A 72,089-nucleotide genomic window follows, 5' to 3' on the forward strand; every position below is an offset into this window, starting at 1 on the left:
ACCAACTGAGAGGTGTAAATCATGGGATGTTACATATCCCGTAACAGAAGCAGATAAACACAAACCGATGTTTTCTACTTTAGTAGCACCAAATAATTTCACTTGTATAAACATGATTACCTAAAGATGAATCTGGATTGTGCACTATTATCACTTTGATATTGCATGTGTCAGTATACCCTATGCCTGTTCAAGATGTAATGGAAAGGGCACCAATGCTTTTGTCCAATGTAGAACATAGACAAAAAAGAGATTTATCCTGGCAGAGGCAAAATTAGCCAACATAAAACATACATCAACGCCATAGGTGTTCCTCGTGGGGTTCCTAATCAATACAAATTGGCTGACCAAGTTGCAGAAGGATTTGAGTCTTTCATATGCTGGTGGTGTACGATTAATAAAAATGTTGATGGGATAAACTATATCCACTTCAATGTACAGAGATTAGGAAATTGGACTCAGAGTGGGTTGGAAGCTGTGCATGGGCAGCTCAAAGCTACCTCTTCAAGGACGTTCCAAAACCGCATAGCTGTCGACATGCTCCTTGCAAGAGAGGGAAGTGTTTGCGGTATGTTTGGAGAACAAACAATACTGCTTCAGATGGCAGCTTGACCAGAGCCATCGATGGTCTACGGACCCTCAATCAACACTCCTTGTGGGACAGCTGGATGGACATTTTTGGTAAATATAAAACCCTAATTTCACCAATATTGATATCAATTGCTGTTTTTGCAGCCATTCTGACATTTTGTGGATGTTGTTGTATCCCATGCATTCGGGCTTTAATCAGTAGATTAATCACCACAGCCATAACACCCATGGAGAACCATATGGAGCTGATGTATCCATTACTGTTTGATGATAAAGATAATGATCATGATGATGATTTGTTTCCTGATCCAGATGATTACAATGTTTAAACTATAACATTCATGTATGACAAGTTTAATCTGAGTGTAAATGTATTTGTTTCATAAAAATGATTCTATAGTTAAAAAATCGAAATGAAGTGACTGTAAAATGATATGAGAATTTGTGCAAATACATGATAAACAGGAGGGAAATGTTAGATATATTGTAGAAGTTATCATTTATTTGCTTAGCTTGCATGAGTTTTATGGAAAATTTTTAGAAAGAAAGATGTCTCGCCTTCAAGAAGATGACTCAGCAGGAATCATCAGAGAGAAGGACGTGGCCGGGACGTGGCAGGTTTTGGTGCCATGTCTATTAAACCTCTCTTTTTGGAAACTGTCCATTTGTTTTGGAGTCGTGCATTTTTGGGTCCTATCCTCTGTTCCGTTCATGACAACGTGATTACTTACGAACTACCTGTTTTTGTTCAGTAAATAGTGGAACTACTTCCACAAAACTAAAAACTCCTTTCAAAAGTATACAAATTAATCTGAAGAACTAATTCAATTCACTTACCAATCGAAAAATGGGAAAAAGACCTCTCAATGTCTACTGACAATGATTACTGGGCACAAATCTGTAGAAACACATTCTCAATGACAAAAAAGAAACAACAGTAATTTACAGCTAATCCAGTTCAAAGTACTCCATAGAGCCATTATATTATGCAATATAGTATGGATAAAATGGGCTATTCAAAATCAAACATATGCACTCATTGTACTGAAAAAACTCCAGACACTTATTTTCATGCTCTTTGACATTGGACGCCTGCCTGTACAGCGCTTCTGGTCACTAGTTACACAGAAAATCTCCTAAATTTTGAACTGTAGGGTTCCAGTTTCTCTTAGTCTTGGTCTATTGGGTGATTTAAAAGGTCTAGATCTTCCAAGTAAACATGCTCAAACAATACTTGTAATTCTCGCAATCGCTAAAAAAAACAATATTGTTAAACTGGAAAGATAACCTATCAGCATTAACCAATGGCAAAATCTTGTCATAGAGTATGTAACACGAGGAAATATATCTGCTGAACGTAATAACACAATGGATAACTTTAAGAAAAACTGGTCACCTGTCATCAAAATGGTGAACCTTGAAGCTTGATTCTTGTCTGCCAGGGAAATGCCATACCGAAATGTAATATCATGTAATGTGTAATGTAAATGTAATGTAATGTGACCAAATCATATCTTCTCATTTTAGAATCCTGTGCATGCCATAGGGTCACTTGCATGTACTTCAACCCCTATCCTTCTGGATCTGTGGTGTGGGCTTCTGGGGATGCTTTGCCTGTTTCCCACTCCTCCTCTTGGGTCTGGTCGTGTCCGGCTTGCCCTCCTGGGGGTGCCGATCCCAGTGATGATCTCGGTCCCTGGGTGCTGGGGAGGTACCTGCTGGCCCCACTCCAGGGCCTCGTCCTGGTCTCCTGGTGGTGGGCTGGGGGCCTTGCTGCTGCACCCGGGCCTGTGCCCTCCTCTTCCCTCTCCCCGGGGCGCTCCACCGTGGTACTGGCCCCCGAGTACTGGCACATCTGTGCTGGTCTCCGATCTGGCCGTTCCCCTTCTCTGCCCTGCCAGTCCTTTAGCCTTTGGGTGGGCCAGTGTTGGCCTGGGGAAGACACTTGGCCAGGTGTTCCGCCACTCCGACTTGCTCTCTGGCCCGCCATGCCTTTCCCCCGTGGATTTTAAAAGCACCACTTACATTCACACATCCTTCGGGGAGCTGGTTGGGCTGGATGGGGGTTACGGTTGCGGATCATCGTTGCCCCGTGACCGTCTCGCCTCACGCCCCACCAGTCTCCCCAATTTTAATAATAGGGTGGGTATTCACATTTCTCTTGGCTTGAGTACTGGGGCCTGTGACCCCCCCACCCTCCTTCAGTTGTCGGGCTGTGGAGAGATGGGGAAACCCACCCCCCCACCCCTACCTTGGGGCCCCACATTCCTCTCCCCTCTCTTGGCGCCCTCGCCCATCTGTTGTATTTAACTTTTAAACTTTCAGAACTGTTTCTTTTCAAATATTTCGATAACATTTTTATTATCCACCCATCCATTTTCTGAGCCGCTTATCCTCACCATGGTCGCGGGAGTGCTGGAGCCTATCCCAGCTATCATCGGGCAGGAGCCGGGGTACACCCTGAACTGGTTGCCAGCCAATCGCAGGGCACTTATAAACAAACAACCATTCGCACTAACATTCACACCTACGGGCAATTTAGAATCTTCAATGAACCTACAATGCATGTTTTTGGCATGTGGGAGGAAACCGAATGTACCCGGAGAAAACCCACGCAGGCACGAAGAGAACATGCAAACTCCACACAGGCGGAGCCGGGGATTGAACCCCGGACCTCAGAACTGTGAGGCAGACGCTCTAACCAGTCGTCCACCGTGATGCCTTCAATTTTTATTATGTGCTATAAATTTTAATGCAAGTTAGGTTGGTACCTGGTGTAAAAGGTTTATGAACAACTGCTGTAGACTGATGGACTGCTGCTTGTAGAACAAAAACAAAACAATAGCTTTTACCCTTTGTGTTCGGACACAATAACATAGCTTTGACACAACAGAGGAGGCCTCCAGGTAGTTAATATTGAATGAATCTAAACACAGTGGCTGTGCAATACACACTCTTGAGGAGTTGCTGTGGAAAGATTGTCCAATTGGCAACTGTTGCCATGGCTCCCATTACTGGGCAAACTGCTGATTGTTTACGTGAGTGGAGTGGAGTGGGGGTAGGTTTGATGACCCGCAGTGTGGCAGACAAAATGACTATGTTTGTGGCTTCGCTGGGTTTCTAAGCACACCAGGCTGGAGCGTTGAATGCACATGGTGGATGAAAAGCATGCTGAGTAGTCGAGAGGTCGAGACTCACTGGAGGCAAGTACGTTGAGTGGAAACCTAGCAACAATAAGCTCATGTTTTGCTGTTTCCCAATCGCAGTGGGAAGGTAAGAAAAGAATCAATTCCCTCTGTTGACATAAAACTGACAGGGCCTGTAAATGCTAACATTTTAAAAACATGCCTCAAAGTCAAAGTAAAATGGCACCGTTATCATTTCCATGTAGCCTAAACACTGAAAATGGAAAACATGCATATCCATGAGTATATTTGGGTCTTGAGATACAAAGGACCCGACTTAACGAGTTTTTTTAGATACAACCCGTCGTACGGACGATTTTTTGTTTTGACTTTCAAGCAAACATTTTTAGATATGCGTGTTTAGGATGGCAGTGAACTCAACTCAATTGACTTCACAACAATCAGTTGAGGCTTCAATCTGTTTATTGCCACACCTAGTTGTAATTTACTGTCAAACTAGGCATAAAACTAAGAAAATTACATGTATATTGAAAGCAACTATATAACTTTGCCTCAAAGTCGAGCTATCTTAATGCTAACACACAATGGGAAAGGCCATAGACAGGCTAATAAATAGCATTGGTGTCGCAGTGTTATAAGCATCAAGCACCTTTTAAGCATCAGATATTTTAACACAAAGAGTGGAAAAACACAAAGATATAATACTCACAGGCATATATTCTTTAACCTCTGTGAAGAACACCTAATATTACTGACGCTTACTAAGGTGATGAGACCGGCTCCATGTAGTGTATAGCATGCCCCCAGGTGGCCAAGGTGCCCACAGCAGAAGGAGCAGCTCAATGTCCATTGAATTGAAGCAAAAAAGTGGCAAAAACTGTTATATTTCTTCACATTCTATTTAATTATGTCATTACAATATTTTTTTAAGGCACAATATTGTGCCTATTTTGTTTTGAGTTATGAGCATGGTTACGGAACAAATTAAACTTAAATCTCAAAGCACAGGTGAAAACAAGAAAAAAGGGTAGTGTTGGATAAGACCAGGAGGACAAGCTTTTCTGTTTTTGCTAGGTTGTTGTCATAAACTATATACGCCATTAAAATGTTTATGCTGTAAATGCCAATACATGCAGTGGATCTGACTGACTTTTTGTCTAAATTTAGAGGTTAATTACATGATGGTTTGAAGCCAAACTTGCGACAATATTGTCCAAACCATCATTTAATCAACCGTAGTCCTGCCAGTTATCGGAGCATACACGGGGAGCCCAATATCTTGATTTCCAGGTTGGTCACGTGATGTTCGTGACAGCACTTGTGACGTTAATTTCAGTCGACGGCACAGGGCAATATTACCCAACATTGCCACCAACTGGAATAGGTGAAAATGTATGGATTTATCTGTTTAATTCTTATTCCGCAAACACAATATTAATGAGAATACCGTGTTTAGACTAGTGGGGGCAGATACAACATATTCATGCCCGAGATTCTTTTGCCTTTCCTTTCCCTCAAAGTGCACAATACCTCCCTCTCTAATACGTGTTGTGTGTTTATTGCTTAGTACAGCACTTTAGTGCACTGTATGTTTTTAATGTGTGTAACAAACAAAGTCGGATTGGTTGAAACAAGTACACGCTGCTATTAATGAAGGGCCCTCTTCATCATCATCTTCAGCTGGAGATCATGTCAACTCATTGCTTTGTGGAGGCCTGCAGTCAAGCCCAGAATGATGACAGCCAAGTGAAGAGGGGAGGAGGAGAAGTGGAGCACAACCAGGCTGCAGTAATACAGTTGTCTCCTGCACATGATGTCATACAGGTTGAGAGGGCAGAAGATGGACTGATGAAGGTCCAGGGGAAGGATAAGCAGTCTGGTGATAACAAAAGATGTATCCAGATGGCTACTAACAAGACAGCACATGACAGAAACTTAGGTGTGTTGGTGTCCCATCCCAACATTGTAGAACACAGTGGAACCTGGATAAAACGGACCCCGATATAACGGATATCGGATAAAACTAGATTATCGGGACTGAACAGAGTGTCCAAAAATAGTTTCCATTTTTCACTTAAACTGCCGTTGACAAAGTCCTTTTGTGCAGGCAGAGAATGGGACTGATGTATTTCGGAGTTACAGATATACAATGACTAGATGTACCTCCCGTGCCAACAGTGGTGGCCATGTTGAATCTGGGGCATTGACGTGGCGGCCAAGTCATGATGGTTATATCTATTGTCTGTTGTGCTGTATAGCGGCACTGGTGGAGACTGGTTAAAGCGCCTGCCTCACAGTTCTGAGGTCCAGGGTTCAATCCCCGGCCCCGCCTGTGTGGAGTGTGCATGTTCTCACTCCAGTTTCCTCCCACATCCCAAAAACATGCATGGTAGGTTAATTGAAGACTCTAAATTGCCCAGTAGGCGTGAATGTGAGTCCGAATGGTTGTTTGTTAATATGTGTGCCCTGCAATTGGCTGGCAACCAGTTCAGGGTGTACCCTGCCTCCTGCCCAATGATAGTTGGGATTGGGTCCAGCAAGTCCACGACCCTTGTGAGGATAAGCGGCTACGAAAATGGATGGATGGATGGATGTGCTGTAGAGAAAGAGAGCGGCATGGCGGCACTGTTAACTCAGGAATGCAAAACACAAGTCTCAGGAGACTGGAAAATGCTATTTTTGGTGCAGTATTTTTTTTCTGTCAAGCCATTCACCTTTGGTAGCAGATTTGGAACTAGGAAGCACACTAATTACTTGCGGCTCAAAAAAGTGACTCACTTATGATGAGTACTATTCATCAGCAATGTCACCCTGACCAAGCACACTGGTGTGGTAAGTTTGAATAAAATGTGAAACTTTCAAACATTTTCAAGCTTTTTTTTACATTTATTTACAACAACTTTAGACCACGAAAAAAAACCCTACAAAACAATAATTGTGTACTGTACAGTAATATGAGTGCATATGGCCTAAAAATTATTTAGGCCCCCCCTTATTAGTCCGTTCTATTGAGGTTCCACTGAAAATACCTTTTACGTTTCATTACTGTCTTGGTGCAAATGTGAGGTGCATGTCTCCAGAAGTACTTTCCCAGGACCTTGTTGATGTGCTCCTATCCAGTTAGGAAAGAGGGGCAGCATATCAAGGAGCCCCGAGGTTCTGGGCCTTACTTCTTCTTTGGAGGAGCCAATGGGGCTAAAATGTAAGTATGACACCATTTGGATGTGTGTTTATTACACATACTACAAGTTCAAATGGAATAAAATCTGGAGTTGGTTTTCACTCTTCCGTGAAAAAGGTGTCCCAAAGGTGTTTTGTGGGCTTGTTCTTCCACGTTTGACCTGTTTTATTGATTGCCAAAGTTGGTTCTGCATGACCCCTATTATCCAGAAAATCCATCCAAAATTGTGGCTAGTGAAAATGCTGAGTGGCTAGTAACTACGCTAAACCACTGGTCACAGTGGCTGCTGTGGCTGGTGAGCAAAAAAGTTAATGTCAAGCCCTGGTTGTATATTTCAAGCTTTGACATTGTTGCAAGACTGAATTCTTCCCCTTCAAGATCCTTTGAAACACTTTTAATGAATAACTGATAAATAAATAGAGGCTAACACACGAATTTGTCTCACAACACAATAACTGTTTGCTCCTAAATACTTATGGGGTCACAGAGATTATATATAGGGCACATATGTGACTGAAATAGTTGACATATGAGCATGAGGCAAATGAGGGCATATGAGCGAGCTGCAAAGTCAACCATGGCCAAGCGCTAAGGTCCACTGACTTGCTGTGAATCCACACAGGCTGCATGTGCTCTAAAACACACTAACATACAGTACCTGAATCTGTTTCCTCAGACACATTTTGCTTGAGTCATTCATGTCCTAATACAAACCCCAGTTCCAATGAAGTTGCTTGGGTTCTGATCGGGGGGGCCGTTCCTCCCTATCACGCCCTTCCAAGTCTCACTTGTCCACGTGAGCATTGAAGTCCCCCAGCAGAACGATGGAGTCCCCAGCGGGAGCGCTCTCCGGCACCCCCTCCAAGGACTCCAAAAAGGGTGGGTACTCTGAACTGCTGTTTGGTGCATAGGCACAAACAACAGTCAGGACCCGTCCCCCCACCCGAAGGCAGAGGGAGGCTATCCTCTTGTCCACCGGGGTGAACCCTAACGTTTGTGCTGAGCCGGCGCTGAGCCGGGGGGGGCAATAAGTATACCCACACCTGCTCGGCGCCTCTCACCGTGGGCAACTCCAGAGTGGGACAGAGTCTAACCCCTCTCGAGAGGACTGGTACCAGAGCCCAAGCTGTGTGTGGAGGCGAGTCCGACTATATCTAGTCGGAACTTCTCGACCTCACACACCAGCTCAGGCTCCTTCCCTGTCAGAGAGGTGACATTCCACATCCCTAGAGCCAGCTTCTGTAGCCGGGGATCGTATCGCCAAGGTCCCTGCCTTCGGCCACCGCCCAGCTCGCACTGCACCCGACCCCTATGGCCCCTCCCACAGGTGGTGAGCCCATGGGAAGGGGCACCCACGTTACCCTTTCAGGCTGTGCCTCATGGGTGCAGGCCCGGCCACCCGGCGCTCGCCTTCGAGCCCAACCTCCAGGCCTGGCTCCAGAGGGGGCCCCGGTGACCCGCGTCCGGGCAAGGGAAAACCAAGTCCATCGTTTGTCGTCATCATAAGGGGTCTTTGAGCCGTGCTTTGTCTGGTCCCTCACCTAGGACCTGTTTGTCATGTTATTTAAGGATTCATGTAGCTCTATCATAGCATATTTATCTTGTATTTAATGGTCTATTCTTTTTATGTAGCTGTTATTTTAAGTATATTTATTTATGTTGTTTGGGCAGATGCAGGTTGTACAGTACAATGAACCCCTGCCTCCAGGCGGTTCACAACATTTCACAAATTTTGTAAACAATAATAATAATAATAACTACCATTCACAAATTTACCTATTTTGGTTTTTGTTCCGTGGAAACCATCATCAGCTATTTTATGAAATACTCACCGAGTCGTCTTTTTTTAATGCTCTTTCTATAACGCTGTAACATGCTACAAGATCAGTTTTTCACGATTCGCAGCAGGGCTAGGTCCCTATGCCGTGCGAATGGCGGGGCTTTACTGTATACGTATTTTGATGATGTCAGGTTCTTATTGATCAGTGTAAATCCACCCTTGGGAGATCCACTCTAACCCCTGATTGTTTCATGGATCGGTTGTCCTCAGTAAAGTTTTCTGAATCTGAAGTGTATGTGTTGCTTCCTTAGTCTTTTGTGTGGTTGAATATGATTGCCTCTGCCCTTCAGAGTGAGTGCTTACTGTGAGAGAAGAGGATGGCAGAGGATATACAACAAGCAAAGGGATGACTTCATCCTCAAGTGGTGTGAGACCAAATCTCCACGCACATACCTCAATTTCAGAGAAGGTGAGGGGACAGGCTCATCTTCAGGATAACAAAGCACACAAGTGTTTTTTTTTTTGTCTGCTTCATGCAGTTGCCATTTCCCATGTTGTTCCCAGGAGAACAACTAGTGTATCAGATCCCCAACAACAAAGTGCTCACCACCAAGATTGGCCTGCTCAGCAGTCTGAGGGCATATGAGCGAGTCAGCTGCAAAGTCAACCATGGCCAAGCGCTTAGGTCCACTGACTTGCTGTGAATCCACACAGGCTGCATGTGTTCTAAAACACACTAACATACAGTACCTGAATCTGTTTCTTCAGACACATTTTGCTTGAGTAATTCATCTCCTAATACAAACCCCAGTTCCAATGAAGTTGAGATGTTGTGCAAAACATAAATAAAAACCTTTTCCATATATATTCAACTGAATACACTACAAAGTTTTAATGTTCAAATTGATGAATGTTGCTGTTTTTTGCAAACCAGCTACACGTTCAAAAATAGCTGGTACAGGGGCAACAAAAGACAGGGAAAGAAAAGTTTGGAACATTCCACAGGTGAGCAGGTTAATTGCAAACAGGTGAGTTAAAAGGAGCGTCCCCTGAAAGGCTCAGTTGTTCATAAGCAAGGACGGGGCGAGGTTTACCATTTTGTGAAGAATTGTGTGAGCAAATAGTCCCAACAGTTGAAGAATAATGTTTCTCAACATACAATATCAAGGAATGTAGGGATTTCATCATCTGCGATCCATATCGTCAAAATTAAAGAAATCTGAGAATCTGGAGAACTCTGCACATAAGCAGCAAGGCCGTAAACCAACATTGAATGCTCATGACCTTCGATCCCTCAGGCGGCACTGCATTAAAAAAACACCATCATTTTGTAAACGTGGGCTCAAGAACACTTCAGAAAACCACTGTCAGTTGACATAGTTTGTTGCTACATCTACAAATGTAAGATAAAACTCTACCATGCAAATGGCAAGCCATATAACAACAACAAGAATGGGAAAGAATTCTAACTACAAAGCTTCAACAATTAGTGTCCTCAGTTCCCAAACACTTATTGAGTGTTGTTAAAAGGAAAGGTGTTGTAACACAGTGGTAAACATGCCCCTGTCCCAGTTTTTTTTGGATCGTGTTACAGGCATCAAATTCAAAATGAGGGATTATTTGCAAAAAACAAACGTTTTGTCACAAGTGGATTCAGATGGCACCCAAGAGCAGGCGGAGGCTGAGAGGTTGTGATGAACATCAATCCATCCGTCTTCTGTACCGCTTATCCTCACTAGAGTCGTGGGCGTGCTGGAGCCCAACCCAGCCACCTTCGGGCGAGAGGCTGGGTCCACCCTGAACTGGTCGCCAGCCAACCGCAGGGCATATTTAAACAAACAACCATTCACACTCACATTCACACCCACGGGCAATTTAGAGTCTTCAATCAACCTACCACGCATGTTTTTGGGATGTGGGAGGAAACCGGAGTACCCAGAGAAAACCCACGCAGGCACGGGGAGAACATGCAAACTCCACACAGGCGGGGGCGGATTTGAACCTCGGTCCTCAGAACTGTGAGGCAAACACACTAACCAGTCATCCACCGTGCTGCCGTTGTGATGAACAGTTTATTGAAAAAAGGGGTATGGAGATGGTCCTTGAGATATGATGGCGGGTTGTTGACACATGGAACGTGTGGGAGGCAGTGGCGAGGACAGGCGGCTGGCTTGACTGCGTGGATCCGAGGAACCAGCCTCCAACAAAAAGGACTGCAGGTCACCGCTCATGACAGTACGCTCCTCTCAACGGACACCACCTGACGTTTTATCATATTTCCCCGGGTGAGCTGCATAAAAGTCACGAAGAATGGAGTCATCCAATATCATCTTATGGGAAATCCAGGAACGCTCCTGCGGACCATACCCCTTCCAGTCTACCAGGGACTGGTAACTCCTCCCCCTGGGCCTAACATCAAGGATGCGCGAAACCGAGAAGGCCGGATGGTTGTCGATGACACGGGGGCGTGGAGGGGGTACGGCCGGAGGGCTAAGAGCGCAGGTGGAGACAGGCTTGAGTAGTGATACATGGAATGTGGGATGAATTTTTAGAGACTGCGGAAATGCAGAGTGAGTTTGCGGGATTCCGTCTGGAGCGGGAGGTCATGGGAAGAAAGCCAAACTTACTGACCCACCTTGTACTCAGGTGTAGGAGAGCGATGAAGATTCGCGAGCCGTTTGTATTCTTTCGGCGGACCGGGTCAAGGCTGCCCGGATGTCTTTCCACACTGCCTGGACCCTTTTGAAGTGATCCTCCACCGCCTGCTCCTGTTCCTTAAATAAAGGAGTTGGAAACCCTAGCAAGCCATGAACGGGGACATACCAGTAGTGGAGCTGGTGAGGGAGTTGTGGGCGTACTCAATCCACGGGAGGAATGAGCGGGAGGAGGGGTTGCGTGTGGCAACACAGCGGAGGGCCGATTCCAGGGACTAATTCGCCCGCTCCGTCTGGCCGTTGGTCTGCGGATGATATCCTGATGACAAGCTGGCTACTGCGCGCACCGCTTTACAGAATTCCTTCCAGACCAGGGATGAGAACTGAGGACCTTGGTCAGAGACAATGTCGATGGGGATACCGTGCAGTTTAAAGACATGCTGGACAAGGAGGTTAGCATTTCTAAGGCAGATGGTACTTTGGGGAGGGGTACGTAATGGACATATTTGGAAAAGCGATCGACAATAGTGAAAATGATAGAGTTACCTTCAGAGGGGGGTAGGCCGGTAACAAAGTCCAGAGCGATATGGGACCAAGGGCGGCTTGGGATAGGCAAGGGACGCAGCAGACCAGCTGGGGGCAGGTGTGAAGACTTCCCTCAGGCACAGACGGAGCAGGCTTGGACGAACTCCTGGGTGTCTTTAACAAGGCTGGCCCACCAGAAGTGCTGCCGGATGAACTGAATGGTGCTGCCGCGATAACGAGTGAGTTTGGAGTTGTGGGCCCACTGAAGGACGTCAGAGCATGCGGAATCGGCTACGAACAGGCGATTCGGAGGCCCGGTCATGGGATCCGAGTGAGTCTTTTGAGCCTCCTTAACCACCTGTTCAATCTTTCAAATGGCCGCTCCTACGAAGCACGAGGAAGGAAGGCTGGATTCTGGTCCTTCAGGACTGGAGGGGGGTGAGTAAATCCGATACAGGGTATCAGGTTTGCTGTTTGGGGAACCAGTACGGAAGGAGAGACTGAAATTAAACCTGCTCAAGAAGAGGGCCCAGCGAGTTTATCGGGGGTTAAGGCGTTTGGCAGAACGGAGGTAAGAGAGATTCTTGTGGTCTGTCCAAATGATGAATGATAGTTCAGTCCCGTCCAGCCAGTGCCTCCACTCTTCCATGGCCCATTCAATGACCAGTAGCTCTCGGTTGCCGACGTCGTAGTTCCTCTCGGCAGGGGACAGTCGACGGGGGAAAAAAAGGCACAGGGGTTAAGTTTCTGGGTCGTGGGATCCCACTGTGAGAGGACGGCCCCTGCTCCCGTGTCCGAGGCGTCAACCTCCACCATGAACTGAAGGAGGGGTCGGGGTGGCGAAGAATGGGAGCACTGGTGAAAAGGGTTTTGAATTGACTGAATGCTTGGGATGCTGCCGGGGTCCACTGAAAGGGGGAGCTGGTGTATGTGAGGCTGGTGAGGGGAATAGCGACCTTGCTGTAATTACGGATGAAACGACGGTAGAAGTTTGCGAATCCAAGAAAACGTAGTTGGTAGTGGTGAATATCTGGGCGTCACAGAGGGGTTCAAATGAGGGGTCGATGAGGGGAAGTGGAGATTTATTTTTCACAGTGATGTCATTGAGTCCACGGTAGTCGATACATGGGCAGAGAGTGGTGTCTTTCTTTTCAACAAAAAAGAAGCCGGCCCCTACTGGAGATGAGGAAGGCCGAAAGAGCCCGGAAGCCAGAGAGTCGTGGATATAGTCTTCCATTGCCTTTTTCTCAGGTCAGGAAAGGTTGAAGAGACGGCTGGAGGGAAGAGGGCCCCCCGGCAGCAGATTAATTGCTCAGTCATATGGGTGGTGGAGGGTAGAGAAATGGCCAGGTCTTTCCTAAATACCGAAGAGAGATCATGATATTCTTCGGTGAGTCGGGAGAGGTCAACGGGCGTTGAAGAGGGTGGTGGTTTACCAGAGGGCGGTATAGCTGAGAGCAGGCAGTGTGAGTGGCAGTGAGGGCTCCATCCGGTGATGGCTAAGTGCGTCCAGTCTATGTTGGGGTTATGTTTTTTGAGCCAGGGAATTCCGAGGACTAATGTGGTATCAGGGGAATGGATAACAAAAAGAGAACATTCTCGCTGTGATTTCGGAAATGAGCAAGGTGAATGGCACTATTTGGTGGGTGACGGGAGATGATTTGCCCATCCAGGGCTGTGACTTTCTTGGGAGACGTGAGTGGTTTGAGAGGGAGTTTGAGCTGATGTACTCATCCTTCGTGAATCAAACTATCGTCTGTACCGGAATATATTAGGGCAACTATGGGTGTGTTTTAAGAGTAACCTAGAATGCAAGTAGGGATGGTCATACGGGAGGAAGAGCTAGAGGAAATTGTGGTTTGGCTCACCACGGCGCTCTCAGACCGAGGCAAGCTTGGTCTTTTGGTCGCAAGGGGAAAGTGGCAAGGGGAATTGCGGTAGCGCAATAAATGCACAGCCGCTGGATGACACGACGCTGACGTTCTTGGGGATCTAGTCGGGTGTGACCAATTTGCATGGGTTCCTGAGGGCCAGTGGGGGGTGACGAAGAGGCAGTCGGAGGTGCAGGAGGCGGGTGAGATGCTGCAGGCGCGGCGCTCACGGTGGGAGTGAGCTTCCGTGCTCGGACCCCACTCTCTCGGGCTCTCTCTCGTAGTCTGTTATCGAGGCAGATGGTGAGCGCTACGAGAGCCTTGAGAGAGGAGGGCTCATCCTGGGCAGCGAGTTCGTCTTTGAGTTGCTCAGAAAGACCGTTAAGAAAAATCCCCCTAAGCGCCGCATCATCCCACCCGCATTCTCCCGCAAGGATCCGGCACTCAACGGAATAGCTGCTACGGAACCGGCGCCCTGAGTGAGCGTAAGGAGACGGTGGGTGGCTTCTCTGCCCTGAACGGGGTGCTCGAATACTTTTCAGAGTTCAACGGAAAACTAATCGAATGACTTCAGTGCCGGGAAGGAGTTGTGCCATAGCGCGGTGGACCATTTGGCTGCTTTGCCGCGGAGAAGGTTAGTGACAAATGCGACCTTGGCTTGTTCGGTGGGATAACTGTACGGTTGAAGATTGAAAACGAGTGAGCAATTAAGTAGAAACTGGCTACATGCACCGGGCCTGAGTATTCTGTCACGAGTTGATTCAGACGGGACCCAAGAGCAGGCGGAGGTTGAGAGGTTGTGATGAACAGTTTATTGAAAAAAGGGGAATGGAGATGGTCCTTGAGATATGCTGGCGGGTTGTTGATGCATGGAACGTGTAGCAGGCGGTGGCTGGGACAGGCGGCTGGCTTGAAGGCGTGGATGCGAGGAACACGTAGGGAACACTGAGGACAAGGAGAGATACGGAGGTCAGAAAGGACACGAGGAATTGAGTAAGCTTACGTGGAGACAGATGTGCCGGGGTACCGCAAGAGAGTGTTAATACTCCGGCGAGAATTTCGGGGATGAAGCCATATAACAACAACAAGAATGGGAAAGAATTCCAACTACAGAGCTTCAAGAATTAGTGTCCTCAGTTCCCAAACGCTTATTGAGTGTTGTTAAAAAGAAAGGTGTTGTGACACAGTGGTAAACATGCCCCTGTCCCAGTTTTTTTTGGATCGTGTTACAGGCATCAAATTAAAAATGAGGGATTATTTGAGAAAAAAATAAGTTTATCAGGATGATTATTAGATATCTTGTCTTTATAGTGCATTCAATTGAATATAGAAAAGATTTGCAAATCAATTGTATTGTTTTTATTTACATTTTACATAATGTCCCAACCTCATTGAAATTTGGATTTGTAGATAGTTTTCTAAATGATTATGCACAATAGTGTTTAGTAGTTTTTTCCCCCCTTAAGCTATTGTTTAGTTTTTTTCCTACAAGCAGCAGTCCATTAGCCTGGAGCAGTGGTTCTCAAACATTTTACACCAAGTATCACCTCAAAAAAACACTTAGCTCTCCAAGTAGCTCCACAATGACCAACATTAAATTACAGTAGCATAGTGGGCCAAAGTGTCAATCAAAAACAAGACAGAGGTTTTCGTCCTAAAAATCATCAGGAAGCCAAACAAACGTCATGTTTGTTGATCTCTTAACATTGCAATGTAAAAGAGAGCAAACCATTTTCAACCTTTTAGATTGGTCAATAATAATAAGACGGACGTGGGGACAATAATAATAATAATAATTTTTAAAAAAACAGACGGACGTGGGGACTGACCAATATTATTATTTTTTGTGCTGTGTCTGTCGCGGATGAAACACCTCTTAGAACCGGTTCTCTGAAGTGAACGATGAGAGCCGCTCTCGTCGTTCACTTCAAAGAGCCCATACGTGATTAGTCAATATGTGTGGTGTCGTTTCTGCGCGTGGAGCAGAAGAGTGAGGGGCGGCATTTAAACACGCAGCACAGAACACAGAGGAGTGAGACGAGCGAGAAACAGAGCAAAGAGGCAACACTAACGTGCTGGCAAGGAATAGTTAAGAAACGTAGTGACAGCAGGAAAAGGAGTAAAATCTGGACACATTTAAACTATTGACAATGCAAAGGCAGAGGGTAGTCTGCAAAGGGAAAAAAATCTCTTATCAAGCTGGTTCCCCAAATTACTTGCACAGGCACACATCTGTGCAAGAGTAAAGGTGAGATATTAATTAATTTATTATATGATATTAACAAAGGTGCCAGCCTGCTACTTCAACTTTTGCCGCTCTATGCTGGAGACTGTGCACTGTAGCAACGTCAGTCCCTTCTGAGAGAATCTTCTCCAAAACAGGGCAGATCATTTCCGGCAAAAAAAACCCAGATCAGCTCCTCAAAGCTGAGGCACTTGGTGTTTCTCAATGCCAATCTTAACAATATATATGTTATCTGGATGCGGATTTTGTTTTGTTTTGGTTCTCCATATTTTAATTTTAATTTTCCTGTGCTGTGTGTTTTGCAGTGGTTCTGTACTGTTTTGCTTGAAATTTGTTTCGTTAAAAAAAAAAAGTGAAAAACTTATGATCGTTAAAAGTTCCATTGTAAATAGGTTTGTTTTGTATTTATTTTTCTTGTAGCATCACGTAGAGTGACTAAATCAGGGCATTGGGTTTTTTGTACATTAGTATGAAAAAGTTGACATTATTTTTGGTAATAAATAAATTTAAGGAACAAAAAATCGGAAGAACCGTTTGAGACCCGAAAGAGCTGACCAAAAGAGCTGGTTCTCTAAAAAGAGAGAGAATTCCCATCACTGATTTGATTTGTGGAAAAAAATATCAAATTGACCAAATTTGGATATAGGAGATTTCTGCTTAACTGTGACGATATGCAAATAGTTCACCAGTAAAGCTACAACTAAAATGTTTAACTTAAATTCTACATGCATAATACTGTATTTTGGAATACATTTGCATCCAGTGTTTTCAACATCCATTTAGAGCTTTATTTCATAAAAGCACTTTCTGATGTCAAATGTTTTCTTGAAATGTACTTCTTTTCATCTTTAATGTAGTAACAGGTAATGCAACCTGCTAGTATGAAAACTGTGTTGTGCTACACAGGAAGCTGAAAATTGAGTTTATTCCTACAACCTTCCGTATGGATTTGAAGGAAGAGCGAGAGGCTTTCTTTGCTCAGCAGGAGGGTAAAAATATATATTTTTTTATTATCCTCTAATACAAACACACGATACTGGTTGAAGAGGCTTTTTGTGTAGTTTAGCAGACTCCAAAATTAAACAGTAAAACATAATTGTCTGTGCATAGCAGTGTTAACAGGTACATTGGTGATGGTTTCATGAACTGGAAAATAATGCACTTCACCTTCCATGAGGCCCTGATAAAATCACCCTAAGAACATGCTGTTGCCATAGCGATGAGTCAGCAAAAGGCATGGCTGAGGCACAAACACAAGGAGACTGGCTCAACATGTTGGACAAAGCTAAGGCAAAATGTACAGTGTAATGTAAGAATACACAATCATATTTTGCCTGAGAGGACTTCAAAGTCAAGGCAAGTTTATTTTTATAGCCATTAATCACAAAAGAGTCTCAATGGGGTTCACAGGCCTAAAGTTGACAAAGATTGCCGACACCCTCTGATCTATATCCCCCAATCGGGCAAGGAAAAAGTCAAAACCCCATTGGAAGAGAAAAGAAAAAAAACCTTGAAGGGACCACAGATGGACCAGGCTGCAATGGATGTCGAGTGTGAAACATCCATCCATTCATTATCTGAGCCGCGTATCCCCTCAAGGGTCGCGGGCGCGCTGGAGCCTATCCCAGCTATCATCGGGCAGGAGGCGGGGTACACCCTGCACTGGTTGCCAGCCAATCGCAGGGCATATACAAACAAACAACCATTTGCACTCACATTCACACCTACGGGCAATTTAGAGTTGCCAATTAACCTAGCATGCATGTTTTTGGGATGTGGGAGGAAACCGGAGTGCCCGGAGAAAACCCACACAGGCACGGGGAGAACAAGACCGGGATTGAACCCCGGTCTTCAGAACTGTGAGGCAGACTCTCTAACCAGTTGTCCACCTTTCCACCGAGTGTGAAACATTTATCAGATAATACGGTGCTGTACAATGTTACTTAAGAGTCCATTTATAGAGATGGCGCACCACAGGCAGCCTCAGGAAAGTGGTTCTGACTCAGGACCTGGCCTTGGTCGGTCAGAGCAGATACCTCTAGAGAAATCCCTCCGAGGAAGTGTAGGTCCACCTCAGATCTTGTCCCAGTTGGTTGGTGCAGAATCCATACAGCAACAGCCTCAGATTCGGTCATCATCACCTAGACCCCTCTCCAAGGAGGGGGGGGGGGGGAGTAAAACAGGCCTGCATCATGTATTTTAACTAAATGCCAAAGTATAATAATAAGTCCTAATTCGAGATAATCAGTACAATATGGCTAAAGTGACAATAAAGCGACATCAATTAAAAAAGAGTTTGTGATGGTGACAATTTGACCATGAAGAGTTTTAGAGTATTTCCTCAAATTGGTAAATCAATAAACACATTGATTAAATTTGAAAAAGAAAGCACATTCATATGAGAATGCAAATGAATTGTCTTTGGCAATACATGTGAAGAGCTGTACTTTTCATACGCTACGTTTATGAGAGTATTGTTGGCGCTCGTCAGGTGCGAACAACAATTTCAGTCAAATGTGGATCTGCAAGCCCACGGGTCTGAACCAGGGCAGAGGGATCTTTCTGCTGAGAAGCATGGAGGACATTGGCACCTTGAAGCTGAAGCTGCAACACATGGACGACCTGCGGGCCAACACGAAGATGCTTCACCGCCAGCCTCAGGCTTACGTCGTCCAACAGTGAGTACAGAGATCCTGAATATGCAAGATACTATGTATACTATATAGTACTCTCCGAGTGCCATATATAGAAAAATCTACAGGTACAAAGCCCACTTCAACATTCTTCAGTTTTAATTTGTGTCACTCACTAACATTCTTTGATTTTAATTTACTAAACACTTTTAAAAACAGTCCATGAAGCATTTATATATTATAGTTATTTTGAAAAACTGCTACTTCACAGCATACTTCCTTTAAATCAGGGTTTTGCCACCCATTTAGGGCATTACAGAAGAAGAAGGTTTTTCAGAAAACAGCGAGGGTTTCACTGTACTCCCTTTTCCTTGGTTTTAAACGCCACTTTTGCTTGACATTCATTGAGATATACCATTAAATGTGTTATTCCTGAAATTCATTTGAATAAATAAAGCCGCTCCCCAACTGGAGGCTGTACTTGTCTTGACACTTTATCCACCAAATTATTATACTGTATGTGTTTGTCATCTGTGCAACATTTAATTGTGCAGTTACATCCAGAGGCCTCTGCTGTTAAGAGGAAAGAAGTTCGATGTCCGCTCTTATCTCCTAATCGCAAGCACGTCACCTTACATGGTCTTCTTTCGCCACGGATACGTCCGACTGACCTGTGACCACTATGACCCCAGCTCCAATAATCTCTCAGCCCACCTGACCAATCAGGTACAACCGCATAGTGTGACTAGTACGATAATACTGACAGTCTTCCGAGGTTACATGATGTGTGTTTGTGCGCCCCCTGCTGCCCACCTGCAGTACATGCAGAAGAAGAACCCTTTGTACAGCCACATGAAGGAAGACACTGTGTGGTCCATGGAGTGCTTCAACGCCTATGTCAACGACTGGTTTCAGGTTGCCAAGGCTCTACCGAGGGACTGGGTGCTGGGGGCCTTCACGGTGAGGGCTGCCGTTGTTGTCTGGACCAATTAGCAGTCATAGAATGATCCATGCAGACTCAACTTGCTCCTAATTGAGGTGAAGGCAAGGATGGCGTGAGCTCATTTGTGTCTGAGGATGCATCATCTTATCATAGCTCCTGCAGTAATGATATGATAGTGACAATAATTATTGACAGTGACAAAAAACAACAACTAACAGTAACAATAAAAATATAACATGACAATAGATAGGTTTCCCATGATGTTACGCACCTCTTGAGCTCATTTCTTTGTTTGCCACTTTATTGGTCCTTGCTCCTCTGTTTGCACGTTAGTGAATCCCATTGAGGAGACAAGGAGATTGACAGAAGAGGGAGGAGCTACAAATGTTTGGGGAAATGAGACGATCGCTCCTCGTTGTCGTCATTTCACTGAGACGTCTACTAAAGATGACGTTGTGTATTGTAATGTAATATTGTACTTAGAGTTTTTATAGCCACTGTAAATATTGTACAGTGATGTGTCAGTCTTGGGGGTTTGCTTAATTGTGTTCTTAAGAACCGTAGGAGTTTACAATACTGTCACCACAACATACACAGCATACGGTGGTTTGTTCAGATATAAAGTTGAGTTAAATTGCGTTTGGGAATTTCTTTTACAGAAAGTTACTGCTCAAGTAAAATAAATTTCTGTACTTAGTCATTAATTTTGTCATTTCAAATTGTATCAGTTTTTATGTTCTTTCATTTCTTTTTTTTTTTTTTTTTTTTTTTTCGTTTTTACCCCAAAAACTTCCAAACACTGCACTAAACTCCATTACTTTTCATACGAAATCTTCCAAAAAATTGTTTTTATTGAATTTCATATTTTGGACGTGTGGGCCTTCCTGTGTGGATTTTGCACGCTCTTCCAGTGTTTGACGGGTTTTCTTTGGGTACTCTGGCTTCCTCCCACATTCCAAAATCATACTACTTAGGTTAAATAAAGACTAAATTGTCCATAGGTGTGAATGTGAGTAAATGGTTGTATGTCTATACAGTATGTGCCTTGCGATTGGCTGGCGACCATGCCTCTCGCCCGAAGTCATTTTGGATAGGCTCCAGCTCACCCATGTATTTAGTGAGAATAAGCGGAATAGACAGCGGATGGATGGATTATTTTTCAGTTTTGTAATAATCCATGAATTCTCCAACAATTTTACAATCTTTGGTCAAGTGAGTGTTATTCAGCTCAAGCTATAATTTTAATCAATCTTGCCTCGCCTTGCTTTAATAATGTTTGTTGCTGTGGTTGCGGTATCATACGAGCCATTTCTAATATTTTCACTGCTAATTGAGGACAACATACAGTATTGGAATCACCTGCAGTACAGTGCAATAACAAAGCATTACTATCCCTTCTATTGGATTTTCTATTGGATTTCATTAAGGTGTGCAGGGGTACCTAATGATTTGGCTGAGGCGTGTCGTAAATGATGTATATAAAGTTTAGTGTTTACCAGTGCAGCTCAAATAAGTGATCACTTTATTTCTTTGTGCTTTAGAGGTGCATGCAGCAGATCATGACACAGTGTTTCTTTGCCGTCAAACCCAAGTTGGACCGGAGGCTGGGTTTCTTCGACCTCATAGGTTGTGACTTCATAGTGGACGAGGACTTCAAGGTGGGGGAAGCATCCAACGAGAATATGTACATGTTGTTTGTGTGTACTGTATTTGAAATCCAAGTCATATGTGCTATTTGAAAAAAGGTGTGGCTTTTGGAGATGAGCTGTAATCCAGCTCTCCATGTGAACTGTGAGGTGCTGAAGGAGGTGATACCCAGCACTGTAGCGGAGACGCTGGGTATGTTCATTCAGAGTTGAAAAGCACGTTTGCCCTTTCCATAGTGTCAATTCTTTGATTGCTCCTCTTCAGATTTAACTCTTGAAATCTTCGACAAGTGCCGTCTCAGAAAGCCGATCCTGCCTTTGGCCTGTCAGGGAGAGTTTGTGGTCTTGTATAATGGACTTTGTAGCTCGGATTCCAACGATCACATTGAAAAAGGCCGCAAAGTCACCAAAAAGAGCCAAAAGACCAAACCCAAAAAGTCAGTGAAATACAACGCAACTGAGACACCATCTACATCTCTGGACAGCCCTTCAAGTATGACCACTTCGCTCTGTCCCGGGTCAGTGGACGGAGCTTCAGCTGTTCAAGCGGAAGCCTCAAAGTCGTTTGGAGCTCAAACTGAGCCATGTGCACAGTGCAGCACAATCCCGTAGGTGAGGATATGTTGAAGCATCCGGAAAAGCAACAAGAAAAGAGAACCGTGTGTTCTTGTCATCAGCGGCGCGTAGTCATGACAAACAGTCACTTTTAAAATGCAAGTATGTTTAGTGGCGGCACGGTAGGCGACTGGTTAGCACATCTACCTCACAGTTCTGAGGACCGGGGTTCAAAACCCGGCCCCGCCTGTGTGGAGTTTGCATGTTCTCCAGTGCCTGCGTGGGTTTTCTCCAGGCACTCCTGTTTCCTCCCACATGCCAAAAACATGCATGGTTGATGAATTGAAGACTCTAAATTGCCCGTAGGTGTGAATGTGAGTGCGAATGGTTGTTTGTTTATATGTGCCCTGCAATTGGCCTCGCCTCTCGCCCGAAGATAGCTGGGATTGGCTCCAGCACCCCCGTGACCCTAGTGAGGATAAGCGGTAAAGAAACTGGATGGATGGATGTTTAGTCTGATATGCGTCTCAATAAATATATCATGGCAAACTTATTTTATTTCAGTACTGTAGTTCAATTTAGTTCAATTCAAAAAGTAAAACTACAATATACAGATTCACTACACAGAAATAGTTAATGCTTTTTATGAAGGGTTTATTAGCTGAAAGTCATAATCATTCATATCAAAAGAAAAACAAAAATATTTCACTGTTTAATAAATCTATACAAACACGAATTTCACTTTTTGAATTGAACTTCTGAAATACATTAGTCCCTGTCAAATGAAAATAAATGCATCTAAATTTGCCACCAGAAAAGAGTGTTGTTAATTAGTTAATCTAGAAGTGCTTTGGAGTGTCTTTAATATTGATGAACCTGCCAGGACACCTCATGTGTTGTTACTCATAGTTGTGTACAGTATTTAAAATTATGGTGCAATTTTTATTTCGAGACAATGTTTTAACACCTATTGTGTTACATTTATAGTGCGTACATTTTGTGGTTTGACTTCTTTGTCTTCATTTTCATCAGCTTCCGGTTAGTTACATATTGACTATTCAACATATTTGCTACTCATTGAATTATTCAAGGGTAATCTAATATGTAGCATAAAGATCAGAGTGGGGTGTGGGAAATTCCTTTTAACATGCAACAAAAACATTTGCACCAAGGGTGGCATTTACTTGAGTTCAATGTTGAATTTTTGATATGTAACTAACTTAACCTGTTCAAAAAAAAAAAAAAAGCTTAAACGTTTATTATACTTTTCAACTGGGCACCAGAGAGCAGACATAAAACATCCTTAGTGTGTCTTTAATTCAGCAATTAAAAATGTATGTGTAGCTGAGGCTGAGGAGTGTGATCCCCCTGCCATGGCCCAATGGTTAAGATCATCGCCTGCCACCGTGGGGGACCTAGGTTCAAGACCCCGACTGGACCCATCCGCCAACATTACCCGGACTCATGGCTGTGGTGTCCTTGAGTAAGACACTGATACCCCAAAATGCTCCCCGGGCGCTTCAGCTGCCCCCTGCTCCAGTGTGTTCCACTAACGTGCACGTGTTCACTGTGATGGGTTAAATGCAGAGAACAAATTTTGTATGAATGCATGCATGTTCATGACAATAAAAGATGATGATGATGATTCTTCTTCTTCTTCTTCTGTAGTTAGAACACACCCTCCGTTCCCCCTTCTTTAAAAAAAAAACACAGACCCCCACCCCAGTCTGCAAATCCAGAGGCACTCTCCCCGATGTCAACGCGATGTTGCAGAGGCGTGTCAACCAGGACAGCCCCACAACATCCAGAGCCTTTAGGAACTCCGGGCGAATCTCATCCACCCCTGGGCCTTGCCACCGAGGAGCTTTTTAACCACCTCGGTGACATTAAGTAGGGGGACGAATGGAAAACCGCCTTCAATACATCTCTCGGACATTTTGAGTATCTTGTCATGCCCTTTGGGTTAACCAACACCCCTGCTGTGTTCCAAACCTTGATCAACAATATCCACCGTGATCTGCTGAACTGGTTCATCTCCATCTATTTGAATGATATTCTCATTTTCTCCTGCTCTCTTGAAGAACATCGCCACCATGTCTGCCAAGTCCTTCAGCGTCTCCTTGAGAACCGTCTCTTTGTCAAGCCTGAGAAATGCGAATTCCACCTTACCTCCATGCACTTCCTGGGATACATTATCGCCAAGGGACAACTACAATCGGACCCAGCGAAGATTCAGTCGTTGATTGGCCCATTCCCTCGACCCATAAAGAGCTGCAACGTTTCCTGGGATTTGCCAATTTCTACCGAAGATTCCTCCGTAATTATAGCAAAGTGGCCATACCTCTCACCAGGCTCACTTCCACCAATTCCCCCTTCCAGTGGACTCCTGCTGCATCCCAAGCCATCGAGCGCCTCAAAGAACTATTCACCAGTGCCCCCATCCTGAGACACCCTCTGGACCCCCCTCCAATTTGTTGTGAAGGTTGACACCTCTGACACTGGAGCAGGGGCCATTCTATCCCAGAAGGAATCCCAAAAACTTCATTTCCAGTCGCCTCTCTCCGTCGGAACGCAACTTTGAGGTTGGAAATCGGGAACTGTTAGCCATTGTTTGGGCTTTTATAAGAATGGACGCATTGGCTGGAGAGGACTGTTACTCCCTTGATCATCTGGACCGACCATAAAAATCTTGCTTACCTCCGTTCTGCTAAACAGTTGAATACCCGTCAAGCTCGTTGGGCACTAGCCGATTTAATTTCAGCCTCTCCTTCCGCCCTGGTTCTCGTAACAGCAAGCCTGATGCCCTCTCTCGCCTCCATTCCCCCCCTTCAAACCAGAGCCCATACTTCCTGCCTCCTTCGACGTGGGAGATTGAACGGGTGGTTAAGGAGGCTCAGAAGTCACAACCGGATCCCAAGACCGGACCTCCTAATCCGTTGTTCGTGCCCAATTCCGTGCAATCTGACGTTCTCCAGTGGAGATCATCCAATCATCCTGCCTTTACGGTGTCTCGGGGGTTCCAGTTTCTTGTAGACTGGGAAAGGTATGGGAAGGAGCGCTCTTGGATCTCTAGCAAGCTCATTCTGGATTACTCCTTGATTAGGGACTTTGATGCTGAGCACCCTGAGAAGCCTGGGAGGATGCCAGGAGGCGTCCGTTGAGGGGTTGGGTACTGTCATAGTCTGTCACTTGCAGTTCCTTTTTTGGAACTTGGATGGCGCCCCCCACCACACCCTCACCTGCGCACCTGTTCCTCATCAGCACTCATCACTGCCTGTATTTAACCCTGCCTGATCCAAGAGTTCGGCGCCAGAGTATTGAGGTACACCTGTGGTACACCAGCCAACTCTCATGACAATTCTTGTAAGTTACTCGACTCCCTGTGATTGTGCTTACCCCATTGTGTTCTCCTCCTCCAGTGCTCTCTCCGTGTCACCTGTCTCGCCCTCTGTTCCAGCCACGCACCGCTGTCAACATAACAAACACGTGTGCTATCACAAGTGGGTCTTCTACATGAAGGCAACCATCCATCCATCCATTTTCTAAGCTGCTTCTCCTCAATAGGGTCGCGGGCATGCTGGAGCCTATCCCAGCTATCATCGAGCAGGAGGCGAGGTACGCCCTGAAGTGGTTGCCAGCCAATCGCAGGGCACATACAAACAAACAACCATTCACACTCACATTAAACACCTACGGGCAATTTAGAGTCTCCAAAAAAGTTTTTGGGATGTAGGAGGAAACCGGAGTGCCCGGAGAAAACCCACGCAGGCACGGGGAGAACATGCAAAGTCCACACAGGCAGTCAGTTAGGCACACTCTGCTCCTCAGAACTGTGAGGCTGACGCTCTAACTAGTCGTCCACCGTGCCGCTGAAGGCAACCAATCAGAGGAAAAGGGACAGTCTTACCCAAATATGGCCAAAGCAGATACAAAACTGGGTCAAACAAAAGTAGCCGTCAGAAGGGCCTTTTATGGACACTCGTATGACGAAGCCAAGGTGTTTTGGAAATGAAATTGACACTTTTATATACTAAGTCAATGTAGAGAGTCACTCAATAGCCAAAATATGGGACCTTTAAATCCATATATTTATTTTCTGAAATGGTTATCCTGTCATGTGACATGAGTCAGTTTGAGCAAACAGAAGATCGTGGAAACAACATGCAGACATGAATGGTTCCGAATGTGTTCACGTTACCTGCGATTCTAGCTGCTCTGCTTGCTTGATGAATCATCTTGTAATAATAATAATAATAATAACATTTGGAAATCAGAATGGGAAGTAGTATGGAAACACAAAAATAAACAGAAACCAGTGTTTCCAAGGTAGGTTGACTACATCCAAACAGTTATTTTCGAGACAGGTGTTTATGTCAGAGACATACAAAACCAAAGGAGATGCAGCTGACAGGAAGGAAGGAACAAACAAACCACACTGCGCTTCAACATTCTTCAATTCCTCTTCAGACGCCTGAACACCTTTCATGTGCCAGGCTGGATAGAAATAGAGTATGCGCTGGTGAGAAAAAAAAGGGGGGAACTAGAGATTAGCAGCTGCTCCTCCTCCTATTCTCCTCTACCCAATATCCTTTTTTGGGCCCTTCTTGTGTGTTTGTGCCTGTTTTGAATGTGGCAAACACACAGTGAGGAGATGGTGCTCACAGTGTTGTGTAGGATCTGACAGGGTGAGGGCAAGAAAGGAGGAGAAAACCTGGTCCATAATGGGATGCTGCAGTTTGACCCAGAGGCACACCGGTGTGGATGAGGTGGGTCCTGATGAGATCGAGCTCCTGGAACTCTCTGGAGACCATTTAGGGTAAGATGTGAATACACTTGAACAAGCCATGAAAATAATTGTTGCGTGTAGTTGAGAAATGTAGATTGGTGGTGCTTGCTGTCACATTCTGCAGCAGGAAGTAAGCACACATTTCCTCTTAGGGCTGCGTCTTTCAACCTTTGGGGTCTTCTTTGGCCTCCTTCCGCACACCCTCTCATGTTAACTGATGTACAAGTGGTAAGTGGAGGTGACAACAGCATTGTTAAAGCATCTAAATCAGGGGTGTCCACACTTTTCCATCGAGGGGACGCATAGAAGAATTGAAGGATGCGGGACCCACTTCTTTACCTCTTGTTTATTAAAATCCTAAATCAATCCAAAATACAGTACTGAGCATAAATTAGTTCACTAAAACAGATTGGTTCGAAAACATGGGCTTTCCTTTCAGAATTAATATTTTCTAAGGCATACTAGCCAAGACAAATTGTGGGTTATTAAAATTTGATTCATCAATGCCCATGTACCAAAATTACATTTGCCCAATAAATTAATTCCATGCTGAAAAAAATTAGTATGCACCAATGTAGGTCTTGAAAGGCTAAACTTTACATGAATAGAAATGGATAAAAAGATTACTTTTCAGAGTGCCATTATGATTGAACCTTTTATAATTGTTTTCTTCTCATTGTGCCCCCAATTCTCCTAAGCAATGTTCTGATACGGGTCAGGTTTCAATTTAGCTTTAGAAAAGCTGCTGAACAAACAAAAAAATAGTTGAAAGGGCCCTGGGACACCATGGACACCCTAAAAGAATCTTGCAAACCATGTTCAGAACAACAGCTCACATCCATATGCTTTGCTGCCCTCAGCACATTGTGAACTAATTGTCTCATATTTACGCAACAAACTTGGGAGCTCATTGATGCAGCACTTATGTGATTAGGAGATTTGAACAATACAATGGCCAAAGCATGGAGGGCGCTAATACAACCGACAATAATGGGACAAATCCCTGCTCATTCGAAGACTAGAAGATTACTAGAGGCTAATCTACAACTGCAGCCGCCAGTCTGTGTTCGTGTGGGCGTGCATGCATGTGTGTGTTTAATCATCACTACTGTAGCATGAAGCTCATCCTAAATATTATGTACAAGACTGTGTAGCATCAGTGATCACAACTGTCCAACGACTTGGAGCAAAACAGAAAATAAATATAAAATACAAATACAGACCACAACATTAAATATACTTAATAATAGTTGTAAAACGTTGAATATATATTAAAAAATAAATAAATCAAAAACTGAGAATTACCCGATTTCTTACAACATTACCATATTGAAATCAAGTGATAGTATTGATTGGCACTGTCAGGTATTAATTTTGATATATATTTTATGGGCACGGTGGACGACTGGTTAGCACATCTGCCTCACAGTTCTGAGGACCGGGGTTCAAATCCTGGCCCCGCCTGTGTGGAGTTTGCATGTCCCCATGCCTGCGTGGGTTTTCTCCGGGCAGTCCGGTTTCCTCCCACATCCCAAAAACATGCATGAATTGGAGACTCTGAATTGCCCGTAGGTGTGAATGTGAGTGCGAATGGTTGTTTGTTTGTATGTGCCCTGCGACTGGCTGGCAACCAGTTCAGGGTGTACCCCGCCTCCTGCCCGATGACAGCTGGGATGGGCTCCAGCACGCCCGCGACCCTAGTGAGGAGAAGCGGCTCAGAAAATGGATGGATGGATGGATAGTTGTAAAACGTTTAATATATTAAATATAAAATAAAAACATAATCCCAAACTGAAAATTACCCGATTTCTTACAAAATTACCATATTGAAATCAGGTGATATTATTGATTGGCACTGTCAGGTATTCATTTTGATATATATTTAACTGGCACGGTGAGTGACTGGTTAGCACATCTGCCTCACAGTTCTGAGGACCGGGGTTCAATCCCCGGCCCCGCCTGTGTGGAGTTTGCATGTTCTCCCCGTGCCTCTGTGGGTTTTCTCCGGGCAGTCCGGTTTCCTCCCACATCCCAAAAACATGCATGAATTGGAGACTCTGAATTGCCCATAGGTGTGAATATGAGTGCGAATGGTTGTTTGTTGATATGTGCTCTGTGATTGGCTGGCGACCAGTTCAGGGTGTAACCCGCCTCTCCCCAAAGATAACTGAGATAGGCTCCAGCATGCCCGTGATCCTAGTGAGGATAAACGGTACAGAAAATGGATGGTTGGATTTCATGTTTAACTAGTATTGTGGGCGAGAGCATGAAAATGATTTACATGTAATAGTTGGGATACTAAAAACCTCTTCTAGTTATATTACTACTAATTTGAATTATTCTAAGGCCTAAAACTAGTGATATTTTTTTGATTGACCTTCAGATGTTTTTATATTATATTTTCCTCATAATAATCATGCCCAAGAGTGTGTTTTTGTTGTCTTTGTCTTTAACCTGGTTAACCACCTCAATCAACAATATCTTGCCTCCACCAAGGATTGTAAAGTGTTTTTGATTACAGTTGACACTTTGTTTGTTAGCAGGATTATGTAAAAAAACTACTTAACAGATTTGAATCTACCTTTGTGGAGGGGAGCGGCAGGGGCCTGAGAATTAAACTTTGAGGTGGAGCCAGATGAAGGCAGGATTAAATGAGTATTTGATGTTTTCCTTAATTTCTGAATGACTATGGCTTGCCTCATCATCAAACTCAAGATCACTACCATTGTGCCACTGAACTGACATTCAGACGCACCTTTTATACACAAACAGGGTAAAAGGGTGTATGTTTTAATGTTTGTGTGTCTGGTCTGGTTATAATCTGATTATGTCTGCAGGCAGGACTCATCGCAGTCAGTTAGGCTGCCTCGTTTTAAGAGCGCAAGACTGACCAATTGACAAAAAACCCCCACTCAAGTCACACCCGAGCCGTACGTGCTGAGTGTCCTTGTTCACAGGTTTGAATGTCGTTGTGTTGTTAGGGTGTGGAGTTTGGGAGCGACTAGGCTTCAATTGTCAGCGAGGAGCAGCAGAGAAGACAAGCCGCCGCCATCACAGCACACTTCAGTACCACACCTGGAGCAGGAACTTACTCATACTGTACGTCTGCGCGCGTGTGTGTGTATGTTTGCAGTGACAAAGCCTTTTGCGCAACTCACATGACTGTTGTTATTTAAGATGACTTCCACAAGATCGGGTTCTAAACACACTGCAGTGTTCCATGGCAGTCAGTCAATGACTCCCTCTGCACCGCTTGTGTATGATTCAAAGTTTAAAGGAAGTTAGTCATTCCAATAGTTGGACTAAAATTGTTGGAGGATTCTTTAAAGGGCTTTGAGTAATGTGAAACCACATCTGTACACAACTACTACAGCATACAAATGTTTTAAAACATAAAGTTTACCGGAAGATTAAAAACAAAGTAAGCAAAAAAAAAAAGCAGTTTTTTTTTTTATGTATAGTGCGAAAATACATTCTATGCTTTATTAACCTTTTTGTAATTTGTTATTCGTGTACTTACTGTATAGTCCTCTAATTCAGTGGCTCTCAAAGTGGGATGACCTAACCCAGAGGGGAGTGCGAGCCTAGTTTTGAGGTCTGCAAAATTTGCAATCCATTTTGTTGTATCATTTTATAAAATGTGTGTACCTACATGTAGGGACCGGTGCTTCAATAAAACAAACATACTACACCAATTACTCCTCCCTACATTAGCTTTGGACCAATTAAAAGCTCTGATGCAATTGTGCCGTATCATCACATAAATCTGACATCCCTACATGCGCTAGCTAGAGATGAGGACTAAATATTTGAATCAGATTTAATTTGGTTACGTTCTTTTCCATTAAACAGGTCATGAATATTTAGATTGAAACATTAAAAATATACATAATTCCTCTGGCTTTTAGTTGTATACTGTACATTGACCTAAAAGGTTTGAGAACCCCTACTCTGAAGTCTGAATCAGACATCCATCCCTTTACATACTGCTTGTCCTCATGAGGGTCACTATTCCAGCTGACTTTGAGCAAAAGGTGGGGTATACCCTGGCCAGTCCAGAGGTGGGAGTAAGTCACATATGTGCAAATCACAAGCAAGTCTCCAGTCATAACCTTCAAGTCCCAAGTCATTGTGGGGGAAAAAATGAAGCAAGTCAAGTCATTACTTGGTTTAAGCAAGTCTCAAGCCTAGTCATAAAATCTTGCTCCAGTTGCAACATATATTCGAGTGGTAATAAAAGGTTTTTTGACTTTTTTCCCCCTGCAAATCATAACACGAAGAAAAGTATTCACAGCTTAAAAAAGTTACATGAGCAAGTGATATTATGATTGATTTAATCTATTGTACTGAATTTTGTAAAGTTGTATTTCAAACTCAATTTAACTCAACTTTATTTCTGAACAAACTATGCTGTGTACTTGGTGGTGACAACCTTGTAACTCCCACGGTTCTTAAGAGAACACCATTAAACAACAGCCAAGACTATTTTCTGCTTAGCAAATATAATTGGATGATTAGATTAACTAATGGGCTAATGGAGAATGAAAGAGATTTATAATACATGACATAAAAATGTTGCCATCCTTCAAAAAGAAGTAATTTGAATAAAATCTGAAATATTCCTGTGTCCTCTACTTTAAATAAATCACTCAGTCGTGTTTGTTAATTTATTTAGAAGCACTGACTGTGGACAATTGACAATTGTCATTAGATTAAAGGTTATGTTTCATATGATGTGGTATAAAACCACCAGTGCAGAAAGCTTTATCAAGAGCTGACACAACAGATGACATTTTAATGGTGACACCTACAATAAACGTTCAGTAGTATGAAAATTATATTCACTCTACTTACTAATGATGGAACAGCTTTTTTAGCGCTGTGATCATAATGCAAAGTCATCTGATACAGCAGACCTAGAATGCACCTGACATCTTCTTTCGGCATGCCCGCCAACGTCTCCACACCCGTTTAAAAATAAATAAATAAATAATTGTTTTTATGTATAAATATGTCCGCCACTGCCCACTAGCAATGCCGCTTCACTCTTCTGCATTGAGCTTTTAGCATTGTATTCTAGGCGCTACATTCTGCTCTGGAGTGCACACCGCTTCGTCTCATTAGTAAATGAGAGCAACAGAGAGAGAGAGAAAAAAGAGAGTTTTGCGCATCTATCATCTGAAAAGAAAGGTTCGGTCAGTTATCATAAACCGTCCCTTCCCTAGTTACACAGCTTAGCTGTACTAAAACGTTCACAATCATATCATATTTCCATTTAATCGTCCCAAATCAGTCTATGAAACTTAATGTTTGACCTGCTAGCTAAACTATTAATTTAGCTTACCTGTCTCTTCTGTCGTCGTTGTTGTGTCTTTCATGCGCGAGTTGCAAACCATGCAGGTTGCCATCCTCTTTTTGCAGACTTCATCGACAACATACTTGAATTCAAATTATATTATCTTTGGAGGGCCTTCTTTCGTTTTTCATGTAGGTGGCTACTTCACCCTAGTATGTGTGCAACAATGCAGACTGTGTTTCCAGGTTGGTGCGAATGACCCCACAAAATGTTTCCCCCCCCAAAAAAAGGCTAACTGTCTGAATTAAAATGCAGATTTCCAACTTCAAATGAGATGACTTGGACTTGACATTTCTTGGCTGCCAAGTCTAAAGTCAAATTTTAAGTATTTGTAAAGCAAGTCGCAAGTATCTGTGGCAGTCAATCACAGTGGACATAGACAATAAACCAAGGGACAATTTATAGAGTCAATGAATTGTACATGTTTTGGGAATGTGAGTGGAAGCCAGAGTACCTGGAGAAAACTCACCCAAGCATAGGCTAAACATGCTAACTCGTGAGAAGAAGGCCGGAGCCGAGTTTGGAACCCAGGCCCTCGAACTGTGAGGCAAACGCGTGAACTCCCTACTCACTGTTCTGCCAGAGAAATCCAGGTCATTTTCCAAAAGATGGACAATATGGTCTGATTCAGTTTTTGTGTCTGTAGGCGGTGCTGTGGGGCAAGAGCAGAGACGAACTGCACCAGAGGATCTACTCCCAGCAGCCAATCAGAGGCTGGGAGGGTCGACCTGCTCACATGTATGGAGAGATCGTACACTCCTCCCTTGCGTGTCTGCACTGCAAATACCCTCAGGTCAGATAGGAGGACGAGACTACATACACTTGGTCAAACTGCACACTTAAGACTGTTGACCTTATTCATATATTTAGCATTATTGTTGAAATTATGAAATTCGGAATGCTTGATTATATCAAGAATATTTTTAACAGGTAGTGATAAGTAGGTTATGCCATTTCTCAATTCATTCTCAGAACAAAATGTGCAATGTTTCCGAAAAAAAAGTAGACCTTTCAAAGGCCATATCATAAGCAGACCTAACCCTTTTGCAACAGCAGCTCTTAGCGTTCAAGTTGTATTTCTGTTTGTTTACACATTTCTGTTATGTTTTGCTTGTTTTTTTTTATCCATGCTCTTTATCTATTTCTATTCATCACATTCATTTCCCCCACACAGGAGAAACGTGAGCATTTCCTGGTTTTATTCTCTTTCCACCTGCTGCTCCTCTCCCTGGATCACACACAGAAAGACTTCATTTATGAGGTACTGTCATATTCTTCTTGTTTGTCCTTACATATGTTGCAATCTGGTGGCTAACCAAAGTGATTTTTTTATTTTTCTCAGGGCATGCTTCCACTTTCCGGTCTTTCGTTTCAGGTCATCCCTATGGTGCGTGACCTCTCTCAGTCACCTCACATGTTTGAGATCAGCAGTAAGTGTGCAGCATGGTCCAATCCAATTCATCATTGTCATCTGGTTCTGATAAATATTGGATAATTTTAGTTTAACAGCTAGGGCTAACCTTGATGAAACACATTCAAGACAAACTATAACATATAGAAGTCCTTACCCAAGTGGAAAACCAACACAGGACTGTACAACCCAACATGCTAGCTTCGAAAACACCTCAAAGGTTATACAGTATTGCATTAACAACATTGCAAAAAATAGTACATAAAACACAAATCAATCCTATTCCAAAGTTTACACAAATCCGACCCTCAACCAACTACACCATAACGCTAAAACTCTAACCTATCGCGACTAAAAAACTTTATACTTGGTACAGGATTTTGTCAAATGTTTTGCAATTGATTTAATTTAAGTTGGAGGTGAATTTCAAAAATACATTTAGTTGCTGACATTAGTAGTGTGGTGGTTCACAATTAGTGTGCAAAACTATGCATGGGGGCATCAGGTAGCACAGTAATGTGTCTTATTCTTTGTGTTGTACAGGTTCAATGTTGGAACCTAAGATCTTCATATGCTCTAATGCTGCAGAATTACAGACATGGATGAAATACATAAAAGACAGGAGATCCAAGTCTATTACTCAACCAATGAGTCCTTCTCACTGTGCTCTTTCCTTTCTGGTAAGGACTGACCAATGACTATCCAAACAAAAATGTACAAATGAGTGAACAGGATAAAGTTTTCCTTCTTCAGTTCTTCTTACGTTGTGTCTGCAGCTGCCTTGTGATGAGCACTGGAAAAGAGAGGAGCTGAAGAAATACTTGATACATGCTCCTATATGGGAGTGGGAGGGTTCGCCTATACAACACATGGGCCCGCCAGGATACATCTCAGTGGTCCATATCATCAACACACAAAGACAGGTATCATCATTATTATCTGGCTGTAATGTGATACAAACAGCGAACTTCTATGACCTCAACAGCATGACTCAAGAACTGTGGTACTTCCAAGGTCAACCACAATTCCTTCTATGATGCTGGTCTAACGTCGATTTGATCAACTTTCAAAACCAAAAAAAAATGAATTTCCTGTAATTCTTTCAAGAGTTCAAACTGTCACCACCATGGAACCTCGAATTAAGGAAAACAACAACAAAGAAACAGAACGGAATACTGTATGTGAAGCAAGCCAGGACAAAGACGGGCAGAAACATGAAGGCTATCATTTAGTCAGTAGACCGAATTAGTACATGCATGCATCCCCTGCCACCCCCAAACCTTAGATCGTAGATGGGAGCGTTTAACAGTAACCCTGTTTAATGTTAAAGGGTGCTGGAATCCAACACCCTACCTCAGCAATATCTTTAATATTTCACGAGGACCAAGTGTGCATGTCAAACATTTGATGTGAGTCAATGAGACAACATCGATCTGCCCTAAAGGGGATAACTCACTGGCCTCGACACAAAGTGGCGACCTAATGGTGACTCAAGTCTCCGCTGGTTGCGGGGACATCTTCGTGGTAATCACAATCTCCATTACTTTTTCACACAGGGCCAGGTAACTGAATTTTTTTTTCCCCTATTAAATGAAATCATTTAACTTCACTTGGGTTACATTTGTTTGATATGTACATTTGTTTGATGATCTTAAACAAAGTGGGCAAACTATGCAAAAATATAGGAATTTGAGAAGGCGTATATGAGCAGCCGAGAGAAAATTCAAGATCAACGAATCCATGGTTCGCAAGTGGAGGAAGCAGGAAAATGAGCTTTGCCAAGTCAAGAAGACGAAGCTGAGTTTTCCGCGGGAAAAAAAAGAAAAACAAAACGCGGGAACAAGGTGAGGTGGAAGAGTTGGAAGCGTCTCTACAGTCACCATTCGACTGAGTGCAATAACTCGGGGCTTGCCATCATTCCGGGAGGCTTGACGAACCGCTGGACATCCGTGTAAACAGGGCGTTCAAAGTGAAGTGAGCGACCTCTCGCCAGTGTAGCAAGGGGCTTAGCCCAGCCTGCCCCCTATAGGGAATTAATATAGATGTCACATATGATGACGTTTGAATTATTTTTTTGTATGTTTTTATTTTTTTGTTGTTGGGTTTTTTTGTGGGTGTGCATATTTTTCTCCAAGTTTGAGTTTTGGAACTTCAAGGCACTGTATTTAGGACATTACGTATGACTTGCTGTCGCTTTGCAAAACATGTTTTTTTTAGAAGTTTGGTTTGTTCTTGTAGGGCCTCCAAGAAAGACTGATGATTCTCTTCCCTCAAGACATCCTGCTGCTGTCAGTGGACAACAAGCAACTCAATATCACATACCAGGTAATGACAGTTAACTGATGGGAGAAGTTCCATCCATTATAATTTGTATACTAATATACAGCTCTGGAAAATATTACTTCCTGTCCTTGTGTCACAATCATATTGCCGTTTGAAGAAAATGACAAAACAACATTTTTTAGTATTACCACAACCATATGATTGACATACATTTAAAAACAACTGCATAAGTGCACCCCCACCATATAAAAGTATTATGATTCACACTATTTTGCAAATTATTTACTTGAAAACAAATCAATTTAAATTCATAGTCTCAAAAAGAACTGATAAATTATTACTACTGCAATTATTGCACTTTATTTTAATGATAGCTTTTTTCCTATACAATCCTTTTTTTAAAGGAGGCTGGGATTTTTAACTTTGCAAATATCTTCATATGTCTATGCCATAAACAGGGTTTAGACAGACAGACACAGATAGACTCAACACAAAGACCACAAAAGACTGGCCTGCCCTGCTTTTCTAAATCCACTCCACAAGACCCCCAGCATTCCTTGGATGAGGCCCACAGGCCACCAGGATGTTTGTCTTGACTCAGCAGAATACTTAAATAAGAAGAATGAGTGATGACTGTTCACCACAGAACAACCCCCTTTTGATCTGCAGTCAAAATGCTCTCTGGTGAGAACAAGGGGTCACTCCTCATTGACAGAAGACGGTCACCCCCCAGTAGAGACCAAAAACACTGCAAGATGGACCCCTTGTGCCCCTGTATTATGTGTTGAGAGTGAATAACAAAATTCGGGAAATCCCATGTCCGTATGAACGTGTAAAGGCCTGCATGAGTTCCCTGAATGTGCCCCATCATTTCTGTGTCATTAATGTGCTGATTATGCAGGTATGGCGATGAGTCTGTTCATAAGGACTGTACAACAGTGTTTTAAGCTACAGATATGAAATAATGTTGTTTTGTACTATATTATGTGATAGGCCAGAACCAAGATGGAAACCAGCTCATTTCGTGTACTTAATCTCTGTTTCAAAATTGGGCATAGTTTTTAATGGATTAGGGTGCGGTCGCATAATGGTGAAAGTTAGACAAAAAATCTGAGTTGGGGGTGTAATTTCTTCCTCCCGCGACTCAGAGGTGTAAAGGCAGACCCTTCCTTTGTCCTCGCTCTCTCATTCCTGGCTCTGCTTCTGCACTTGTCTACTGGACCCTTCGGGCTCCGGCAATGCCCTCCCCCCATTCTCTTTGTCTCATACTTTTGATTTTCTGTGTGTGGAAGCTCTTCACCAACACAAACACACACACATACGTCTTAAAACATGAGTTTACGGATGTAGAATGAATCTGCCTCATGTGTCCCTGCTAATTTTTGTGCATAACAGACGCAGGGCGCACATCAAATGAGACCCATGAATAATTATGCTGTCTAATCAACATCTTGATATGTCGTACCTGTGAGGTGGATGGATCATCTCGGAAAAGGGGAAATGCTCATTAACAAAAATTTAGACAGATTTTTTTTTTGCCAACAAATCATTGAGATTCAGTAATAACGCCGTTACTGCTCGTGTCAAATTATGTGGCACATTATTAGATGATTGAAGTTGTTTTCATAAGACCAGGGCGATCTCTGAATCTAGAGGCACTTATTTATTTATTTAAATAAACCATTCTTCGTGAAGGAGCATGGACGAGTCTAGGTTGAGTACTTTGGGTGGGCTGAGCCCACGACCTAATTTTGGAAAGTACCCTTCTGAAATTAGATCGAACTTTTTAGACCTTGAAAAAGACCATTTGGTGGACGAACCAAAATATGATTATTATTATTATTATTATTATTAGGCGGCACGGTGAACGACTGGTTAGCACATCTGCCTCACAGTTCTGAGGACCGGGGTTCAAATCCCGGCCCCGCCTGTGTGGAGTTTGCATTTTCTCCCCGTGCCTGCGTGGGTTTTCTCCGGGTACTCCAGTTTCCTCCCACATCCCAAAAACATGCATGGTAGGTTGATTGAAGACTCCAAATTGCCCATAGGTGTGAATGTGAAAGTGAGTGCGAATGGTTGTTTGTTTCTATGTGCCCTGCGATTGGCTGGCGACCGGTTCAGGGTGTACCCCGCCTCCCGCCCGAAGATAGCTGGGATAGGCTCCAGCAGCCTGTGACCCTAGTGAGGATAAGCGGTAAAGAAAATGGATGAAACCTATCTATGAATGGAACATACAGTAAGTCCACGAAATTAGTGGCCATTTACGCGAGGGAAGGTAACCTAAACAAATAAAGCTGCAATTTTCAGACCATCATCATTTGTCTCAGACCGGCGTCAAACTGCAAGCCAGGTATGGTGTGGCAGATGTGCTGCTGTTATTACTGGTCTAATTGGACTCAGTCAAAGGTTTTTTTTTTTCAAAAATACCACTCAGAGTAGGAGTACGTGTGCCATGTAAGCAGACACTCTCAATTATCTATATGCTCAATACGCTAAAATGAATGTGACTTTGTAACCACTGCAGGTATAAATATAATTCATAATAGGTGTTGAATAATTCTTAGTGCAACTGTAATATTTGTAATATTAATATGCTGTTTTCCTATTTAAAAAAAGGGCAGGCTGCCCCGTCAAGGTGTCAAAGCCACAGAGAAATCAGCTCGACCGGGACGACTTGAGTTTGAGCTACGAGGTACGTAAACTTACTTTAATTGCACAAAGTTGCACATACTGTACTCAATATGATGACTGTTGCATTTCAGGAGAGCTGGTGGAGCCTCTGCAGGTCTTGTGTACCTGCCTGGAAGATTATAAGAACTGGATCTTTCATTTACAGCAGGTGCCACTGACGTGCTGTCTCAACATAAAATGTTCATGAGAAAACTTCGAGCAACTCTGGCAGTACTCATCTTTAATCTCAGGTTTCATACAGTTACTTTAAATCAATTCTGTGTTTGTATTTAATAGATTATATTCACTACCTACTCCCGCAGTCGTCAAAACAGGTGAAAGCACTTGTTGCCAGCCAGTAAATGGCAGAAAACTATAGCATGAGACCGGGACAAAGCACCCGTAGAAACTTTAAACGTCTGCAATGCCTTTATTTAACACAAGATATGACCTAGCCAATGTTTAGGCTTATGTATATAATATATTTGTATAAGTAAAGGCTATAAATGTATTTAACTTTTGTCCAAAGACCTCCATAAAGAAAAAAACTTCAGCACGTTTGGCTTCAAACAATCATGTCTTCAACCCGTAGTTAATGTTGGGAAAGTTAATTTTTTAACGCAAACTAGTTAAAAGTTCCGTTCACCCTTTCCCTGTGTGAAAAAGTAATTAGCCCCCTTTTTGGTTAATTTTCACTGATCGCACCAAAGCCTGATTACTTCCAGACCTTTTCAATAAAAAAATAACAAACAGAATTTGTCACAACTAAATAAAGTCGGACAAAAGATCTAAAAAGCTGCAACAAAATGACACAATCCAAATAAATTCCAGAACAGTCAAGAAATAAAGCAATTGACATCTATCAGTCTGGAAAGGGTTACAAAAGCCATTTCTGAAGCTTCAGGATTCCAGGGAACCATAGGGAGAGCCATTATCCACACATGGACAAACCACGGAACAGTGGTGAACTTTCCCAAGAGTCGCCGGCCTACAAAGATTACTCCAAGAGAATAACAATGACTCATCCAGGAGGCCACAAAGGAATTAAGCACAACACAAGAACTGCAGGGTTCCCTTGCCTCAGTTAAGGTCAGTGTTCATTACACAACAATCAGAAAGACACTGGGAAAAAATTGCATCCATGGAAGAGTTCCAAGGCAAAAACCACTGCTGACCAAAATGGGTTTTTTTTCGGTTCGTCTTTTGCGAAAAAAAAAAAAACAAGAACAAAAAAGCATCTGTATGATTACCAAGACTTTGGGGAGATTACATGGACTGACAAGATAAAACAGATTTTTTTTTGGGAAGATGTGTCTTGTTACAGCTGGTGTAAATGTAGCACAGCATTTCAGAAAAAGAACATCATACCAACAGTCAAACATGGTGGTAGTAGTGTGATGGTTTTGGGCTGCTTCGCTCCTTCAGGACCTGGACAACTTGCTGTGATTGATGGAACCATGCATTTGGCTCTTTAACAGAAAATCCTGAAAGAGAATGTTCAACCATCAGTTGGTGACCTCAAGCTGAAGCGCACTTGGGTTCTACAGTAGGACAATGATCCAAAACGCACAAACAAGTAAACTTTTTGATAGCTTAAAAAACAAAATGAAGGTTTTAGAGTGGCCTAGCCGGAGTCTAGACTTGAATCCAACTGAAATGCAGTGGCATGACCTTAAAAAGGCTGTTCATGCTCGAAAACCCTCCATTTTTACTGAATTCAAACAATTCTACAAAGAAGAGTGGGCCAAAATATCTCTACAGAGATCTGAAAGAGTCATTGCCAGTTATGGAAAACGCTTGATTTCAGTTTTTGTTGCTGAGGTTGACCCAACCAGTTATTAGGTTTAGGGGGTAGGTAATTACTTTTTTTCACACAGGGCCTTACGTGCTCCAGATGGGAGCAAGGGGGACAACGGTGGAATCGTCACTCACTGTTTTTGAGATGCTCTAATAAAGTTTCTCACCTGCAAATATTTAAATAGATGTTTGCATGGAATATCCTACCTGCCAACCAACTTATCAAATGACATAAAATTTCCTCCCTCTAACTAAATACGTACATTTAATTTTATTTAAGATTTTTTCCTGGCACGTCAGCACATCTGTGAACATGTATAATGCAATGATATTTGCCTTTTTCTTTTCTTCTACTGTAGCCAATCCCAGACAGAAGCGTCCACACTGCTGTGACTCCCACTGCACCAACACTCATACCAAAACTGCCCAGAGGCCACAAGGAGGCGATCATCACTACTGACCAATATTATGTCAATGGACGCAGTTGAATGCAGAATAGTTTTGCTTCGACTGTATGTGCAGCTCAAAAATAAAACTTGTTTAGATGTTGTGGACAGGTACATTAGTTGTTACAAAAAGGGGGAAATGGTTGAAAAAAGAGTGATGCCTTCTCAAACTAATTTTGTTTTTGTTACATGAAGGTTTTTTTGTTTTGTTTGTTTTTTTACTTTTTCTAAGATATAAATTGCTTTAGGACAAAATAAATATTATAGTTCCATCCAGCCAAATATAGTATTTCTGATCAGAGTACTGTATGCTAAAACGTTATTTCTCATTTACAAAAATTAGAACTAATGCATAAAGTCAATGATGGTGTGTATATACAGTGCTTAACAAATTTATTAAAGCCACAACCCAATGAAATGTTTAAGCCACAGATGCACAGCATTGGTATAATCAAAATCATTTTTTTGATTGATTTTTTTGTTATCACTGTTTCTATAACAGTTAAATCAAGTTTTTATATAGCCCTTAATTACAGTCGTGGTCACGGTTATTAGCACCCCTTAATTTTGTGTTTCTTGGATCCATCTGTAAGATTTTTGCACTTCTCATGTAATATTTTCTCCTACTCTTCCTTTGCAATTTGTTCAAGCTCTTGAACATTTGCAGGGTTCTTTTCCGCAATGGCAGATTTCAGCTCCCCCGAACGTTTTTCAATTGGATTGAGATCAGGACTCTTTGCTGGCCATTTTAAAACAATTTTTTTCCTTTTCAACTGTGCTTTGGGTCTTTGTCTTGCTGGAGGACCCATGATCTTCACTTCAAACCAAGTTTTCTTACACTGGGTAAGACATTTCCCTTTAGAATCTCTCTAACTTTTCTTATTTCATGATACCTGTGACACAATCGAGGGCTCCTGTACCAAATGGAGCAAAGCAGCCCCACAGTATTATGGATCCTCCACCATGCTTGACTATTGGCAGGGTGTTCTTTTCCTTAAAGGCTTCATTGTGCCGTCTGTAAACGTACTGTTTGTGTGCATTGCTAAAAAGCTCTATTTTTGTTTCATCTGTCCATAAAATATTGTTTATCATTCTGGTTGAGCATCGTTTGAATTCGAGCGATTACTGTCCCGATTCCGGCTCCTTATTTCGTTTCCTGTACCAAACAATTCTCGTTTCCAATTCTTTTAGGGGGCTGGGTCAAAACAGTTTGCATGGTTTAAATAAAGGGTGTCCAAATTATGGACATCCATTTTATTAGCAGCCCGCAGCATAGACTAAAATGAACATTTGACTCGGAGTTCTTTATAACCAGTATCAATATCACACCTGTGAACTAAAAGGCAATGTGTGTGGAACTAATTCAATTGACATAATATTCATTAATTTATGTTTCAGCTAAAAGTTGAATATAGTATTGTTAAAAATGTTATTTGGTACTGTTTTATATGTGCAAGTTTTAAACAACTTCCCATTTTAAGATTGTAGCCTTTTATTTTGAATTGTATGCACTGGAACTCAGCATTTTGGCACAAAAAGTAACTTCACACGGCACCGTTGATTTTTATTTATTTATTTATTTTTTTAATGAATGGAACCAAATGCTACAAAACGCTAATTCCTTTCCCTACCCGTCGATAAGGCGAAACGTTAGCGTTTGTGATACTGTGAGACAACAATCATGTGAGTTTTGTCCCAATTCATTGTGATGTAAAGTTGCGACAGTGAAATTTTAGCTCAATGTTAAGCTTTTTTTTTTTCTGTCATTGGCTCTTATGTTGGTTTGAAGACTAAAATAAACGCTAAAAACCATCAGTGCAAAAGTGCAACCAAGACGTCATCATATGTCTCGGTTGGCCTTTGCCACCTCTACCTTCGCCCTACGTTGCATCTCCATGTATTCCTTTCTCCTCTCCTCAGTCCTCTCAGTGTCCCACTTCTTCTTAGCTAAACTCTTTCCTTGTATGATTTCCTGTACTTTGAGGTTCCACCACCAAGTCTCCTTTCCACCAAGTATTCTCTTACCCGTCTCTCTGATCACCTTGGCTGGAGTGGTCCAGTCTTCTGGAACCTCCTCCTGTCCACCAAGAGCCCGTCTCACCGCTTCTCTAATAGCTGCACAACACCCTTCTTTTCTCAACTACTAACACATGGTTCTCTGCTCTGCCTTTGTCATTTTAATCCTTCCTCCCCACCACCAGATTCCTCTTACACACCACCATCCTATGCTGTCTAGTCACACTGTCCCCTACCACCACCTTAAAGTGAGTAAACTCCTTCAGATTACATCGTAATCGTAAATTTTAATTTTTTTTCTTCAAGATAAACATGTGTGCATACGCAGCGGCTGCTCTCTGTCCCAAACAAACGGTGTTTTCGTGTTTTAGTCTATCGTCGTGTTTTAGTCTATCGTCGTCATGTCTACATGTTCCGAGCTTCTGCTCGACATCGGCAGAACTACTTTCACGGCATTAAAACTCTACTCTCACTGAGGAGCTACGGAACTGCAGGTTGCTCTGGGTGCCTACAACAGCTGCGACACTCACTCCTGCGTCGCGCCGAGTGGAGGCGGCACGAACGGGAAAGGAGTAAGCAGAAACAGGGCAAGCGCGGAGGTATCCGAGCTAGGCTAGCGGCTAAACCACACAAGCCGGCTATTCGCTCCATCGCGTTAGCCAACGTACGCTCTCTGGGCAACAAGCTGGATTACATTCGACGGCTACGCTCTACCCGTAAAACTGTGCGAGAGTGCTGTGTTTTTGTGTTTGTGGAAACATGGATTAACAGCAGCGTTACAGATGGCGCCATTCAGCTCAACCGGCTAGTTTGCTACCGAGCGGACAGAACTCTCACGGGAGGGAGACTCACAGCGGCGGACTGTGTGTTTACATCAATGACCCCTGGTGCCGGGACGCTATCTTGGTCAGTCAACACTGCAAACGGCTACTGGAGTTTATGGCTCTGAAGTGCCGGCCGTTTTATTTACCGGGGGAATTCACTGCCAGACTGCTTGTGGCAGTCTATATTCCTCCAAACTCCAGCAATAACAGGAGTGAGGCACTAAATGAGCTATACCATCATATCAGTGAACAGCTGAACGCCTACTCAGATGCTTTCCTCATCCTAGCTGGGGACTTTAACAATGCTGACGTCAAGGCTGACCGTGTTGACTTTCCAACACGGGGAAATAACACTCTGGACAATGTTTTTCGCCACCTTAGAGTGGCTTACAAGGCCCTTCCCCTCCCCCACCTTGGCGCCTCAGACCATCTTACTATTATGCTAATCCCAGTTTACAAACCACTGGTTAAAGTCTCCAAACCAATTTGGAAACGGGTACGAGTGTGGCCAGAAGGGTTCCTTGAGACTGTTTTGTAACCGCAGACTGGACCATGTTCAAACAGGCTGCTACCTACAACTCCATCACAGACCTTCAGGAGTACACAGAGACTGTTACTGCCTACATCTGCAAGTGCATGGATGATGTCACCACCACTAAGTCCATCACTGTCCATGCCAATCACAAGCCATGGCTGTCGGGGGAGGTCTACAGACTACTGAAGGTCCGCAACGCGGCTTTTAGGTCTGGGTATGAGGAGAGCCTGAGGATAGCCAGGGCCAATCTGTCCCGTGGCATCAGGGAGGCCATTAGGGACTACTCCAGGAAGATCGCCCACCGCTTCAGTGACAGCAGTGACACCAGGAGTCTGTGGTGAGGTATTCAGAGCATTACGTACCCTTTAAAGCCGAAAAAACAAACAAATGCAAAGTGGATGTTGAAAACTGGCAATTTCAGATGGAATGGACTAAGAAATATTTATATTTTGTATTTTGTCTGTAACGCAACAAGTATTAAACCGGTACCCTGGTGATATGGCTATAAGAATGTCATGGGTGTGTGTTCTGGTTGTTGTCTTCCCCCTGTCTCGTACACACCTGCTCCTGAGAGCATCTTCACCACCTGTGCCTAGTTCACCCTAATTACTCCTTGCATTTAACCTTGTGTCTCATTCTTTCTAGTCGCCAGTTCGTTGTACCTTGCCGTCGCATTCCAGCATTCCTTGTTTCCACGTCAGCGACTCACAGTAAAACTAGACCCTTTTCCGATTATCAACCTTGCCTCTTTGCCTCATGTTCTTGGATACTGTTGCCTTTCTTGGATTGCCTGCCTGTGTACCGACCTATGCCCGTCTATTAAACCTCTCTTTTTGGAAACTGTCCATTTGTTTTGGAGTCGTGCATTTTTGGGTCCTATCCTCTGTTCCGTTCATGACAGAACGAACTGGCCATAACATGGACCCAGCAGACTCAGATCCGGTGCGCAAAGCCCTTCAAGCGCAGGGTCAACGCCTCTCGAAGCAGGATGAGCAACTTGCTGCCCTCCACCTTCATCTAGAGGGACTGTCAGAGCATCAGGACAATATGATGAGACAGGTGGCCTCACAGTTTGAAGTTCTTATGAAAATGATTCAGAATAAGGAACCAGTTGGCACAACACACGATACCGCCACGGTACCAAAGTTTCCATGTGAAGCAGTTACCATGCACCCACCTGCCACCTCCGCTGCTGTCTGCCCACAGCTCTCTCGACCGGAGAGGTTCTTTGCTGATTCTGGGAATGTTAAGCCATTCATCACTCAGTGCGAACTCCAATTTGAGCTGCAGGCAGCTGCCTTCCCCACCGAGCGGGCAAAAATCGCTTTTGTCATTTCACACCTGATTGGCCGTGCAAGGGCGTGGGCTACTGCTGAATGGAGCCGCAATTCCGCCGCATGTCATTCTTGGGCTTCTTTCATAAAGACGATGGAGCAAATTTTCCAGTAGTCCATGCCAGATCGTGAGGCAGCTCGCTCCCTTGTCACCTTACAACAAGGCAAGCGCAGGGTGTCAGATTACGCAATTAAGTTTCGCATTCTAGCAGCTGAGAGTCAGTGGAATAACAGGGCACTGCTCGATGCATTATCCCCCGCCGTCAAAGATCGTTTGGTCCCACTAGACCTGCCGACCGACTTGGACACTCTCATCGCTCTCGCCGTAAAAATCGACAAAAGGCTTTTGGATCACGAGCTGGACGGAGTTCGGCAAAGGGCTGCGTCACCGCGCACTTGGAGGACGAGCCTCAGTGACCAGCCAAACCAAGGCAGATCCCCTGTTTCTGGTCTCAATCCACTGGCTAGCGTCACCACGGAAGAACACATGCAACTGGGCAGGTTCCATCGCTCCCCTGAGGAACGTCAACGCTGGCTGAGTGAAAGGCGGTGCTTCTACTGCGGGCAGTTGGGTCATTCCGTGAGCAACTGTCATGTCAAGGTTGCCGTTGCCAGAAGCAAGGGTACGGGAGAGGTGAGTCTGAATTTCATTAAGGAAGACCCTTCCCGGGTTCTTCCTAAAGTGACACTAAGCTCTGATCAAGAAATTCATACACCTGTGAGTGTGTTCCAACTACAGGGGGATCACACTCCTCAGCCTCCCTGGTAAGGTCTATTCAAGGAGTGCTGGAGAGGAGGGTCCATCGGGAAGTCGAATCTCAGATTCAGGAGGAGCAGTATGGTTTGCGTCCTGGCCGTGGAACAGTGGACCAGCTCTACACCCTCAGCAGGGTCCTCGAGCGTGCATGGGAGTTCGCCCAACCAGTCGACATGTGTTTTGTGGACTTGGAGAAGGCGTTCAACCGTGTCCCTCAGGGAGTCCTGTGGAGGGTGCTTCGGGACTATGGGGTACCGAACCCCCTGTTACGGGCTGTTCGGTCCCTGTACGACCGGAGTCAGAGTTTGGTCCGCATATCCGGCAGTAAGTCGGACTCATTCCCGGTGATGGTTGGACTCCGCCAAGGCTGCCCTTTGTCACCGATTCTGTTCATAACTTTTATGGACAGCATTTCAAGGCGCAGCCGAGGCGTAGAGGGCGTCCGGTCTGGTGGCCTCAGTATTGCATCTCTGCTTTTTGCAGATGTGGTTCTGATCTCCAACTCTCACTGGAGCTGTTCGCAGCCAAGTTTGAAGTGGCTGGGATGAGAATCAGCACCTCCAAATCTGAGACCATGGTCCTCAGTCGGAAAAGGGTGGCAGTCCCCTCTCCAAGTCGGGGATGAGATCCTGCCCCAAGTGGAGGAGTTCAAGTATCTTGGGGTCTTGTTCACGAGTGAGGGAAGAATGGAACGGGAGATCGACAGGCGGATCGGTGCAGCGTCTGCAGTGATGCAGACTTTGTATCGGTCCGTTGTGGTAAAGAAGGAGCTCAGCCGCAAGGTGAAGCTCTCAATTTACCGGTCGATCTACGTTCCTACCCTCGGTCATCCGGGAGGATCTCAGAGTAGAGCCCCTGCTCCTTCACATCGAGAGGAGCCAGATGACGTGGCTGGGGCATCTGATTCGGATGCCTCCCGGACGCCTCCCTGGTGAGGTGTTCCGGGCATGAGACCCCGGGGACGACCCAGGACACGCTGGAGAGACTATGTCTTTCGGCTGCCCTGGGAATTGTGTCAATGTCCCAATATTTATGGATCTGAATGTACAGTAACTCTTGGCTTTTGTAGTCCATCAGTGTAAAGCCAGGATCAAAATATAGATTTTTGTCATTTGTGTGATGTAAAAAATAGGGAAAACACTGTATCGTACATTCCCGAAAAAATCTCACTGGGAGTGAATTAAGAATTCTCATATGGAAATTCAAATAGCTTTCTGGGGGAGAGAAAAAAACACATGCAGTATTTCTATCCATTAATTTTGTGTTTCACTTATCTCTTGACAAACCCCAGGAAGCTATTACAGCATACAGAACTTCTGTCAATCACAGGCTTCAATGAATTATTCAAGCTTCACAAAAAGGAGTCATTGTTTTCTCTCTAAAATCACCGAGGGATGATATTGCTTTTCATCTTCAGCTACAAGTATATTGACTACTTTGTCTTAAGGATTGATAATATCAGACAAATTACTGGATGATACAATTGATTTACCTAAAAGGTCTGTTGCTATTTAGTGTTTTGTGAGGTGATTAGTTTACTACCTTCTCACTCCTTTTAGGCTCCTATTATTTTTAGCACTTTAGCCATCCTGTAGGTTTTTGTTTTGATTTAGGAACTGTTAAAATCACTTAATTAAACTCGCGGCATGTGAGGACTTAGTAAAGTAATGAAATTCTAATCAGTTGAATTATCACACGATAAGTCAAGCTAATTTATACAACAAATATTTACATAACACACTGTACATTTTCAAATAACACTATTTCATACCTGTAAAAACATGAAATTCAGAGTTCTGCCACAAACCAAAACAAACTAAGAAATCGTCTTCTAAAAAATAAATAGACATTTAATTATCAGAATGCTTTTGGTGGAACTGAATGTCGTCGACCACAGGATAATGTAGAATGTTCCTTCAATCATACTGGTTTGGCAGTACAGAGTGTATCAGCTCCAAATCAGATTACAATTCATTGAAAGGAGGAGCAGTGCCTTTACATTTATGTCTCCCCGTTTAGAACTTTGACACATAATAATTGAATATATTTAGCCGAGTGTATTTTACCTGTGTACATGGGTCCGTCTCATTTTTCTAGTAAAATGTCCACAAAGAATAAGATGAGATGAGCAAGATTGGAAAAGACAAGGGTTGTGTCTCGGCTAATCCCTGTTTACCATAATTCCTAAAGCACACCTCTCTTTTTTGGATGTTTTTGCACATGCCTTTCTATAGAAACACAGTAAGTACTGGCAACCAGGCACATGCAGAATTTTCTAACGGTACAATTCAAGTAATAATAATAATAACAAACAACAACAAAACCCCAGTACGGTAAACCCCTAGCTAGCTACTTTCAAATTAGCCAGGGCTTTGTCGCCATCTTGTGGAATCAGGGAGTTACAGAAAGTACACAAAAATATGTCAAAACTAGCCAATAGCGCATTTGTGAATAGCGAATTTTGAATGGGTGGGTGCTGTAAAACTGTTTGCATATGCCTCGTTGAAAATAAACAATAAGTTAGTGATTTGACCTTTAAAATTCAGCTCCCCTGCTCATCTAATGTAAAATATTCTTTGCAAATTGTTGCTCTAGATTAAGAAATTCAGGTGATGTTGAAGGTTGGAAAATGTGAGTCCATTCTCTGACGTACAAATCTGATGTCTCAAGATCACTTCCAAATGGGTGAAAGAGGTGACGAGTACATGTACCAATGTACCAGTTCGTCCTTAGGTACTTCATACATCTTGAGTCAAATGTCACATTAAAAGGAGGACAAATCTTGGTCTAAAAAAGAAAAAAAAAAAACTCCAAATCTGGACAAGGTTGAGTCAGTTTAAAGAGGTGACAATTGAACTTTTGATCTCATCTTCTTGTACCATCTTGTGAAAATGCCACTGAGGATGAGAGTGTGAAAAGAGCCATATACGTGGCGATCTGATCTTTGACTGTAGCTACCATGACCAAAATGTTTGCGGTATGTTTTGGCTACTGTTCAGTTACTGTTGAAATAATTTTTAAAAATTGCAACAAATGAGATGACATAACTCCTATCCTATGTTTATCTGTATCCGAATTTAGCGGGAGAAAATATTTTCTTGGCCAAAAACGCCAGACCGGAAACTGTTTCAGAGGCCAGAGGAGGCCAAATTTATTTCGTCACTTCTAATGACTAATACAGCCATGTCATAGCTTGCTGCCAATTACTTGTCGGTACGTTACTCTACACAGTAGACCTTTTATGGATGCACTAATTGTGAACATGTACACTCCTCTCTAAAAGTATGGGAACGGAGAGACCAATTACGAAATTAAATTAATTAATTAATTAAAATAATGAGGAATTTGACATCAAAGAAAAACATGAGACGAGATCAACATTTCTGCTTTTATTTTTAGGCACTTTCATCTGGTTCTGATACACAATTTAGCAGTACATACTTGTAGCACCTTTTGTTTGAACCCACCCATTTTTGTCTTTGGCAAAAGTATTGGAACATTTGACTGACTTTTGTGTTGTGTTGCCCAGGTACAGTATGTCCTATTATATTTATTATTTGAACAATAACGCTCAGATATGGGCTTTGCCAGTGCATTGACATTTACAGTTAGGGGTGTCTTCAATAACTGTTAGTAACATCAGCAACAACCTCCAGGGGGCAGGGGTGAAGCTATCACAATCTACTGTTTGCAGAAGATGAATGAACTTAATGAATAAAACTAACAATAGAACAAAAGGAAGAGCAGGCTGGAATTTCCAGAAAAGTACAAACGAGCCTCACTAATTCTCGGAAAAAGCTTTAAGGGCTTGTGAGAAAAAAATAACTTTCACCAAAGTGATGGAAAGGCTAATGTTTGGAAAAGGAAAAGATGTGTTCTTCATCATACACATACAAATTCATCTGGGAAACACGGTGGAGGCAATGTCATGGCTTTGGCTTGTGTTGCTTCTTCTTCAACTCGCTCATTAATCTTGACTGACAACGTAACTATCTGCAACACTGATGGGCAAGAAACTCAATTGGCAGCAGAACACTGCCAAATGCACGAAGGAGTGGACAGAGGTGGAAGGATTAAGACTTGCTTAAGCGCAGTGTTTTCACAGTCAAAAATGGTCAAGTTGTAGCTGAGCTATATGTGGGTTGGAAAGACAGTGCTACACCTGGTGAGGAAAAGAATTGTCATGTAAAAAAAATAGGACCAGGTAGGACAGCAGTAGACAGTAGACCAGGCAGTGCTAGGAAATGAGAGAGGTGCAGGAAGAATAAGGAATTACAATGGCTGTTTATAGAAACTAGAGCACGGGTGTCCATAGATCTTTCTCCAAAGGCCGCATACAGAAAAATCCACTTTGAAATTCTTCAACTCAAATTTACTAAACATGCAAAAACCAATCTATCAAGGAATTAGTTATTGCGTATACAGTATGTTATAGTTATAGTTTTGAAAAACTGGAACATAACAACTCTCTGTTAAAGGTGATAAAGCAAATAGTTAAGGTTTTTCAGGATTTCCGGGTGGCCTGCAGCACTGTATCACAAGAGAAGAGATCCGCCTCTGTAGCAAAATCACATCACCACATTAAGAACCAAAATAAGAGCAATGTGTAGGAAGTTGACAAGTTTTAAAGGAGTTACTTGAGGATCAGTAATGTGATATGTTCATAAATCCGACCTTGACACAGAGCAGAAAGTGCAACCAACCATTTTTGCTTCTGAAAAATAATTATCTTTATTCACCATTGTGAAGAGCAATAGTGTTACTATTTTAGTTGTAAATAGGTTATTTGTGTCATTACAGATCAAGAAAAGCTCTATATAAAATACATTTATTATTCGTAACAGTCGTAGTCGTTGCTAGGGGTGTCACAACCTTGGGGGCTGCAGGTTTTTTAGCACCCACACTTTGTCCACTGCCCCTTCCCCTTTTTTAAAATTGTGTTGCCTGCCATGTCAAATGTTACTTTCAGTAAATGCTATGGGCCACTGAAAGATGTACCGCCATGAGCCTAGTAGAAACCCACCTCCTCCCTGTTACTGTGACTGCCAGGTCCCCCACTGGTAGTCATTGGCCCTACCCCGTGCACCAGGGGCCCCTGAGTGATGTAGTACATTCAAATCTGTGGAGTGGCCCATGAGGATGGGGGGTAGGGGATGGTGGCCGAGCACTGCTGTCCCGCAGCCAAACCCCCCTGACCCAACTCCCACAGCCCCCCGGAGATCGATGTATATAGTGCATTAAAAAGGGGGGGGGGGGGGGGGGGGGGGGGGTGTTAGTGTGTGTAACGCACTAAAAGACCTGGAGGGCATGAAGGGCGGAGGAGCAAAGTGTCTATACCGGGAAACAGGACTGAAACCCTGAGTACTGTATGTGTGTGTGCCCGGATGTGACTTGTGAAAAATATCCACTGTGAGTCTGTGCAAAGTGGCTCCTGCAGATCGGGTCCATCCGGCAGGACAAACACAGGGCGAGAGGACTGCCACCCTCAGCCCCGCAGTACCGTTGTTCGTGAAGTTAACATTTTTGTTTGCGCGGTTTTAGTTTCTCAGTTATCTAAGACGATCGTTGGTAAATCACTTGTTGGCTGGATTGACAATAACCTTGAGGTTGGTGACCTCCAAGACCCTGTATTCAATCGGAGTGGCTGGCTATGAGTTCAGTGGGCAGGAGTGCCATTTTTTTGTTCAATAAACACAAGATTCCACAGTGTTTTCGCAATTACACCCTGGACGTGGTAGGCTACTATGCTTCAATTTGGAGGGTACCAGATATCAGTTGGACAACTACAAATACAATATTCTCTTCAGCGGTTTTGTCCCCTGTTGGGTCACACCCTGTGGAGGCGATGGTTTTCGCCCGCTGGTGGAACTGGCTGTCAGATTTGTCGCGGCCAACATCATTATGGAATGAAATACTGTGACTGATGCACAAAAGAAGTGCTGATAAAAGCATAAAGCCAAAAACTTCAGCACAGAGACTCTTTGCTTTACCAAATTTAACAGGCTGTCGAGTTCCACTTCCATTGTATTTATTTATTTTACAATTTGAATTTCAACTTGCACCACCGGGACACTTATGCCTTGTCAGAGCACCTTAATATAAGATAATGTGAGTGACTCTCTGTGATGACCTACGTTGGGTGAGACCAACAACTACAGTACATTTCAGAGTCTGTACTCTTCTACTTTTATTTACGAAAATAAGTTGAATCAGTACGTCTTTTACCATTTTTTTTTTTTTTTTCACAAATCAGTTTCTGCACTTCTATTAAGTGCACAGCGTGAGGTACTTTTGCCAACTCTGAGGGGACATTTGTACTTTTTCCACAGCAGCCCCATGACGCAATATGAACAGCGAGCCAACAGGTGGCAACATTTCCTAAGGCAAAGCGAGGAAACTCAAACGCTCTCCCCGATTATCCATGACATATACCCGTTTAATCAGATGAAAATTAGGAAATAATCTTCAATCAAATCCAAATTTAAAAATGACAAGGTGAAATAATTGACCCGTTGAAATGATTGTGGGTAAATGTGTTTTTCTTCCATCTGACAGCAGGTGGACTTGTCCTCCTTGCTGGTGCCTGTTGACGTTCTCGAAGGATTCGTCTCATGCCACCATTGCGCGTCCATTCTGCCCAAACCCAACCGACAGGAAGCGGCGAAAATTGATTGAGGCGGCCTGAAAAGAAAACCAACGTGTGCTCCTAATAAGGAACAACACACAAGTCTCTTTTTTAATATATATATATATATATATATATATTTTTTTTTTTTTTTTTTTGCGATAGGATTTTGAGATGTGTTTTATCATTTGCCGTATTTGTCCTGTCCGTCAATCCGGTTTTAAGAAAAAGCGAAATATGAGAAGGGATTTTACCTTAAGGGCCCCCAGTGGAACGTCGTAATGATACTGGTGAGTATGTGCCATCTTCTCTCTGACGTGTAGAAAACATCTATTGTAGTCGCCAGGTTGGAAATAACATGTTACATCTGAAATTGTGGATGTCAGCCACTAAGCGAGTGTTATTCGTATTTCATCAAACCTGTTGTATGTTTGACAATCATGCGCGTGACGAGTCCTCGTAGAAAACAAACATTTGAGGGGAAGAAAAATTACTTTCAAGTTTTCAAATGCATTCATACACCATGAGTCATTTTTTCTCTCTCTCCCTCTCCTCTTGGCGATGTGTAAATATATGATAATAATTGGATCACTGAGGAACACAAAATGGACGAAAAATAACATCGGGCTTCCTGTATTAGCCTGTCAGCCACCATTGCGTCACGTTGGGACATAACCATTTTAAATGAACTCGGGACTGACTGCATTGTTATTCATCGAAAATAAAAGGTACTGGTCTATTTTGCGACAAGTGGCCGCTCCCTCTTAGGGATGGGTTGTGAGCAAATAGACTCACATCTGGCAAGGCCACGCCCAGACTCCTTTCAGTGGTTCACTCGGAAACAAGCATCTTCAAATAAACAATTGGAATATGTGCCGCTCTTATTGTTCATGCACTGCTTTTGTGTTTATGCAAGGGCTTGTTTTGCATGATCAATGCTTTGGATTACGTTTCATTTACATTTCAGTGTATTGAACGACACCCATGTGGTTTCTGGGCCTGGATTTGGACCGCTGTTTTCCACTAATTGTTAGCCTCAAAGCCACAGTTGGTTATGTGGCTTCGTTGTAAGCAAAAGGTCATATGCGAAAGCTTGAAGCGATGATCGCAATGAACTGCGAGCCAAAGAATATTGTTGAGGTGAGCATTTTGAAATTGTAAACACATTTACAGAAAAAAGAAATCATTCACAAGATCAGTTTTTCCACATAGATGACTATCATGAGTTATTAATAATGCCATACAATTAAAGGTAATTTGAGCAAATTTGTTATTTCAGAAGTGTGTATCAAACTGATAGCCCATCCCAAAAGTCCGTACCCAAGTAGCTTTCGGTTCAAAAAGGTTGGTGACCCCTGCTATAAGCCATTAAAATACGTAAGATATTCTGTGATTCAGTTCAAATTTGTTGCACTGTAGCATTTATAATAATAATAATAATAATTTTGTTGTCTGTTCTTTTGTTGGGAATGCTTGAATGGTCAAAATTAACTGGGTCAAATGAACCCTTTCTATACTTTATACGGGGTTTATGAACCAAGTCCTGTTACAGATAGTCTGTTTATAATTCTCTATTTTAATAGTTTTAAGTACCCTAAATATAGCCCAAAATATTATCACTAAACACTGAAATATATTTTTTTGGTCATTGTACAACTTTACCCTTAAAAATAAATAGTCTACAGATTATTTGATTTAGAAAAAATGCACTGGAAGTGAAAGGATGCTGTCGCTGCTTTGTATCATGTAAAACATACCAATTACTAGTTTTGCCACAGCTATCATGAAAACGTAACTTAGTTACTTTACTAATCACTTTTACATTTAAAATGTTACATTTTTAAAGATTTTAAAAATAACTAATTCAGATTACAAGTAACCTTATTAGGTAGTAGTTCCGAACACACTGCCTCTACAGAAAAATACAACTGGTTTTGCCAATACTTTATCGGAAGTGCATTTTTATCGCAGCTGACTCTGGGTGAGAGGCAGGGTACACCCTGAACTGGTCACCAGCCAATCACAGGGCACATACAGTATAAACAAACAACCATTCAAACCCACATTCACACCTATGGGCAATGTAGAGTTTTCATTTAACCTACTATGCATGTTTTTGGAATGTGGGAATAAACCAGAGTACCCGGAGAAAACCCACACAGGCATTGGGAGAACATGCAAACTCCAAACAGGGGAGTCCGGATTTGAACCCGGTCCTCAGAACTGTGCGGAAGATGTGCTAACCAGTCGTCCACCGTGACGCCCCACTTGTTTTATTTAAAATAATAATAATAATTATTATTATTATAACGACAATCTTTCTGAATTTCAGTCAACAAATTACAAAATTACAAAACAATACCTGTATACAACCCCAATTCCAATAAAGTTGGGACGTGGTGTTAAACATAAAAACAGAATACAATGACTTGCAAATCATGTTCAACCTATATTTAATTGAATACACTACAAAGACAAGATATTTAATGTTCAAACTGATAAACTTTATTGTTTTCAGCAAATAATCATTAACTTAGAATTTTATGGCTGCAACACGTTCCCAAAAAGCTGGGACAGGTGGCAAAAAAAACTGAGAAAGTTTAGGAATGCTCATCAAACACCTGTTTGGAACATCCCACAGGTGAACAAGCTAATTGGGAACAGGTGGGTGCCATGATTGGGTATAAAAGGAGCTTCCCTGAATTGCTCAGTCATTCACAAGCAAAGATGGGGCGAGGTTCACCTCTTTGTGAACAAGTGTATGAGAAAATAGTCGAACAGTTTAAGGACAATGTTCCTCAACGTACAATTGCAAGGAATTTACGGATTTCATCATCTACGGTCCATAATATCATCAAAAGGTTCAGAGAATCTGGAGAAGTCACTGCATGTAAACGGCAAGGCCGAAAAACCAACATCGACTGCCCGTGACCTTCGATCGCTCAGGCGGCACTGCATCAAAAACCGACATCCATGTGTAAAGGATATCAACACATGGGCTCAGGAACACTTCAGAAAACCAATGTCAGTAAATACAGTTTGGCGTTACATCCGTAAGTGCAACTTAAAGCTCTACCATGCAAAGCAAAAGCCATTTATCAACAACACCCAGAAACGCCGCCGGCTTCTCTGGGCCCGAGCTCATCTAAGTTGGACTGATGAAAAGTGTTCTGTGGTGCGACGAGTCCACGTTTCAAATTGTTTTTGGAAATTGTGGACGTCGTGTCCTCCGGGCCAAAGAGGAAAAGAACCATCCGGACTGTTATGGACTTAAAGTTCAAAAGCCAGCATCTGTGATGGTATGGGGCTGTGTTAGTGCCAATGGCATGGGTAACTTACACATCTGTGAAGGCACCATTAATGCTGAAAGGTAAATACAGGTTTTGGAGAAACATATGCTGCCATCCAAGCAACATCTTTTTCATGGAGGCCCCTGCTTATTTCAGCAAGACAATGACAAACCACATTTTGCACGTGTTACAACAGCGTGGCTTCGTAGTAAAAGAGTGCGGGTACGAGACTGGCCTGCCTGCAGTCCAGACCTGTCTCCCATTGAAAATGTGTGCAGCATTATGAAGCGTAGCGGAGCAGCGACACAAGTCCTGGAGCGAGTAATATTGGAGCAGGGCGGTCCTGCCAGGAAAGTGTGCGGGAATCCTAATAAGGCCACTTTACCAGCCCTAGGTTTGCGTCGTTGTAGGCATGCAGCTCAAAAGGGGCCCGTCGTATCTGCTCAGATCTATAGGTGGGACTTACTCCGTAAGCGTGAATATACGGCGCAACTCCAAATGTTTCTTCAGAATTGACGTACTGTTTTTAAAGCGATAAAACACTGCTGTCGACAAAGTAACTAGCCTCAAAATTTTCGTTTTTAGCCGAACCAAACTCAAAATAGTGACTGTATTTCTAGCCTTAAAACGTAAATCGCTCCCATTCCTCAATTGTTCACGTCCCCCCTTGGTGCTTGAAAACTTGGCACACACCAAGACATCACTCTCCCAGACGGGTGCGCCAGTTGACGCTTCCCAGAATGCCTCACGGATCAGTTTGTAAATATTCCCTTTGTTGTATGTCTTTTCATTTGGAATAGTTTCTGTTTTATGTTTTAAAATTATATTTTCACTTCACCCATCACCAGATTAGAATTTGACAATGCTTTTAAAGAGAGCGGTCAATCGATTAATATTTTAAATCAGATTAATCACACTTTTGAATTTTGATTAATTGCGATTAATCACAGCCACCAAATATACCACACATAGTGACACATTTTGCTTTGAGATGGTATTTTAAACTTGTTGTGCTTCGATGAAAAGCTACACTATATGTAAATTACCTTTGTTTTCCCATTGGGGTGACTTTTGAAGCAGAATTTAGCGTCAAGCACACCATTCGGAGTCTTTGCGCTGGCGTAAGCGTTGACCTGATCACTGACCTTATAGCAACTTGCACCGCATTTCAGATATCCAGGTATCCAGATATCCGGTTAAGGCAAAGGAACGTGTGTGGTCAAATAAATTGTGTGATTAATCTGAGTTAATACATAATTAATGCGATCATTTTGTTGTGATTAATCATGAGTTAACGCTTTGACAGCCCTACTTTTAAAAAACCTAAATTATACACTGGTGCACGGCATACTGCCACCATCTTGGAACGCGGCCTTGATGTCTGTCACTACTAAAGGAAAGGGCAGTAAGACATACTGGCTAGAGACCGATATCAGTGCTTGATGAGAATTTTAAATGGTATCCCTAAATGTTTGCAGAGCAGTATGACCACTTTGAGTGAGATCGGAGATGAGAATATGAGGACATTCATTTAAAGTTGTCTACCTCTTGAATACTTTTATAGTGAACACTATATATAAGTAGATCATAATCTGGGAAAGGAAATTCATGTGTTGAGGAACGAGAAGTATCCGGGCCGTATGCAAAAAGGCCAATCCAAAGAAATGGCTTAGTCCAGATCCTCTGACATGGGATGATAGTTTTGAACCCGATACAGGAAATTCAATTGTTAACCAACAGCATGCAAAATAACTAGATGTCAGTGAAAATGGGTGAGAAGGAATGACACTGTTTACATGGACTTCTCTGTAAAGTGAACTGGCATTGCTACAGCTGCTGTTATAGCTATTTTTAAAGTAGTTTAACGTGTTCTGAATTTATTTAGATTTTGTGACAACAGAGTACATGACAGGAACAATGTGAAAGGACATTGATAACTTTGCATTCCTTGCAGCTCTGGCTAACTATATTAACAAAATAATCGATCTATTCTTATATCACAAAACAAAATAAATTATGTATTATCACAGTGTGAATGTACAGTGTTTGAACTAAATAATTCTGATACAAATAATAATTTCCCCAGTAATACATTTTTACAATTATGCATTGTATTCCAAAAGAACACATTCGCTCCCATTTACGCAGTGTCCCTTAACGCACCTCGCACACTCACGCAGCTGCCGCATGCCTGCCTAGTTTCACGCTGAAGAGCAAAATAGGAAATGCAGCAGGTGTACATTCTTTGAATCTTTTGAGCATGTCAGACCAGGTCCGTCTGGTGGTCACTTTTAGTATTACAGTTGATTCACTGTATATTGTGAATCACCTGTGACGTGGCTATCGAGCACACATACATTGCGATGACAATGCTCAAACAAAATATCGTGCAGCCCTAGCCAGTATAGTGTCCCATGAGGAACACGACTACCACGCCCGGGGACGAGGAGGCAAAGACAATGAGCTCATAATGGCTCACCAGGGCTTTTGCGAAACCATTATTTGCGCCACCCCAATTCTCCTCCATAGGTTATGTTGGTGCTTGTGGTTTATGAGGATTTATTTGTGTTTTTTTTTTTTCAAGAGCAGCACACAATGCACCATGGAAAATGTGCGCCGGTCTATAACTGTCAATATTGCGACTTGGAATTCTTTGCGCTGTGTCGAAAACTGTCATAATTTCGCACGGTATGATATGACACAACCCAACTAATTACCCTTCACTTCCTTCTGCGCTGCAGCTCTCTAATCCAATTGAGTCACTCTCGACTTAAAGGAGCAGGATGACAAAATGGCCCAGCTGCTGGTACCGCCTGGTCCTGACAGCTTCCGCCCCTTTGTCCCGGAGTCTCTGGCCGCCATTGAGAGGCGCATTGCCGAAGAGGAGGCCCGGAGACCACGGGCAGAGCGGCGCAGCGACTGCGACGATGAAGATGGGCCCAAGCCCAACAGTGACTTGGAGGCAGGAAAATCACTTCCCTTCATTTATGGTGACATCCCTCCAGGTTTGGTGTCCACTCCTCTGGAGGATTTGGACAGCTATTACAGCAATCAGAAGGTCTGTTTGAATCTATCACAGAATTATCTGTCCCACCGGTTTCTGTTGATAGGATGGAGGCTGCATCTAAGGACGTAGTTTCGATTTGGTGAAACACGATACAACTACACTGGCACTTTGAAATATGAATGCCCCAAATGATATTGGATTTGGAGTATAGTAAACCTCGCGTGCAGAAGGGTGGTGGTGGGGTGAGGTGGTGTGTCGGGGCCGAGCCATACTACAAGTAGTGAAAAACGGTTAGTAATTGACACCCCTCCAAATGGTTTATAATTGCCCAAATACAGTAGATTATAATCGGAAAAGAAGGCTCTCTAATAGAAGTTTATTTTAATTTATCATTTGTTCTGTCTGTCACTATGCCTCACTGGCATACATAGATGAACAAAGATACATTATTTATTGTAAATATCATATACAGTAAATGAACAGGTTATTTAAATAGACACATTCCTCCATCTTGTGATCGCGTCGATGATCGGTTATCGTTTTTTTACAACTCGCTGATTCGTGAACGGTGATCGGCCCCAAAAAGCCTAGTCGTAATATTCATTATCTAATATTGTTGGCTACAATCTGTTTCGGACACTAAAATCGGGACAAATCCACTCGTAACGCCCCTCAGACCTAAGGATGTTCTTATACCATAATCTTATAAAACATAAGATTGTCTGCCATTTGACGTGCTTGGTCGGGAAGAGGCAGAATTGGGACAACAACAGCCGGATTGCCTGTATGTGTGTACCGGGCTTTAGCCAGCTCATACGTTCCGAAGCTCCCAAATCGCTTTACTGAATGGATATATCGCAAAAACATTTTCTTCTGGCATTTCAACAATGTTTACACTAGTGGTAAAAATCTGTTATCCCGTTCTCCTCTCATTTGCACCTGCCTTTTAGATGCAGCACTACATGACGCAAAATCAGCCATCGCAATTTGCCTCAGGTTCGATAAATCACATTGTGCGGGCTAAATTAATCTATTTGCATGTACTCCTGCCAGAACACACAAAATGAACTGTGCGGCAAATTTTGTGCGTTTGGCAGACATATTAGTGGGTGCGCCTGGTTATAAGATCAGCTTTCAAGTTTGCGCCAGTTTTTGCACATACAAATCTTGGGTAAATCAGGCTCTGGGAATGCTTATCACATGCATTATTAATTATATACATACCAATGTATTTAAATGTTTCCACTGCTTTTTGTCCCCTTTTCAGACTTTCATAGTATTGAATCGTGGGAAGGCAATCTTCCGTTTCAACGCCACTCCTGCCTTGTACATCTTAAACCCCTTCAACCCGCTGAGGAGGATAGCTATTAGAGTTTTGGTACACTCATATCCTTTTAAAGTGTGCTATATACAGAGCTTCATATAGATGAAAGCCTTTATCAGACAAAATGAGATTCGGATGTGCTGAATACCAAAGCGACGTGTTGTGATTGGCTCAGTCATATCAAGATATTCCAGCCACTGTGCATTTAAATGCAAATGATGAGGAGACTATACATTTATACGGTTTCACAGTTACAACCGGCCCTCTGAGGGCAACCATTAACTGATGTGGCCCGCAATGAAAACGAGTTAGACAGCCCTGAAGTAATACTTTATCGACTGCTTGAATTCAAGACGCATTTATGTTTTTGGGTATTGTAGTTATGGTACGTCAAGGTCGGATTTTCTTTTTAGTCTACAATGCAAGTTAATGTCAATTTTCCACTATGTTCCTTGACTGTTGTGTTTCAACGATGTTCAGCATGTTGATCATGTTCACCATCCTAACCAACTGTGCTTTTATGACCCTAAGTAACCCTCCGGAATGGGCCAAGAATGTAGAGTAAGCCACTTTTCTTTTTTTCTCATTGAGTCATTGGTTCTGTGTTGTCGTAAATACAATTGCGAGAGTGTGTAATTGTTACTTTGACGTGCGTTTTAAAATAGGATTACATTTTTGTAGGGTTTTAGTTTTCGAATTGTATGTACATCATTGTATGACATCATTATACTCTCCAAAAGTATTGGAACAGTGCAGCCATTCCCTTTACTTTTGCTGTATAGACTAATAATATTGGTGTCTAAAAATGAATGTAGATGAATATGTGACCAGAGATGAACATTTCAGCTTCTATTTCCTGGTATTTACATCTGGATCCGAGACAACTTGGAAGTTAGCACCGTTTGTAATGGGCCACTGTTTTCTTAGTGTCGCAGCTTTGCAGCTTACAGCCAATCAGGGTTTTAAACATGCGAGACAGCGAACGGCCGCCGGAGTATATAAGGCATCAAATATTGTGTTTTACATCTATATTCATAATGTATAATGTGCCTGTGGATGAAAAAGCAAAGCTTGTGACCACAGTGCGCACGAAAGGTACGTCCACTCTGGGTACGTTCAAATGAAGGGAGTCAGTGAGACGGCTTTAAAATAGCCACACTCTTGCTTTTATTTTCGCCCACGTCCAGTCTCTTTAGCAACCTGCTTCTTCCATAACTATTATTCTATCTTTTTATGGTTTAAGAAATGTGTACAATAACATACAGCATCAAATGCCGATAGAGGCTCGCTAAGGGTGTCCAGATATACTGTTGCTCAATGTGCTGGGGTGCGTCGGTAACTCTTATTTTCATGCGATGATCGGGTCCAATCGGGTTCAACTGCATCGCGCAGTGTGCAGCAGGCCTAATACAGTGCCATGGTGTAGTGCTACTTCCACTAGTGGAAATACAATCAAAGCTTTTGCTGTCTATAGAAGAAGAATCATCATCTTGTATTGTCATGAACATGCATGCATGCACACAAAATTTGTTCTCTGCATTTAACCCATCACAGTGAACACATCCACATGTTAGTGGAACACACTGGAGCAGGGGGCAGCTGAAGCGCCCGGGGAGCATTTCGGGGTATCAGTGTCTTGCAGGGTGTCTCTCTATATGATCACTCACTGTTTTTCTTCACTCTTTACTGTAGCAGAAACCGTCGCCTTAGCATTACCCTCTAGCTCTGCTCTCGGTCATCATGGTAACGAAAGCTTAAGCCAACTACCTTAAACATGTTAGATCTCAAACAATGTAAACGTGACATGGCGGCTGCACCAGTGCTAAGTCATGTACTGCAGTCTGTCTTGTAACACGCTATTTGTCATTCTTCTTTATTTGCCAGATACACATTCACAGGAATTTACACTTTTGAGTCCCTCATAAAGATCCTGGCCAGAGGCTTTTGCGTGGGGAAGTTCACCTTTCTGCGTGACCCTTGGAACTGGCTGGACTTTAGCGTCATCCTCATGGCGTAAGTATTTTGGCACACTTACACTTTTATCGCTAATCACTGTGTTAGAAAGAGGAGGACAATCTACATTATAGTATTGTGCGTTTTAAAAACTTTGCCCAAGATCTCTACTGTATCCTAATTGACTTGAGTGCAGCCTACATATGTCCCCTGCCTCAATAAATGTATTGTACAGCGCACCCACAAAAAACCTTTCATACCCATGCGGACTGTTTTGTATTTATTTTAGGCCTCTATTTCACAGGCCTAGAGACTAGATGGGGGGAACTGATGGCGACTCGAGTCTCTGCTGGTTGCAGAGACGTCTCTGTGGCGTGTCCTGGAGATTAGCCGGGTCGCCAAGGAGTTGCGGTGAAATCAAGCGTTCTATTTCATTGGAGACGTCTAAAACTCACTATAGAGAAAAACCTTTACGTCGCTTAATGTCACAAAAGTGCAGTCACTGGTCACCTAAATTTATGTGGACATCTCTACTTATGGCCATGCCAAGCTCTGAAAATATCGGAACGATCACCCCAATATTTTTTGATTTTATGGACGCTGGGTTTTCCTCTCAGATACATAAATGCAAATCAGTTGCCTTTTGGCGAAATTTGCCGTTTTGACCTCAAAATAGGCCATTTACGTGAATCGTACAGATCTGATGAGTTTTTCCGGGGCGGGGGGGTCTGCCGTTGCTGACGTCATCGCTGACGTCATAGGTTGTTTCGTACTCCTTGAACGCTGGCAGCTAGAGCCATTCCACCAAGCCACCATCCACACACAGATGTAATTGTGACTTACTCCGCGGCGGACGAATATGTGAGCGCTTCGGCCTGAGGTTCCGCCTGTGCGCAGGGTACCTGCTTTGGATACGTCACAGGAGTTGGCGAGACCCGAAAAAACACTTCCGCCGTTTCTGCTGTTAAGAAGTAACTGTACTTTTACTCCGTTACAATTATTGAAATGTCGCTCGCTACTTTTATTTATCAATTATTGCTTATTTATCAACTATTTTGTGCACAATACTACGACTTCCGCATTGGGTGCTGTTTGCTCCACTCCAATTTAAGCACAAGTGACATTTTGTCTAGTTCACCAATCAAACGAAGTCACATGACCTCACACAACATCTTCTGTTGGGCTTCCCGGGCATAGGTATTAGCACTAGATTAGCCAGCCCGACTGATCGACGTGCCTACGTGGTGACCATGTTGGGAAGGTCGCCGTTACTATGAAGGCAACGGCGCGCTACTCGTGTTTACATTTAGACGAACAAAAACAACAGCTTTCATTTATTGTAGTAATGCACTGGCACTCTCTGCCCAAATCTTGGCTGTGCGTATATACACACACACACACACACACGCGCACACTTACACACACACACACAAACACACGCAGTGATATCAGAATTTGAACATTCACATTTTCTTTTTTTTATTATTGTCAAGTAACAGTACTTTTACTTGAGTACAACATTTGGCTACCCTACCCACCTCGATGCTACTCTTACGTTTAAGCAACATTTTTGCGCATCAGATTAGCCCGTGTCATATTTGTTGCACTGGTCTTTTTTATTTTCGCTTTGAGGTGCTGCGGGTCGTGGTCCTGGTTGTGGTCCCATCGGAATCCCAAAACACGCGTAACATCGGAGACAAGAGCTGATCCGCTAGTACATCTTGTATTAATTGGGAAATGCGCCTACAATTATCTAATTAGTTTTCGGATGCTAACGTTAAATGTATTAAGTGACGGAGCGATGTTAGGCATTATGTCACAACACAGAATGAACTGACTTCAAATTCAGAAATGGCCAATAAAAACAGAAAAACACTGTACTTAATATTTTTCTGGAGGATGTATTTGGGATTAGCTTTTGAAGTTGGTAATAGTGAAAAATGAAGTGAAACAGACTGAGAGTGCTTAAAGAGCAGGATGCTATTCATGTGGCACAGCTTGAAGCAGGCATCAGGTGCAGGTGGAGATGGGCCTGGCTCAAGTTCGAGGCCAAAATAAAAAAGCAAAGAAATGTGGGAAATTTAATTTTAATCTTAAATTTGTACATCAACATGTACTTGTGCGGAGTAAATAAATGTTTTTCTGCGTGAATAATTTTTTTTTATTTTGCCTTATTTTACTCTTCAAAGTCTTCCAGATTGCTTAATTTATTTCAAAGTCAACAAAATTCTCATCACCCTAGACCCACCTACAATGCTTCTTTTTTTTTTTTGGTCACCTCTTTCATGCCTTTGGAGTTTGCATGCCTGTAGATAGATAAAGCTCAACATCACTTAATGTCACAAAACTGCAACTAATTATCACCAAAATATATTTAGTACATTTCAATTTATGCCCACTTCAACCTCTGAAAATATCAGAATGATTGTCCCAATATTTTGGATTATATTGACCCTAAAGCGTTTTCTTCATTAGAGGACTGTTCTGGTGTCGGTGCTCCACCGGCTGAGCTCAGAGTACGCACACACAAAGGCACCCGCACAACCAGTACTTACCAAGAAATATATACACCAGACGGGTATATGCGCAACCAACTTCTGCATTTGGCAAAATGGGTCAAAGGACCTCCTTCCGGTTCAAGTACAGTAAATGGCAGAACTGTATAGCAGGAGACCGGGACGAAGCACTCGTAGGAACTTTAAACATCAACAATGTCTTTTGTTTTGCACAAGAGCTAGGCTTCATTCGGGTTTACATACCTGTATATATCATATCATATTTGTATAAATGATATACACTGTACATGAATTGAACTTTTGTCCAAAAAGCTGCTGTAAAGAAAACTAAATATGGTCAAGTTCGGGTTCAAACCATTGTCATCAACCCGTTGGTATGGTAGTTACTGCAGCATACACAGGCTAACCAGTTTTTTCGGGTTTGGTCACATAATGTTCCACATATAGCAGATGTGTTTGTGAAGGTGTATAATTCCATGGATCAAAATTTTGAAATTAAACTCCTGTGGTAAATGTGTGTGGGGGGGGGGGGGAGATGAAGTTGGACTGCCTTTACTGAATTAAAAAGATAATAAAAATACAATTATTTGACCCTAATTAACTTATGATGGGCGGCACGGTTGGCGACTGGTTAGCACATCTGCCGCACTGTTCTGAGGACCCGGGTTCAAATCCGGCCTCGCCTGTGTGGAGTTTGCATGTTCTCCCTGTGCCTGCGTGGGTTTTCTCCGGTACTTCGATTTCCTCCCACTTCCCAAAAACATGCATGGTAGGTTAATTGAAGACTATTAATTGCGTGAATGTGTGTGCGAATGGTTCTTTGTTTATACAGTACAGTATGTGCCCTGCGTTTGGCTGGCGACCAGTTTAGGGTGCACCCCACCTGTCGCCCAGAGTCAGCTGGGATAGGCTCCAGCACGCCAGCGACCCGAGTGAGGATAAGCGGTTTGGAAAATTAATGAATGAATAACTTATGCTGGGTCTACTAGAATGTTTTTTAAGAATGGTGAGTTTATTGCAAGCGTTTTCAACAAAACTACTCCTTTGTGGGGGGGGATCATCATTTGAATCACAGTAACAGATAATAATGATCCACAGTGTCAAATGCTTCAGGAGTCAATGTCTGAATACAATTCCTGCATATAATGCCTTTTACAAACTCTACATGCTGAGACACATTTAACACCATTGTTCTTGCAGCTGCACTGCCGACAATCTCCATTACAAAACAATTTTCAGATTGTGAACTGGAGTAGCTCCTCGTGATCCACGGAGTCAAGTGTTGGAACTGTCTCTTAATAACTATGAAGACCCAATGTGCATCCATAGACATTGGGATCCAAAGACATACCCTGAAAATAAAGACAGAGCAAATGTCTTTATTTATTTTTTAAAGACAGAGCAAATGTCTTTATTTTCAGCTGCACCATCATTTAAAGGCAGGGTCTCTGGTTTGATGATTTCTGTGGCTGCGTTCTGCGAGAAAATGCTATACTGTACCCAATTGCAGCCAATGCTGTACCTGGTGTATTGCAAACACACTGTAAGGTCACAGTACCAGCCTGACTCAACACATCCTTTGCAACTTTTGTGTCAAGGAAGATATCCATGTGTTTATAACAAATTCAGTGAGTCAATGTGAATCTTCTTCTCGTTTACCTTGGGTATCTTTTTAAGTGATGGCCAGGCTCGGACCTTCAACTTCTTGGTCGATGTGGCTGACTGTCCATCCAGCTTTTCTGCATTTCCCTCCTTACTTCAACTGCTCGGTCCGAATTAACTGGGTTATTTACAGTGTTTGTGAATCTTTTTGAGAAAGACACCAGCAACTCTCAAAGCATTTGTGGGCAAATTCCAATGCTTCAGCGTATTGTTTCTGTTTTTGTCATGGCCCTGTTTTCCAATTGTTTTTCTTTGTGTTGCAGTGTCTGGGTGAGCGAAGGTGGGCGTTGACATCGGTGACGCACCTGTCATGAATTGTAATCATTAGCCTTTTTAGGGGGCACCGTGAGCGTCGGAATATTCACTCGTTTTTGCCCCGTGTTTGCCTCAGACGTCTGTCCTCTGTCACAATTTAGGTTCTCTACGATTATACCACACCTTTTGTTGTGTCTCCCTGCGTTATCTGTTTTTTGATTCTCTCTGGTTGTGAGTCCCTTTAGCTTAGTATGTCTCGCCATCACATGTTCTGTCGTTGAATTAAATTTTTTCGGACCTCTTACCCAGAGTCTATTTTTTGGGATCTCCCCGTACGGCATTGCCGTCCATGACACAATATTCCGACCAAAATGGATCCCACAGACTAAGACTCTTTTCGCCACGCGTTGGCAAGTCAGGGACACTTGATAGGAAGACACGAGACATCGTTACACAAGCTCAGGGAGGCAATTACTGCGTTAATGACCCATCTCAGTATGCTGAGTTCTCGGGTTGATCAGGTGTGTGCACTTGGATCACCTCCGGTTCTGACAGAAGCACCTGCGGCCAACTCGGTGGCCGCGGTGCCACCCGCCAGGGTAGCTTGTCTCCCAAATTCTTCTCGTTATGCTGGGGAGCTCGGCGGCTGCGGGCAATTTATTTATCAATGTACCCTAGCATTTGACCAACAACCGGTCACGTATATCCAGGATAAGACGAAGGTTGCTTTCATAATGAGTCTACTTACGGGTCAGGCGGCATCATGGACGATGGCGGTCAGCGGTGCCAACTCAGCATTATGTTCCTCCTTCCCGGCATTCGAATCTGAACTGAGGAGAGTTTTTGATCACCCAGTCAAGGGCAAGGAGGCCGGTAGCCGGTTGTTGGACCATTCCCAGGGGGACTTATCAGTAGCCAAATACTCCATTACGTTTCGCATTCTTGCAGCAGAGAGTGGATTCGACGTTGTTGCGTTGAGCGGCATTTTTCGTCGGGGACTCTGTCCTGCCGTCAAAGATGAGTTGGCGGCCCAGGACGAGAGCACTAATTTGGAGGAGTTGATCGGACTAGCCATTAGACTGGACAATCGACTGAGGGAACGGCAGCGCGAGGGGGCGGCTGAACGGCGCATTTTTTTGGGTCTGCTTCCCCGGGACATTCTTCGTCCGCCTGTGTTCTCCCATCCACCTTGGCGTCGGCGAGGGAGCCGGGCCTGGCCGTGGAGGAGCTGATGCAACTCGGCGAGGGGCGTCTGACGGAGACGGAACGTCAGAGACGCATGAGAGCGGGGGCGTGTCTGTACTGCGGCCAACCAGGACACAAGGTATCCACCTGCATGGCGAGACCTTCACGGGGAATTGATGCTACGCATTCCAAGCCAAGCGGCCAGGTGGTGACAGCGCCTTCTGCCTCCAGAAAGAATGTCTCATCGTGTGAGTATTTTGATGAAGACATGGTACCCACTGAGAACTGGATCGAGACTTCAATTGCCGGGTGAAATATCGGGATTTGGTGGCAGTGTAAAGGTTTCCGCGTTAATTGACTCCGGAGCCGATGATTGTTTTGTGGACTCCTGTGTGATAGAGACTCTAAATTGTCCACTGTACAGACTTACCAAACCTAGAAAAGTACTTGATTTGAATGGGCGTCTCCTGGCGGTTACAACACATTACACCTGCTGTGTTTCAGTGTCTTATCAATGATGTGCTGCGGGACATGATAAATGTTTTCTGTTTTGTGTACTTGGACGACATCTTAATCTTTTCCCGTGATCTACATGAACATCACCAACATGTCCGCATGGTGCTGCAGCACTTGATGGAAAACCGTCTTTACATCAAGGCTGAGAAGTGTGAGTTCCATGCGGAGTCGGTACAGTTTTTGGGGTTAATCGTGGAGAAGGGCCAGCTTCGTGCCGATCCAGCCAAGATCCAGGTTGTGGTTGATTGGCCAACTCCAACGTCTAGGAAGCAGTTGCAGAGGTTTTTGGGTTTTGCTCATTTTTGTAGGCGATTTATACATAATTACAGCCTTAAGGTGGGATCTCTGACTAGAATTACTTCCAATAAAATACAATTTGTATGGACCCCTAAGGCAGAAGCGGCTTTTGATCATATTAAACAATTGTTTGTGAAGGCTCCTGTGTTAAATCATCCTAATCCTGACCTTCCTTTTGTTGTCGAGGTGGATGCATCTGATTCAGGAGTGGGGGTGGTCCTCTCCCAGAGGTCCCCGGTCGACCAGAGGCTGCACCCCTACGCCTTCTTCTCTAGGCGCCTGAGCCCAGCAGAGGCCAATTACGATGTGGGCAATAGAGAGCTGCTGGCCATTGTCCTGGCGCTGCAGGAGTGGAGGCACTGGCTGGAGAGTACTAGGGAACCTTTTCAAATTTTTACCGACCACAAGAACCTGTCTTACCTCTGGACTGCTAAGAGACTCAATCCCAGTCAAGCACGTTGGGCCCTGTTCCTTACCCGTTTCAATTTCGTCATCACTTACCGCCCTGGGTTGAAGAACAGCAAACCTGACGCCTTGTCTAGGCTGCATGGTCCATCTGCTGTTCAGCCTGTTGTGGAGACCATTCTACCTGGGACCCGGGTGGTGGAAGCGCATCAGTGGGAGGTTGAGAAGAAGGTGGTGGAGGCGGGGAGGGAAGTCCTGGCTCCGGGAGATGTTCCTGATGGCAAGTTGTTTGTTCCGGTCGTTTTGCGTCCAGAGGTGTTGAGGTGGGGACACACTTCGAGAGTCACTTGCCATCCTGGGGTCAGTCAGACATTTTTCCTCATTTCCCAACGGTTTTGGTGGCAGGGATTACGCAGGGATGTTAAGGAATATGTCTCGGCATGCATAGTGTGTGCCAGTAGCAAGATGTCCCATCGTCCTCCAGCTGGTCTTCTTCGTCCACTGCCCATTCCTTCCCGCCCCTGGTCCCACGTCGCCTTGGACTTCATCACGGGCCTTCCGCTGTCCGGAGGGAACTCGGTCTTCCTGAGTGTTGTCGACAGATTCTCCAAGATGGCCCATTTTGTTGCTGTGCCGAAGCTGCTGTCCTCCTTTGAGAGTGCTAAACTCCTTGTCGACCATGTCTTCCGAGTTCATGGTATTCCTGCTGATCTGGTGTCTGACAGGGTGCCGCAGTTCGTCTCTCGGGTCTGGAGGTTGTTCTGCAAAGCGCTGGGGGCGTCCTCCAGTCGTTCATCCGGTTTCCACCCGCAGACCAACGGCCAGGCTGAGAGGGCGAATCAAGATGTGGAGGCTGCTCTTCGCTGTGTTTGCCATCAGCACCCCTCCTCGTGGTCTTCTCACCTGCCTTGAGTGGAATATGCGTATAACACCCTCGTTTGCTCTGCCACTCGACGGTCGCCTATGGTTATCAGCCGCCGTTGTTCCCTTCTCAGGAGATTACAGATTATATATATTATAGAATATTGGATTCCAGAAGAAGGGGCAGGGGTGTGCAGTATTTGGTCGACTGGGAGGGTTACGGCCCTGAGGAGCGTTCCTGGATTCCCCGCGCTTGGATCTTAGATCCGTCCCTGCTCCAGGCCTTCCACTCTCTCCACCCGCAGAAGCTGGGTGGTCCGCCAAGGGGTGTCCTTTGAGGGGGGGATACTGTTGTGTCCCTGTGTTTCCAAATGTTTTTCTTTGTGTTGCAGTGTCTGGATGACGCACCTGTCATGAATTGTAATCATCAGCCTTTTTAGGGGGCATCGTGACAGTGTGTGGGCATCGGAATATTCACTCATTTTTGACCCGTGTTTTCCGCCGACATCTGTCCTCTGTCACAATTTAGGTTCTCTACGATTATATCACATGGACCTTTTGTCGTGTCTCCCTGCGTTATCTGTTTTTTTATTCTCTCTGGTTGTGAGTCCCTTTAGCTTAGTATGTCTCGCCATCACATGCTCTGTCGTTGAATTAAAATTTTTCGGACCTCTTACCTAGTGTCTATTTTTTGGGATCTGTCCTTACGGCATTGCCATCCATGACAGTTTTTCAGCAAGGTCTCTGGGAAGTGTCTCATGTTTCTTGACACCTTCCTCCATGCACTGGTTGACACTGAAGTGGTAGAGAGTGAGTACCCAACACTTGTGGCCAGAATCACAATTTCTCATCCTCCATTTACTCAATCCACCTTCTGACTTGGCTGCCTTCATTAATATCTGCTTAATACAAGTGTCACATCAGGTGCCGTACAAATCATGGCTAGAAGAATAGACAACATTGTTTCTGTGAGCAGTGAAACATTCAAGTCTCTTGGTAAGCAGGCAAAGCTTTTTGTTGCTTCATGAGTTGACAGTACAGCCCGGCACCCTTGGCATGTTGAAGATGCCCAGCAGCTGTCCATCATCCTGCTAACAATGCAGGACAGGTGTCCATTGTGGTCTGCCAGCCATTCAGTTCTGATGACGTTCTTCCTCCTCCAGCAAGTCTATTCAAGGTTTCAACATACTTGTCTTCAAACACAGCAACTACTAGATCTTTTGCATGGCTCCCATTTTTCAATCAGCTTCCTTCTCTATAAAGGTCCTTCCACCACCAAGTCCCTCGCAAGTGAAGGCATGTTTTATAATGTGCTGAAAGATGGCTGCATTGACAAGGAAGGGAGTACGGATTGCTTTGTCAAAACACCTTCTATTCAGGATCTCGTTAGCTGTTGTACTCCATGGACAGATCAGCTGTATTACCTCTAGTATTCCAGTATCCTCCATTACATGACCAAGGAGCTGAAGTTGTACTTTAGCAGGTGAAATCTTTTTAAACATGGAATAACAAGATAGATATACATTCTTTATGATGTCCACAGCCTTGAGCCAGAAATCCAATGTTATAATACTGACTTTGTCTTCAGAGAGATGCATGGTTGCTTTCCCACATAGGAGTGTTTTTGGTGAAAAACTAATGCTTGCAATCAACTCAGCACTTGAAAAAAAACCTAATTCGACCCCCCAAAAGTTGATTAAGGCCATTAAAAAAAAGAAAAGATCTGAAAATCAAGTATGTGTTCTAAATTTTATTGCCCACAGAAGTTACATTTCATTTTATTAATACATACAATTCCATATCTTCACAAAGACATTGTTCAAAAAGTTTCCTTCTAAGGATTTACTTCCCAGATTGGTCATATATCTGTTTAAAATCCCCTTACTAAACCTGTATAAAGTAAACACAAGTGGAAATAGCACAAAGTAACAGAAGCAAAATCCTGCCTATGCCACAACAAAATATGCACACCAAAAATAGGGTCCAGAATCTTAGAAAAGTGGGATTTATTCAACATTGTTCTCAATGCTGCTTCCAACATCACATCATTGCTTCATTTACTCCAGGCTCATGAGCAGTTGCCAGGCAATTGCCTTTTTCAATGGGCCAGTCTATGACCTTCAATTTGAATGCTGTGTCATAGGCATTGCGTTGTATTTTGGGCATAATAAGGGTGTTCGATTCAGAGCAGATCATATTTAACTAGAA

The 72,089-nt window shown here is 43.3% G+C and overlaps 3 protein-coding genes across 5 annotated transcripts in view; all 3 read left to right on the forward strand.

The window, feature by feature from the left end:
- Positions 1–5,387: 5,387 nt before the first annotated feature.
- Positions 5,388–24,931, forward strand: ttll10 (tubulin tyrosine ligase-like family, member 10). Its single transcript, XM_061698886.1, has 14 exons — positions 5,388–5,616; positions 6,858–6,939; positions 9,049–9,167; positions 9,263–9,383; positions 16,900–16,982; positions 18,485–18,671; positions 19,181–19,352; positions 19,446–19,586; positions 21,111–21,227; positions 21,315–21,408; positions 21,481–21,708; positions 23,852–24,087; positions 24,150–24,252; positions 24,486–24,931. Exons 1-14 carry the CDS (start codon positions 5,388–5,390, stop codon positions 24,929–24,931), a joined length of 2,358 nt encoding a protein of 785 aa, XP_061554870.1.
- Positions 24,932–26,311: 1,380 nt separating this feature from the next.
- Positions 26,312–41,473, forward strand: LOC133405564 (rho guanine nucleotide exchange factor 7). Of its 3 annotated transcripts, none has more exons than XM_061682649.1 (11): positions 26,312–26,586; positions 29,538–29,655; positions 32,559–32,705; positions 33,087–33,173; positions 33,255–33,342; positions 33,867–34,003; positions 34,100–34,246; positions 35,562–35,648; positions 38,223–38,298; positions 38,369–38,445; positions 40,433–41,473. In XM_061682649.1, exons 1-11 carry the CDS (start codon positions 26,492–26,494, stop codon positions 40,559–40,561), a joined length of 1,188 nt encoding a protein of 395 aa, XP_061538633.1. In that variant the 5' UTR covers positions 26,312–26,491; the 3' UTR covers positions 40,562–41,473. The 3 variants fall into 3 exon arrangements, with proteins under 3 accessions (XP_061538633.1, XP_061538640.1, XP_061538650.1); XM_061682656.1 differs by having other exon boundaries at positions 33,912–34,003; XM_061682666.1 differs by having other exon boundaries at positions 38,369–38,527; positions 40,433–40,499.
- An 11,336-nt stretch (positions 41,474–52,809) lies between these two features.
- The window catches only part of scn1lab (sodium channel, voltage-gated, type I like, alpha b), a 67,177-nt gene continuing 47,897 nt past the window's right edge, over positions 52,810–72,089 (forward strand). The window contains exons 1-5 of the mRNA XM_061682681.1: positions 52,810–52,900; positions 58,642–58,958; positions 60,175–60,293; positions 60,703–60,792; positions 62,116–62,244. Of these exons, the coding sequence (XP_061538665.1) occupies positions 58,692–58,958; positions 60,175–60,293; positions 60,703–60,792; positions 62,116–62,244 (605 nt within the window). The 5' untranslated portion in view covers positions 52,810–52,900; positions 58,642–58,691. The remainder of the gene's footprint in view (positions 52,901–58,641; positions 58,959–60,174; positions 60,294–60,702; positions 60,793–62,115; positions 62,245–72,089) is intronic.

Source organism: Phycodurus eques, chromosome 1 (assembly GCF_024500275.1).
Source record: "Phycodurus eques isolate BA_2022a chromosome 1, UOR_Pequ_1.1, whole genome shotgun sequence".
NCBI lineage: Eukaryota > Metazoa > Chordata > Actinopteri > Syngnathiformes > Syngnathidae > Phycodurus > Phycodurus eques.

Coding starts and splice junctions, on each gene's coding strand:
- ttll10 (XM_061698886.1), top strand. CDS start 5,388: ATGAAGGGCCCTCTTCATCATCATCTTCAGCTGGAGATCATGTCAACT. Junction 6,940..9,048: donor GGAGCCAATGGGGCTAAAAT/GTAAGTATGACA, acceptor TCTGCCCTTCAG/AGTGAGTGCTTACTGTGAGA. Junction 21,709..23,851: donor ATCTCTGGACAGCCCTTCAA/GTATGACCACTT, acceptor GCTCTCTTGAAG/AACATCGCCACCATGTCTGC.
- LOC133405564 (XM_061682649.1), top strand. CDS start 26,492: ATGGGATGCTGCAGTTTGACCCAGAGGCACACCGGTGTGGATGAGGTG. Junction 35,649..38,222: donor AACTCAATATCACATACCAG/GTAATGACAGTT, acceptor ATTTAAAAAAAG/GGCAGGCTGCCCCGTCAAGG. Junction 38,446..40,432: donor GGATCTTTCATTTACAGCAG/GTGCCACTGACG, acceptor CTTCTACTGTAG/CCAATCCCAGACAGAAGCGT.